This window comes from Rhinolophus hipposideros (genome assembly GCF_964194185.1).
Source record: "Rhinolophus hipposideros genome assembly, chromosome: 9".
NCBI classification, from domain to species: domain Eukaryota; kingdom Metazoa; phylum Chordata; class Mammalia; order Chiroptera; family Rhinolophidae; genus Rhinolophus; species Rhinolophus hipposideros.
In genome coordinates this window covers 29,157,873-29,223,643 of record NC_138055.1, presented here as the reverse complement: position 1 = coordinate 29,223,643, position 65,771 = coordinate 29,157,873, and the positions used below count along the sequence as shown (strand labels likewise).

General features: G+C 37.5%; 4 protein-coding genes across 10 annotated transcripts; 3 read left to right on the top strand and 1 right to left on the bottom strand.

The window, feature by feature from the left end:
- Positions 1-7,752: 7,752 nt before the first annotated feature.
- On the top strand, positions 7,753-21,962 carry ART4 (ADP-ribosyltransferase 4 (inactive) (Dombrock blood group); the record flags this gene model as incomplete). Of its 2 annotated transcripts, XM_081059932.1 has the most annotated exons (3): positions 7,753-8,721; positions 12,658-13,363; positions 21,359-21,962. In XM_081059932.1, 3 exons carry the CDS (start codon positions 8,551-8,553, stop codon positions 21,448-21,450), a joined length of 969 nt encoding a protein of 322 aa, XP_080916058.1. The 2 variants fall into 2 exon arrangements, with proteins under 2 accessions (XP_080916058.1, XP_080916059.1); XM_081059933.1 differs by lacking the exon at positions 21,359-21,962 and having other exon boundaries at positions 8,551-8,721; positions 12,658-13,386.
- A 5,423-nt stretch (positions 21,963-27,385) lies between these two features.
- LOC308501858 (uncharacterized protein C12orf60) lies at positions 27,386-27,966 on the bottom strand (the record flags this gene model as incomplete). The annotated part of the gene is given in 7 exon segments (XM_081058949.1): positions 27,386-27,490; positions 27,494-27,535; positions 27,539-27,625; positions 27,628-27,694; positions 27,696-27,743; positions 27,745-27,806; positions 27,808-27,966. Coding segments are annotated over 7 exon segments (570 nt in total).
- Positions 27,967-33,893: 5,927 nt separating this feature from the next.
- SMCO3 (single-pass membrane protein with coiled-coil domains 3) lies at positions 33,894-42,783 on the top strand. Its single transcript, XM_081060238.1, has 2 exons — positions 33,894-33,962; positions 40,528-42,783. Exon 2 carries the CDS (start codon positions 40,544-40,546, stop codon positions 41,219-41,221), a length of 678 nt encoding a protein of 225 aa, XP_080916364.1. The 5' UTR covers positions 33,894-33,962; positions 40,528-40,543; the 3' UTR covers positions 41,222-42,783.
- Positions 42,784-43,549: 766 nt separating this feature from the next.
- On the top strand, positions 43,550-59,461 carry WBP11 (WW domain binding protein 11). 6 transcript variants are annotated; one of them, XM_081059177.1, is made up of 13 exons: positions 43,550-43,670; positions 44,384-44,537; positions 44,993-45,077; positions 45,580-45,611; positions 46,745-46,838; positions 50,640-50,836; positions 51,745-51,878; positions 52,096-52,295; positions 52,839-53,030; positions 54,967-55,068; positions 55,490-55,777; positions 56,788-56,970; positions 58,153-59,455. In XM_081059177.1, the coding sequence occupies exons 3-13, from the start codon at positions 45,014-45,016 to the stop codon at positions 58,584-58,586; spliced, it is 1,920 nt and encodes a 639-aa protein (XP_080915303.1). In that variant the 5' UTR covers positions 43,550-43,670; positions 44,384-44,537; positions 44,993-45,013; the 3' UTR covers positions 58,587-59,455. The 6 variants fall into 6 exon arrangements, with proteins under 6 accessions (XP_080915303.1, XP_080915299.1, XP_080915301.1 ...); XM_081059173.1 differs by having other exon boundaries at positions 43,581-43,950; positions 44,933-45,077; XM_081059175.1 differs by having other exon boundaries at positions 43,594-43,670; positions 44,933-45,077.
- Positions 59,462-65,771: the final 6,310 nt, after the last annotated feature.

Sequence of the window (65,771 nt, the reverse complement as noted above, 5' to 3'; positions counted from 1 at the left end):
CCTGGTTTAAATCTATTGTATGCTTTGAACTAACTGAGACATGTTGGACAAGGCACATTGCTTATCTGAGTGTCAATATGCCCATCTTTAATAAAGGGATTAGAATACCTACTCACAAATTATTGTCAGGATTAAGTAAGAATATATTATAAAATGCTTAGCCTAGTATTTGTCAAGCACAGATTTATTCACCCATATTTTAAAAAATGTACCTAACAAAAATGTATTGAGGACTTATTTCAGCGACAGGAACTCTAAGCATAGGTGATAGAGTAGTGGAAGAAGATATGGTTTCTGCCCTTACCAAGACTAGACTTTGAAAATGCTATTTAAGTAATGGTTTGATCTGAACTGAATATCATAACACTTTATATCAGAATCAGGATTTATGAAGTCATTGACAAGTTAAAAGAAAGAGGCTAAGTATGCATAAATGTAAGGTCCTAAAATTGAGCTTGCTAAATATACTTCAAATTTGCAGGTGCATAGGATTGGTGATATCTGACAATAATAGAAGTTCATATAGGAATGACTTATGATTTCTAATAGGTACAAATTCAGTGAGTCAAAAGAATGGCATAATTGCCAGAGAAAAGCTTCTTCACATTAGTTTGCAATAGTAGAAGGAGAGCATTCAGAACAAAAGAAGCATTTGGACCCACTGATTAGACACACGTGTGGTGCCCTGTTGCCGTATTTCTGAAGAGTCACTGACTTACTGAAATTCAGAACAAGGAAGATGGCAAGACGATAGAGTCTGAGGAAAAGCTGATTCAGAATGTTGAGTCTGGAAAGGAAAAACTTGAAAGAACAGAACAGCATCTTCAAATATTAGAAAAGAACAGTGGGGAATGGGGGAAATTTGGCTACCACAGATCAGAGATTATTCAAAACAATAGTGAATGAATTGGGAATTAGATGAAACTGATATAATAACATGTGTTATTTGATAGTTATACATTTGGGGTAAAATAGGCTGGAACATTTTCTCTGGTCAGTGAAAAAGAAAATAAGGTAACAATTAGAGAAATATGATTTATTTGTACCATTCATTGTTACATAATATAAGAACATTTGTAACATGTCTGAGAGAAAGGGAAGAGTAAAAATTCTGTCAACATGATGCCAGGGTTATAAATTTTATAGACTAAAACCAATATTATGTTTTAATTCAATATTAATTTTTCAAGTAGATGAGAGTTTTTCAAAGAAAATTAGTCTTTAAGTTGGTAAAATGGATTTGACATCAGATAGTCACAGAACCTAGAAGAAAAATAAGTATAACATGGATTATTCTCTGTCCTCAGCACCATTCCATGAAAAAAGAACTCACTCTTCTGACCTCTCAAGGAACAGCAATGGACAGTAAACCCACACTTCACCTCGCTTTGTAGGGAGGCAATATCTGGAGGAGAAAGGCCATCAATTTTCAGTAGAGCACAGAAGCTACAAATTCCTCAAGATACAGTCAGGACTAAGGGTACTGGAAGTTAATTATATTTCTAGGGAGTGGTTTGTGATCCCAAAGAAATAAGAGATAGGACAAAAGCCAGTGTCACTGGTGGGGTAATGGGTTAGAAGACAGCTCAAGAGGTAGACGTCTGAGCCACAGGAAGCATTACCTCACTACAACAATCAGGAGAAAAGTAGGAGTCACCCTCCCTGAATTATACCTTTCTAGAAGTCCTGAGGAGTAGACACATGTCAAGTAGGACATAAAAGGAAGGGACTGACCACACAGGGTACAGATTCAAACCTGGTAAAAAGCCCTCCAGCTCATTGCATCTTAATGAACAAAATGGAAAGACTATTGAATGCAAAACCATTCTACCAAAACAGAAGTGTCTTGATTTCAATGGAATTGGGAGTTAACACAAGCATGGAAGTGAACTGACAACTGCTAACCCATGGAGCGCTGAACATGCAAGCTCGATGTACTTCAGACACAATCAGGACTTCAATCCAAACATGAGCCAAAGTAGGAAAGTATAGAAAGTGAAAGAACACCATTCAATAGAAAACTCTATATCATGGAGAATACTTGCCCCCCAAATATTATATTATATCACACACACACACACACACACACACACACACACACACACACACTTTTTAAAACCTCTAAATAGAAATGTCAGAAAGCTCACTAGAATCAAACTGCAGGGTTTCTCATGTCATAATGCAGCTCTTTTCTTGCTTCCTCTCCCATTTCTGCCATCTTCACCTTCCCGCAGATGGGCCCACTCATTCCACTTCTGAAAAGCCCAGTCCTGCTCATTTCCCAGTCCTGCTCATTTCCTATGGCTGCATAGGTAGCTGGCACCACTAAGGGATCTGGGTCCCCGGGTCCTGGTGTTGGACGTAGGTCCTCTCAGTTGCTACTTTCTCTCAGGATTTATCTGGGATCACAGACCTCTCTCTGGAAATATAATTAACTTTCAGTACTCTCAATCCCAACCATGCCTTGAAAATTTTATAGCTTCCATTCTTTACTAAAAATTGATGATTTTAGGATTATGCCTCCATTGTAATCTTCATCCTCTAGCTAATTAATCTTTTGTTTCTCTAGGGAAATTGAGCTTTTGTCCTGAATCTCCTCCTAACTTCTAAGTCCCTGTTACCTATTAGCTGAGCTTCAATTATATAGGTGTAAGTTCCTTGAAAGCTAGGACAGTATCTGGTTGGTTACTGCTGAATCCCCAGGACCTCAACAGAGCTCAGAAAATGTGGTAAACAAATGCATGGATGGATGGCTACTCCCTTGTCTAATACTCTCAATCCCTCTGTTACCCCCAAGTGTTGAGATGGTCCCAGAGTTATGTTGGACCTTCTACTGCCCATTGTGTATCCAGAGCTGTGGACAGACCCAGCCATAGTCCTTGGACCTATGCCTTAATGTGAGCCTGGGTTTCAAATCCTCTTCTGAGCCACCAGTAATTCTGTCCTATTTGTCCAGCCCAGGCCCTTTCTGACTTCTCCTCCTGCTCTAAGTTTCCTAGTCCAGGTCTCCTTCCATACATTGCTTCATCCTCAAAGATAATATTGCCCCAGTCAAAGCAGGTACATGTATTAGCAAAGGAAAAAGTGGATAGAACTGTAGCAACTTCATAAGATGTTGTCTCAGTAAATTTTTTAAAGTTATCTTTTGTTTGTTTGTTTGTCTCTCTTCTATTACTTTTTTCCTCTTATTTTTTCTTGCTTCCTTTTTCCTTCCTTTCTTGTTTTCTTTTTATTTATTCATTTTTTTATTCTTCTATGTTCCTTGAGAGAAATAAACTTGAACAAATGACTAGAAGTTGTTAGAAATATCAGATCTTCCAATTTGTACTTCCAGTGCAAATGTCAACTTCTAGGGGTGGTGGAGAATGCCCAGTTAATGAAAGTTTGAAAACATTCATTCATTCATTCATTCATTCATTCATTCATTCAACCAACACTCAACCATTGGTTGAGTGCCAACCATTGTGTGGAGACTGTAAAGGAAAACACTGCCCTGTGTGTCTCCTTACTCTCAATATTGTGCTGCAACTTCACTTCCGACACCAGATGTGTGGGTTTTCCATACTTCAAGCAATTCTGCAACACCAGCTAGGTGTCGTACAGTTTAATTCAATCTACCTGGAGTCCTACAATCTACATGGAAATTGGATCAGATCCCACAGGTTAAGGGTTCCGTCTTACTAGGCTGACTTCCCCTATTTCACATGCTAATCACAAGTGCAGGTTGTTACCTGTACTTCTAACTGACTGGCTCTTAATCAGACGTTCCCACGACCCCCTCCTTGGGTTTGATTAGTTTGCTGGAGTGGCTTACAAAACTCAGAGAAACATGTGCTTATATTTACCAGTTTTACTATAAAGAATACAAATAAGCAGCCAGATGAAGAAGTACATAGAGCAAGGTCCAGAAGGGTCCTAAATGCAGGAGCTTCTGTCCTGACATGTAGATGTGTGCACCAATGTGGAAGCTCTCCAAACTCTGAGATATGTAAACATAAAGGACATGAAGGGGACCAAAATGTGCTACTTTGGCATGTGGATTGTTTTGAGCTGAAGGCAATCAAGACCCAGCAGACTCAGGAAAAACTTTTACCTCTCCTTAACTGTCTAAAAGAACTTAGATAGGGAGCCTGTACCAGAAAGAGAGCTGTTAGCAGAGATAACATTTTTATCTGACAGACATGCATGGCAGGGCAAATATCTGATTACCAAACATCTCCTCTTGTCTTCCAGTGTCCTCCCCTCTAAAGCCCCAGACCCTTATTCTGTTCCTTAGTTCGGGACGACATATAGTGTCAATTGCCTGACTGTCTTTGGGTCTCATTTTTATGGGGCTCTGTACATACAAAATTAAATTTGTTTTCTTCTGTTAACCTGTCGATTTGATTGTTAGACCAGCCAAAGGAAATAAAGAATAAAAAAAATGTTCTGTTCTTACAGGTGTTAAATTAATTAAATAAGGAGGCCATTAGACTGAAGAGGTTCTAATGCTTATTAGCCTACATAAGCAAACAAAAATTTAAGCCTGTAAAGGTCTTAAGATTAAGACATCAAAACCTAAGACAACCAAATCTATAGCTGATCAAATACAGTTAACTCTTGAACAACATGAATTACAAATGCACAAGTCCACTTATGTGCAGACTTTTCTCAATAAATATATTGGAAATTTTTTTAGAGATTTCTACTCCCATGAAGCAATCGTATCAATTACACTAGGCTACCACAAAGCAACTATATTGCTGCTTTCTTCGTTATCAATGCACTGCTCGATTCAAATTGATTTTTGCTCAAATAAATTCTTAAAAATTTTAATATACCTCAGTTTATCTTTTAACAAGGAGTATGCTGTCTGCAACTCTCAAGTGGTTTGTAAAAAAGAGAGTGAATGATAGAGCTAGTGGGAAAAATATGAACAATCAATGAATGTGAATAGGGCTAATGATAGTTCCTTGGATAAATGAGTATGTTCCTTGTACAGCACCTTGCAATTTTTCTGTAAATTTAAAATTTTTATCTAAATAAAACTACAAAAAATATGACATGATTGAGGCAGTTTTGCTCATTTCTGTAAGGGTACTGAAGGTAGAAGAGAAGTGACAAGTTAAAATGTTAACACCATTCTATCAAAATTTGGAATCTTTATCAAACTACAGTCCTTTAGATTACAAGAATCTCTGGCAGTAAAACACCCCTATTAAATTGACATAAGTCTGAAGAAGTTCAGCAAGATCCAAACAGGAAATACTAAGAGACATTTCCAAATCTTAAGGCTAGTGACAAAAGACACGATTCCCATGTCTCTAGTGACTACTTCAAATCTCTCTAGTGACTACTACTACTACTACTACTACTCAACCCACGCTCTGAAAGTAGCTTGAGAAAACTAGTCTAGAATGTCTAGAATTTATTCTAGAAAACTGGCAAAATCTTTTCTTAAACAGCTGTTTACACACAAAAAAATAAAAAATTAACTTTTACTCTGTTGGACACTCTATGAGTTCTTGGTCCTCAAAGATCTGAGTATACAGATAGCCAACATGCTTTGAGGATCTACAAAGTGTTAGTGGCATTAGGAAACTGAGGAGCACAGAGGCAATTACCTTGTCCAAGGTCAAACATGAAACAAGGGATAAAACTAGGAATTGAATCAGGTGTCTTTCTCAAGAGCCCATGTGCTATTCACTAATCAATCTATTTCCAAGACAGTGTAGTTCATGGATCCATTCCATATTTTATAGAGCATCTCAATGTCATTGTTATCATAGCCCTCCAAGATTGGTGTCATCATCTCCACTTTTACATGTAAAGAACATGAGATGGAGAACTAACATGACTTGTTCAAATTCACAAAAGCTAGGAAGCCGTGGAGGCAAAGTGCCAACACAGTCCTGTGAGACTTCCAAACCCACACCACTTTTACCCATCAAGACAGCACGAATAGATTGCATTTGGAAGAATTGGGTATCATCAAGAAAATGATAACTGAGTGAACCCCAAGCTCTAAAACTAAAATTAAATTCTCCCAAGCTCTAAAACTAAAATTAAATTATCACAAGGGAACTTTCACAAAATAGTTCTCAAGGCAAAAGGTGATTTTTTTAATGTCTCTAAATACTGTTAGAAAACTTTTTTTAATTTAAAGCTGTACACACATTCACACACCAGATCTCTGGCCTTTCCCTACCCCATTTATGGTTAGTGTTCTTTTTTTTCCCTCCCCACCCTCCCACTTTCTCTCTGTCTCATCTCTCTCCTTTCCTTCTTCCCTCCCTCCTTCCTTTCCCTTCTTCCTCTCTCTCCTTGTATAAAAAGATTACAAAGGACCCTGCTGCCCTCTCGTGGTCTTACTCTGGAAATGGCAGTCATATTAGGAAAATTAGCAAAATAATTAAAGACGATAATAAAATGACACTTACACTCCTGAATTTCTGGAGATCCTGGGCCACAGGGAGAGAGGAAAGGGCCTGTTATCACTGACAAGTAATTTAACCTCACAGGGACTCAACAAATGCACCAGCAAATATCTCCTTTTCACAGTTGCCTTACGGGTTGAGAAAACACAGTAAAAGGCCTTGAAGCACAGCACATTCCCAATAATTATTATTTCCTTATTTACTTCTGACAACTTTATAAAGTTAAGGAAACTGAGGCTCGGCACAGCTTACTCATTTTTTTTAACTCAGCCAGCAAGTTGTAGAACTAGACCAATAATCCAAGTTTTCAGACTCTAATTCTAGTTCTCTTCATGACACCTCAATATCTCAGATTAACAGTTGATAATGAGAAATGTTAAAAATGTTTAAAGTCTTAAAGGGATATTTTCATATACTCTAGTGTTTTCCATTAAGTCCAAAAAATATACATTTCGTTGGTTAGTGATCGCATCTCCAGAATGTGTCTTAAAATAGCAAGAAGCACACAAAGATTCTTGTGCAAAACATGTTCACAAATCATTATTTATAATAGGACAAAGCTGAAATAAACTTTGGTAAAAATTGATAATTGTTTGCCCTTATAGAACAGTTTCTTGGTGCCAGAAGCTGTTTTAAGGGTTATGAAGGTACCAAAGCATTCAATGAGGTATGTACTATTATTATCTGCCCTTAACATATGAGGAAACTGAGGAACAGAGACGTTAAGGACCTTGCCCAAGGTCAAACATTAAGAAGTAGTAGAGCCAGGAATTAAACTGAAGTTTTTCTCAAGAGTCAATAATCAATCGGCTTCTGAGACCGTCTTCTCCATCCCAGATTCCATTGCATGGGTAGCACCCATGGTAGACTATGATTGCACCATGGTGGGCTATGGTGCAACCATAAAAAATTATCTTTTCAATAAGTATTAAATTATATGGGAACATGTGTACATTAAAATGTTAAGAGGGAAAACAGTATGCAAAATAGCATATTACATTATTTCAGTCCTAGAATGTCTATGTGTGTGTATATAAAACCAAAATTTAAGTCTAAATAGTACCTTTCTCCAGGTTACGGGTTATGGATAATTCTGTTTCCTCCTTTATACTTTTCTAGATATTCTGAACTTTTGTAATGAGACAGAACTGCTATGATCATCAGAAAATTTAGATTAAAAAATATTTCAGGGTGCTTAAAGAAATACCAGAATTTCCAACAACAGCATTTAGTTTCCCTTCACAGTAAAATAATGAATCAGGAAGTGTGAATGGAAAAGATCTGCAAGAAAAACAAGTATCGCAGGGCTTGGGAACAGAGGAAGGATGTTCAAATTAGAAAGGGAAGCGCCTGAAGAGAGAGTGTTCCACAGAATACCAGTGCTGGAATAATTTCACACACTGGAGCCTATTTCTGATTGTGTCGGCTGTTCAGAGGCTGCCTTAGCAGGCGTTAGGATTCACTACAGACTGAAGTAGTGTGGATGGATGCGATGCCTTCCCTCGTGGGAAGAGCTCTGATCCCAACAGGTGTAGTTCCTGGACTGGAGAGTTTCAAAGGTGCCGTGGAAAGGCAGCAAAGAGAACCTCCTTTTGAACAGTAACTTTAAAAGGTGTGCTGCTTCATGACAACCCTTTCCTGGCAGGGCCTATTAGCGGCACCAGACCAGGCTGGCAAAGGCCCACCCTGAGGTGGCGACCTTCACAGGCCAATCATATCACTCGCAATGAAAGCCTGCAGCTCAAGATAATACCAGTTGGCCCCAAACACTGTATAGTGTGTGCCTTTTCCTGCCTTCTGAGAAAGTTGAGGCTGAGCTGTTGAACTTCACTCTTATCAGGCCTTTGGAATTCCTCCGCATACAAATGAGATCAGGGTTTTTTTTTTTTTTTTTTTAAATTGGAAACTAATTTCAGTTCACTTTAGAACCCCTTGTTTGGTGCACAAGACGCTATTTCAGAGATTTCGGCTTTGCAGTTAAGTTAGAGTTCATCTCTTCCCTCAGAAAAAAACTGCTAATAGTTAGTGGTGGTAGTGGAAGTCTCCATGTAGATAGACATCAGCAAGGAAGGTTCTTGCTGAGACTGAAGCAAAAAAAAAGCCCAAAGGAGAACTCTGAGAACTCATTTTCAGGATGAATCTGCAAGAGCAAAGAAATACTTCTAACACAAACAAATGCTGTCCATTGACTAACAGATGCAGGAAGACTCTTCCCTCAACCACTGCAGCTCCTGTGAGGGGAACCTGGCTCCTTCAAGTGCAACTTCCTCTCCTGCTGCTGTTCTCTGGCCTGCACAGACCCACGGTGAGTTCTGAGTTGGGGCACAATTGAGGAGGTTGGGGCACAATTGAGCTCTTATCATCAAAGCTCCAATAGGGTGTTCTCCTGCTGACAACTTTTCAGGGAACGGGAGGCGCCTGGGATCTAATTTCACTCAGCTATTTTAACAAGTAATGCTAGTGAAGAGTGTGGGAAAGAATTTCTTAAAATTGTGGAATTCTTTAAGTTTATAAATTTGGCATTATGTAAGCTGGAGGTATAGCGTTATTTTCTTGATTCTCTACAAAATTTAAGTGAGACACTGCTTTTGTCGGACAAATAATGCAAAAATAAACCAAGTCTGTTTGCTTTTTTAATTAATTTTTTATTAGTTTCAGGCACACAGAACAACATAGTGATCAGACACTTACACAACTCACAAAGTGATAACCCCAACAAGTCTACCACCCACACTACGCTGTACAGTTATTACAATATTATTGACTATATTCCCCATGCTGCATGACTCATTTCCATGGCTATTTTATTAATTTATATTTGACATTCAATATTATATTAGTTTCAGGTGTACAGCATAGTGGTTAGTCATTTATATAATAAGTCTAGTACCCATCTGACAGGGTAGTTTTTACAATACTATTGACTATATTCCCTATACTGTACTTCACATCCCTGTGACTGTCCTGTAACTACCAATTTGTACTTCTTAATCCCTTCATCTTCCTCACCCAGCCCCTTCGACCCTCTTCCCATCTAGTAACCATCAATTTGTTCCCTGAGTCTGTTTCTGTTTTGTTCGTTTATTTTGTTCTTTAGATTCCAAGTGACATCACATGGTATTTCTCTTTCTCAGTCTGACTTATTTCGTAAAGCATAATACCCTCTAGGTCCATCCATGTTGTAACAAATGGTAATATTTCATTCTGTTTTATAGCAGAGTAATATTCTATTACATATATGTACCACAATTTCTTTACCCAATTGTCTATTGATGAGCATTTAGATAGTTTCTATATCTTGGCTACTGTAAATAGTGAAGATAGGAGTGCATATATCCTCCCCAGTTAGTGTTTTGAATTTCTTTGGATAAATACCCAGGAGTAGAATTGCTGGGTCATAAGGTAGCTCTATTTTTAATTTTTTGAGGAAACCCCAGACTCATAGGGAACAGACTGATGGTTACTAGATGGGAGGGGGGTTGAGGGGGCTGGAGAGAAAGATGAAGGGATTAAGAAGTACAAATTGGTAGTTACAGGACAGTCACAGGGATGTAAAGTACAGTATAGGGAATATAGTCAATAGTATTGTAAAAACTACCGTGTCAGATGGGTACTAGACTTATTATATAAATGTCTAACCACTATGCTGTATACCTGAAACTAATACTGTTTTCCATAATGGCTGTACCAATTTGCAATCCCACCAACAGTGCAAAAGCAGTCCCTTTTCTCCACATCTTCACCAACACTTGTTTGTTGATTTATTGATGATAGCTAGCCTGACAGATGTGAGGTGATATCTTATTGTGGTTTTTATTTGCATTTCTCTGATGATTAGTGACATTGAACATCTTCTCACATGTCTATTGACCATCTGTAAGTCCTCTTTGGAGAAATGCCTATTCAGGTCCTCTGCCCATTTTTGAATTGGATTCTGTTTTTGGTGTTGAGCTATATGAATTTTTTATAGATTTTTGATATTAACCCCTTATAGATGTATCATTGGCAAATATCTTCTTCCATTCAATAGGATGCCTTTTCATTTTGTTGATACATTTCTTTCGCTGTGCAAAAACTTTTTCGTTTAATGTAGTCCCATTTGTTTTTCTTTTGTTTCCCTTGCCCGTGGAGAAATATCAGTAAAAAATATTACTAAGTGTAATGTCTGAGGGTTTACTACCTATGTTTTCTTCTAGGAAACCAAGTCTATTTGGCTTTAGGCTGTATCATACAGACCAACTCAAAAGAAGTATTATAATTTAAAGTTCTATATAATGAAAAGGAACCTAATGTTAAAAGATGAGAGTCTACATATTTGAGATCTAGTAATATATTAAAGTTTTAGAGTTTATCACATCTTGACAAGGCATGGTGTTATTGAATTTGTTTTATTTTAGCTTAAATAGAGTCTCTCGATTTATTTGTAAACCTGCTGTAAAGAGTTCATGGTTAGGGCACATGACAGTAGAGTCTCATTTTCCCCTTTCCACTGTCTCAAGAGGTATTTCAATGACTAAAATTGCCAAGTTGTGATCTGACATTCCAGAAAAATTTCAACATAAAGAACTCTGTTCTCTGTCTCTCTGTCTCTCTGTCTCTCTGTCTCTCTGTCTCTCTGTCTCTCTCTCTCTCTCTCTCTCTCTCTCTCTCTCTCTCTCTCTCTCTCTCTCTCTCTTCTCTCTGGGGTGCGGTGGAGGGCATTGCTGGTTGCTTCCTTAAAATGGTTTGGAAAACATTCACTAACAACACATATTGCAATTGCACTTGGAACAGAGTGCCGCGAGTAAAAATTAACTGCCAGCTCCAAACATACAAACTGCAGAACAACTTTGTACAAACCCCACTTATCCAGAAAACTGGAAAACTTGGTCTTTAACTCTATCGTTATCTCTCATAAAACAATTGACTTATGAATGATCATATTTGTACACTCAAAAGAAAGTTACTGGTTAAAATTGTTTAAGCAGTCTTAAAAATTTGTTCTAATTCATACACACTAGATGGTTTTAACAGTTATTTGAGTTCCACGCACAACATCCTTGACATTGACTGAATAGAATCTTACCTTTAATATATTCCTTAATAAATACTGTTGGTTAGAAAAGGATTATTTCTTTGCCAAGCAGGAAACACCTTGGGATGTAGATCACGGAAATATAGCTCTACGTGACGGACTAATGATACTTAATGAACTTGTATGCAAATCTCTCACTCCAGTTTAACATGCACTAGATTATCAATAAGTAATATTCAATTGACTATGCATTAGAAAATGTGTTTTTCCCACTCCTGGTTTCTAAGAGGAGGAACTTTCTACGCATACTTCCTACCACTGTTCAACACTTTACTCACTCCGCTACCCTGGAGTTGGGCAAATTTACTTGATTGGCAATATCAGGAAGAATAACTGGATATGCTGAGTTTGACTCTTATTTTTCTTCCTCCTGGGAACTAGCTTGATGGCAAAGGGTAGGGGGTCAGGGTTCCTCCATGCCAAGAACCTTACCTGAGCAGAACCTTACCTGAGCAGTACTGCCTGTTGCTGAGTGGGCAAGTCTGCCTCATTCTGGGGTTTACTCTTAACATGCCCATTCACCATCAGACCTGAAAATGCATGCCCCAACAAGACAATATTCAGTAAAAAAAAAAAGTGATATTTTAGCCTTCGTATTTGCTCATTTTTTTCTCAATTTTTTTTCAGAACGTACGCAGAGGAGAGGGCTGTTATTTACTGGGGATCCCCTTGGAGAACCTAACATTATTCATCATTTAAGTCTTTTCTTAAATAAAGTTCAAACGTTTACTATAGCTTTTAGGTATTTATAAAAAAGACATTCCTTCAAACACCCATTTGAGAATGTGAAGGGGGTTAATAGAGGAAACAGAAAGGGGTTAATAGATGAAACAGAAAGTATAGGTAAACTTTAAGGTTATTGTTTTCTTCAGTGTACTCAATATGCAAAAATAAAAGTACTGTGATTTTGGTGATACAAAAGGGTCATTTCCTCCCTGGGGATTTGAGCATTTTTCGAGCTTTCAGTGATATTTATCAAACCAACTTCAATCTCTAACACAAGTCACTGATGCAGGAAGGACTAGAGCAGTGTAATGATTATTAGTGAAACTTACTTCAGCAAATACTGGTTTCGAGGGATACCTTGCCTTACAGAGCCCAGAAAATCTGCTACCACATTTCCTATCTGATTTCGAAATTAAAATCAAGATTTTTCTTTTCTTACAGGCTGCAATTAAAATCGACTTTGACTTGGCACCACATTCCTTTGATGATCAGTACCAAGGCTGCAGCCAACAGGTCATGGAGGAGCTAAGTCAAGAGAATTATTTCACAAAAGAAGTAGAAGCCCAAAGGAATTATTCCAGGGCCTGGCATTCTGCCCACTTAACCTGGTTGAGCCGAAGTAAAGCTCTCCCTAAGGACATGACTATCACACATGCTGTGGCCATCTTGGTTTACACATTGAACAAAAATGTTCACCCTGACTTCACTAAAGCCATGGCCACTGCTGCCACATCTCCACAGCAATATAAACAATCATTCCATTTCAAATATCTTCATTACTACCTGACCTCAGCAATCCAGCTGCTGAGAAAAGGAAGTGCCAAGAAGAATGTCTCTGAGTGTTATGAGGTTCATCATGAGGCTGATTCCTACTTGAAAGCCTCCACAGGCGCCACCATTCGATTTGGCCAATTCCTATCCTTCTCCCTCCTAAGAAAAGAGGCACAGAAGTTTGGGAACCAAACTCTATTTACCATATTTACCTGCATGGGTGTACCTGTGCAAAACTTCTCTCTTAAGAAGGAGGTCCTGGTCCCTCCTTATGAGCTGTTTGAAGTTGTAAACACGAGCTACCACCCAAGAGGAAATTGGTTGCAACTGAGGTCAACTGGAAACCTGAGCACATATAACTGTCAGCTGCTAAAAGGTACTATTATTGATCTGAATTGAATTCATATCCAGATCACAGACTACTATTCTTTTATAAAAGTTATTTTTCTGAGTGGGCATGGGGGGCAAAGGCCAAAACCATGGAAATTGGCCTTCAGCAATGGAGGAACTGACAGATTAGAGGAAACCTGACGTATTTCTTGGTTTCCCCTCTTCTTTCTCCTTAACTACCTAGAGGAAAATGTATTTCTGTAATGGCACTAATATACGGGCATTCTAGACAGAGAATAGGCCTCGACTGGAAAAGATAGCACAAAACATATAGCATTTTCACCTAATCGCTCCAAATTTTCTGTCATGGTCATTTCATGAATAAGGAATGCTAAAAGTAAAGCAGGAGGCATGATTTAGTCATTCACTCTTATCTGTCAAGTGTCTTCTATGTTCCGGGAACTAGGATAGGGGGCCCTGGGCAATATAAAAGGAATACAGCAAAACTACTATCCAGGATTTTTAGACTAATGAGAAACAAAAATAAGAACAAGTATCTACACACAAAAGTACAAAGTAACACACTCAGTGTTTAAGCAGTGGTTGTGGCTGCGCAGGCAGGAAGCTACTCATTCTCTCTACAGAAAGTAAAGAAGACCTAACAGTAGAGGACCACATGGGACTTGAAGTAGGAATGGGGGTTTTAGTGAAAGGAGAGGAAAAACAGGTCGTCATTTAAGCAGAAAACCGCAAATGCTGAATCACGGGCATTTCAAACAGCCTAGTTACTGTAGGGAATCTCCCAAATTCCTGATGGCTAGAACGTAGGATGTGTAGGAGGTAGGAGGGGGCTAGGAGTAGAAAGTGAGTAGGAGAGTTCTGATGGGGTCCACTTGTAAAAACTCATGCATTTCGTGCTCAGGACTTTCAAACTTCATGCTGTAGGTAAGGAGAAGTCATTAGATGTTTTAAGGAGTGGAGCATATCAATAAGATCAATATTTTAGCAACAGCACTGATGATATTGTGGAAAATGAACTGAAGCAGGAGAAATCAGCGATACCACAATACAAAAGAAAACTGTTAAGCTCTTTTTTAGAAAATCACGTGGCTGATTCCATTTTATCCTCCTCTCCTTGGCAATGGTAGGCAGCAGTGTGAGTGAAACGCATATCTGTCCCATAGACACAAGAGATTGGTGTTTGTGAAAATGAACAATTAGAGTAGAATATGAAGAAAACAATGAGGTTTAATAAAAAATGAGAACATTCATAGTCAGGTTGCTGGATTCTTTGGAAGTACACCTGACTAGGACACTGTTGCTTCATTCTTATCATGACGCAACTAGATTAACCAGCACAGTAAAATATATTAAGTGAAAAAGCATACAATATTTATGTTAAGGAGTAGGAAACTGAGGGAGAGGAATATACAATAGAAACAATTATCCATGTTCTGCCACACTCAAATATTTCAAGACACCCCCCCACCCCTGCCCCAAACTAATGATCTTTGCTTTCCTGTGATGAAATTATTCAAACACAACTTCAGCTTGGTTTTGAATTAAGACTTAGCTGGGGTAGCCATGCATATTACTAGATTCTGGAAGCTTGGTTGGTCTTCACTGGATATTTGAAGTCATGAATCATATTTAAGGGAATCAATTATTTTGTGTGTTGCTCTGTAAGCTCTTTGTGAGCGGGAACTTGACTACACAGTTTTTAAGAGCCTGGCATGGAATCCAGGCAGTCTGAGCCCAGAGCCACCCTACCTGGATTCATATCCAGCTTGTACCATCAGTTTTTAGCTGTGTTCTGTCAAGTTGCTTAAACTCTCTAAGTTTCTTAATGAGCATCATAATACAACCCCAAAGGGCTCTTGTGAAGATAAAGTAAAATAAAATACTAAATTATTTCTACACTCCCTAGCATACCATAAAGGGTAAATAAGTGTTAACTCTTATTAACTTTAGCCCTTTGACAGAGATGCTTAATCTATATTTGTTGAAAAAGTGAGTGAATAAATGAAGCATTCTCTTTCATGGCTCTGAGTGAGCTGGGCCTTGCGTCAAGTGACCATATAACTCAATTGACTAAAAACAGTTCCAATATTTGCTAGAACGAGAAAATGTTCTAGAAGGCTCAATCCCTAGTCAAGAGCAAGGAGCACTAGCCACAATGTAAATGACCTGAAATGTGGACACCTGCAAGTGAGTTACCATATCTATTATTTTTCTAAGAAATTGACCAATTAGCAGCTTGTGCAGCCTTGGGAAACAAGATTGTAAATGGCAGAATAAAAATACCACTGGTCTTGGAGGGAGATGTTTTAGTTAGAGACATTGTATGATAGGCCAAGAGCTAGAATTAAAGTGTCTTCCCAGCCAGCACAGCTATAAAACTACCTGGGAGAGTATAAGAGGGAGAAAAAGAAGCTTGAGCTGCAAGGATGACATTTGTCCTTTGACTCTGGGCTCTGACTGAAAGTTTCAGAGAAGTCTGCCTCCTCCTCTGGTTCCACCTTACCTAAGCCTCATCTGCCATTGGCTGGTTGTTAGCACTGTCACTGTAGTTGCAGACAAAAGGGCTGTAGAGACTTGGAATGGACAGAACAACCACTTAGCTCTACTGATTTAAAAAATTATGATTGGCTTCAGACTACTCTCAGCTGTTAACTTCAATGTTTTGTCTCAGTGAGTAAGCTATGTCTGAAACCTTCCTGAAGTCATTTCTGTGAATTGATAAATAATTATCTATCCCAACCTCCAGGAGCAGTATTGGATTGATCCATACATGAGCAAAGGGAAGAAGGAAGTGATGTGTCTTCCTTATCTGGGAGTCCTTCAGTGGGGTGGTCTAAGATCAATGTACTGCAGAGGGAAACATCGAATTTTCCCTCTACCCTTCTAGGTTCTTGGCTGAGATCCTCCCTACTCTAATAAAAAAACAGATTGACAAGGGGAAAAAATTAACTTCATATATACAAGAGCCCCATAAAATTTTGAGATGCAAAGGCAGCCAGGCAATTGAGACTTATATACCATATTGAGCTAAGGAAAGGGACAGGGGTCTGGGGCTTCAAAGGGGAGGAAGGCAATTCACAGGAATTGCCATGCAGGTAAGTCTCTCCGATGAAAAAGTTATCTCTGGTAGTAGCGCTCTTCCTGGTATAGGGTCTATTTCTAAAAATTTTTAGGCAGTTGAAGGGAAGATAAGTTTTTCCTGAGTCTGCTCTTGATTGCCTTCATCTCAAAATAATCCTCATGAGAAAGAGGCATGTTTTAGGGTGATATGTTCTGCTTCTCCTCGTACCCTGCTCGGACCCGATTTTCTAGATAACTTCTACTTTCCACCTCACCTCTCCCAATCATCTGGACTATATGACTCACCTCGGTCTAGGGAATTCACACATGGTGTTCTGAAGCACTGACTGGAATCCTCTCAGGAAACTGTTTCTTATCCTTTCACTTTTTTTTCCTTTCACTTTTTTTATTAGCAGAAGCCACAGCTAGTCTATGTCCCCAAAAGTCCCTATGAGCCAGTGACTCCTGGTTCCTCTCCTGTTCCCTTAATCTGGCAGACATCATATTTGAAAGACAACATAAAGACCTTTAAAATTGGCCAGCCAAAACACTGTAATTCTCCCAATGAAGAGACAGTGGATTAAAGAGTATTCTAGTCCTTCAGTTTATTTCAAAATTGGTTGTTAACTTATAACTACTGTTCTCAAGTTCACAGTTTTCAGGAATCTGTCATCTTTAGAGAGTCAAGAGGTCAAATTATAATATAATACATTTAAAGAAATGAGTTTGCAAAAGAAAAATTGTTTAAGACATTCTAAACCGACAGCTTTCCTTTTTTAATTCTTCTCTCACCCCTCGCATGACCTATACTGGTTACCATAGAAACAGATGTTTTCATGCCCATTGTAAGACTCAAAGTATGTTAGTTATTTGCCCTTAAATGTTGCTCCTCCAGCAAAATAATCTGTGCCAAAAATCTGTAGACACACAAATACATGCTCTGTTCTGTATCGATGGATTCACAAAGAAGAGGGATTTATTTGTTAAAGTGTTTCACATAATCAAAATTCTTAAGCATGTTTCTAGAAAAAAATATAGCCAATTGTTTGTAGTAAGCCTGGTTTTACATGTTAACCTTACCAGTTGGTAGCAGTGAGAACATGAGCAAATGGCTTAGTCTCTCTGTGCCTGTTTCTTTACATGTAAAATAGCAATATTTTTTAAATAAAAACCTACTTTATAGAATCTGGGGAGGATAAAATGAATCAATGCATGTAAAAGCACTTAGAATAGTATGTGACACATGTAAGTAAGTACTCAAAACTTTTAAGCTACTATTATCATTATTTTCATTCTTGTTTCCTGTTTTCTTTTACTCTGGGCTTCAGTTTTTTCAAATTAGTTTTCCCTATTTGTAGCATCACATTCACCTTGAAGTAGTGTCTGTCTCACACAAATGGATGAGAGAAGGAACACGTAATTGAATGAATCTGGAAGACCACGTAACAGTGGAAAGAGAACAGACTTCAGAGCCAGTAAGAGCTGGACGTATGTTAGTAGCTATGTGGCCTTGCATACAAGTGACAACTTCTGAGCCTGTTTCTTCATTTATAAAATGCGGATAATACTTTCCTAGAGGGAATGTTGTGATAGCAAGCAGTGTACGCCCTCTCAAACACAACTGAAAAGAACTCTAGAAAAGTACTTTGTACATGGAAGCGGAATAATAGTTTAATGGCACAAATGTGTGTGTCAGTGATATTGACAGTACAAATAGAACAAAGGAAGAGACAGAAGAAATAATGATTACCATCTTTTGAGTGCCAACTTTCTCCTAGATAACGTTCTAAAACATTAATGCTCATTACTCTCTGCATTTTAACAGAAAGAGGCTATGTAGATAGCATTTGTCTCAAAATACTAAATTAACTACATATACTGCATGTCAGTTTTACCTTTTTGGCTTTTTTTCAAGAGATGGACTATTTCTTTCTGAACAGTCATATAATTTACAGATTTACAGATTTATTATACCTTTTATTTCAGGAAATAAAAGGTATAATAATTATATATTTCTCCCGACTGTACACCTGAAGGCAGAGATGACCAAAATTAGGTTATAAGACACAATAAAATGACATTTGTGTGGCAATTTAGTTTACAAAAGACTTGCACATACATTACCTGTTTAATTCTTACAACCACCCCGTATATTGGATTATTGACCCCACTACACTAATGTGAATACTGAGATTTAGAGAGTTTAAATGGTTTATGTAAGATTATTCAAACAGTTTGTAAATGACAAAAGTAGGACCTTTTCCCATATTTTTGAACAAAAAGTCTAGGACAATTTTCTCTATAGATTGCTTTCAGGATATTTGTCCATTCAAAAATGTCACTGAGACCCATCATTAGCTTCAGTCTTCTGTGACTGTCACTATTCACATTATAACTCACTTCGCGTATACATAAATACACACACACAAATGTATATGTAACAAGACAATAGTTAATCTTTATACATGCAGTGTAACTCTAGTGTTTTTTATTCTATTTTATTACATTATTAAAGAGTGATGGTCGTGGCCTACAAAACTGATGTCACAAACATTAATGGATTACAGCCTCCAATTTGAAAAATACTGTACTGGGTACAGAGGAAATAAAAAGCACTGGCTAGACAGATCGTCTAAAAGAGAAGTAAAGCCAAATACGAAAGTAAGATTAATGCAAGGTATTCTCAAATGAAAGATTTTGTAGGTTGTAATTAAATTCACAGATGTTTTTTTCATTTATATTCCTAAATACAGAGGGTGCCAAAACAAATGTATACACATTTTAAGAAAGGAAAAACCTGTAGCAAAATTGTAATACAATGAATGATGCTAGCATTCATTTGATTAACGCCATCTTTTGAGCGAACACCATACTGCACATTGCTACCATAATACAATTCAACTTCGAAAAGTAATACCTAGATAACATCTCTTAAAATGTGTACTTTTTTTGGCAACCCTGGTATATTGTCTGTGGGAAAAAAAAATTAATCGAGGTAGAAATGATAATGACCATAAGAGAGGTTGAGAAAAAGTAACAAGAGTTAGAAAAGTTATTTTAACCTGAGAAAATAAAATTAAGATTTTTTAATATCCTACTTATTCTGAAAGGGGGCTTATAAGGTGGTTTTGAAAGATGAGAATAATTACAACATAGTAATGTCTGTATGCTTGTCTCTTATTTGAGCATCATCATAATGATAGCAGTGATGTAAAGTGAAGAGTAGTGGTAGTGATCACAGTATTTCCAAAAACCTTGAGATGGTCTCATTCTACAGGTGAGAAAACTGAGACCCAAAGAAAGTAGCATGGTCGAGTCAAACAGCTAGGGGCAGAACTTCAACACTAAGACTAATCACTTCCAAAAATCACTATCTTTCTCTGCTACATTGCCTCACTGTGGATCAGTATTTTCTGTTATCTATTCAGTAGAATCTTACCCCATTAGAAAGTGAGAAAGGATGGAGTTGGAGGGCCTTGTGATCTCTAAGTTTGAGAATCGTTCTGAGTGACCTGCGTAAGTGGTATTGGTTCCTAGGTTCCTGTGAGAATTCAGATAATACAAATTTAACACAAACTGACAAAATGTGAGAAATATGTACTATTAATTTTCCTTGTCTACTATTATTGGTGAAAACTGGGGGTGGGGGTGTGAAAATTATTGTTGATATATAGATATAGATATACATATAGTTATATAGATAGATACATAATTCCAAATAGAAATTCTAGGAAACAAAAAGTTTATGTATCATGTGAAAGCAATGGGAAAATATTTCTCCATCATCTGGTCATCCCATCAAACAATATGGTTAAATATTGAGGCAATCACAGAGCGGAATGTTTTCCTACCTCAAATATCTTTTCTATCCTAATAATCAGTGAAGTCTGGTTGAAGAGGAGATTCCACTCTTTATTTAGAGCATTTTTTTAAAAAAGTTTCCATCTTCCATCGCATTGTATATCCACACCCCATTGTATTCCCTGACAATAATTATTTGGTATTCAAGTTTTGCTTCCAACAGCCATACCTAACTGGATGCTAACCTTTCCCTACTTCCTGTGAAGAGCATGTTATATGTAGCAAGACTACACATACCAAGCAAGACTGTATAAATACTTTTTGCCCACCTTATTGTAAAAATAAAAAAATTCTATGAGGACATACACTATATGGAGAGATAGTGCTTGAAAATATAGAGTTGGGTGAGACTGTGAGTTTGAATGTTGCCGACACTACATTCTAGGTGTGTGACGTTTGGCAAGTTTCTTCACATCTCTGTGTCACAGTTTTATCAACTGAAAAATTAGGATAATGAGAATAATTACCTCATAGGTTTGTTGTGAGGATTAAATGAGTTAATTTATAGCAAGTGCTTAAAACAGATCTTAGCACAGAATAAATTACTTAATCAATGTTAGCTTTCATAATGGAGAGGAAGATGATAATTAAGATGAGGATAATGGTGATGGTGATAACACTGATAATAATAAAGACTGAAAATCAGGGGATCTCTACCACCAACTAGCTGGGTAGCCTGAAGTAAATCTCTTAACCTCTTGGTGCCTGATTCATCACGTGCAAAATAAGCAAGCTAAGTTCTGTTAGTTAGAAAAATCTCAGAATACTTTGTTAAAAGTAGCTAACTTCAAATATTTTTATTAGAAATTTTCTAAGTTAAAAAATGTTAATCAGAGGTAGTCGGTTAGCTTAGTTGGTTAGAGCAGGTGCTGATAACACCAGGGTTGCCATTTTCAATTCCCGCATGGGCCTCTGTGAGCTGTGCCCTCCTGAGAGAGAGAGAGAGAGAGAGAGAGAGAGAGAGAGAGAGAGAGAGAGAGAGAGAGAGAGAGAGATTTAAAAAAATAATTTTAATAAATGTTAGTCAAAGGAGAAATGAGGTAGTTAAAAAACTCTCTGCTAGCTCAAACATTTCTAACTTTTTTGTTTGTTTTTACAGCTTCCAGCATAACGTGTACACCTGCTCCTGTAGTTACTGCTGCTCTCTCTGTTTTGATCAGTGCCATCATCTCTTCTAAAAGTGGGGTATAAACGAAACTGTCGTTTGCTTTTCCTGTACCCTTTTGCTTTATTCCAGTCAGGGCACCCTGAACACCCTTGGGGAATCACTCTGCCCCCCACCAGCATCTGATGCAGCGCTGGCTCGGACCACTGCCTATGAGTGGGCCTGTAACTCGGTATCTATCTTCTTCATGAACACAGAGGTCCATGCTGGCGTAGAAAATGACCCAATCACAGTTTGTGAGATAACTTCAGGGTACTTTTTTTTTTGGCACTGGGATTGGGAGTGAGATGGGAATTATGTTTGTTTGAGTGGAGATTAATGAAAACAGAGTATGCGCCTAGAGCTTCTAGCAGCTATTTGCCGCCAGGAAGGGAGACCCTACCTCCCTGAGAATGGAGCTCACACAACGGAGGAGGAGCTGAGAAGTGAAAAGAAACTGAGTCCTGATGAGAGTGCATGAACCGCTAGATCCAACTGTGCCTAAAATGGATACTGTGGGCTTTTTCATTACATGAATCAATAAACTATACTTTTGCTTAAATAATTTGAATTAAATTTTCTGTCTCAAGCAGTTGAAGGAGTTACGATGAATATAAGAACACTCCCTTATTTTATTCAGTCCTCAATAGGAAAAATTCAGAGAAGCTTGACTTAGAAAGCAAAGGACAAATTCTTTATCAACTAGAAAAGCTTTGAGCCCAGAGCTATAACTAAGGAGTGAATTTTCATCAGAGATTTTTTATCAGTATCCAAGGCCAAATTTGTGTAGTCACAGATGGGAGGAAACACGGAAACTTGAAAAATACAAGGGAAAGACGTTGGTGAAATCTCACTCACTGCCAGTAATGGGGTGCTGCACACATGTTCCTAAACCATTACAAAAGTAATTTAATTTACAGAGAATTTTGTGGCAAATTGGATTTTAAGTATTTGCCACAAATTTACATACATTAGGAAAGCATGTGGATGTGTGTGGAGATAATTTTTTTTAAAAAAACTCCATCTAATTATCAAGCAAAAATCAAAGATATATTGAGTCCCTGCTACGTGCAAACAATTAAGAAGTATAAATCATCAAACTTCATACCTGGGAATGTTCTCCAACTCTTCTCTCTGGTATTACAACATCGGTGGGGCAATGGGGGTGGACTGCTCTATCTCATCTCCAAAGAATATTGGGCTAAAGGGAGTGAAGTGATAGCTAGCATCATAACCTTGAATCCCCAAAGTCCACAATACTTAGTCCCTCTGAGGTTTGCATAACAAACAACAAAAGTGAAAATCAGCTCATCTAACCCCAGTAGAACTTCCTAAAGGGCCTGTGCCCTAACAGAAGAGACTCAATGGGTACTCCACTGCATAAAATCACCTGCTAGAGAATTCAGCCATCTAAAGTTATCCTTCTTTACATTGGGATTTTGAAAATAACAGGGCCAACTGCACATCTGTCACCTAGCTTGCATTGGCCTGTACATCCAATAAGGCAAGCACAGAATTTCCATAAAGATAATTTCTATGCTTCATTGCACAGGGACTGGGCCAGTTAGTGACTACTTAGTAATGAGTCCTGGGAGCATGGCTCCAGGAACAAGCTTGGCAGTAAGCTTTTATTAGTGAAGCAGTGGTGAAATGTGCTAGGAATGGCCTCCCAAAATCTTGTACATATTTTTTCTGTGCCATATAAATGCATTTATTGGGCCAAACTATCTACAAAGCACTTTGGGGAATAAAATTTGAATACAGCAGGCCAGATCTTCCATGAATTTATCGTCTCTTGGGAGAAATTAGGTGACAAAGGAAATAACAAAAAAAGGGGTAAATCAAGTCTTCCATTCATGAAAGTTCAGAAGAGAAATTTCTTCTTGGCAAGAGAAGTCAGGAATGCTTCAAGGAGGAGGCAGCACTTGAGCGAGTGAATCCTTGGGACATTGGGGTAGGAGCAAGGGGTGAGAGGAAGGAGAAAAAAACAGTAGGCAAGTGTATGTATCAAGAGCTTAGGGTACATATAACGAAGTTGTTATATGAGTAACATCATTACAAAATGAGTACATATAACAAGCACTTGAGTTTAGAGAAAAAAACAAAATTCCTCTGGCCTGGGGTTGAATATTGCATTCTATTGGAGAAGAGGCGAGGGGGAGGGGCCTCAGATAGGTGGAAAACAGAGCTGTGTAGAAAAGGAAGGTGAGACATAGAAATGATTGCTGTATGTAAAGGTCAGAAAATAGACAGGTCTGCCAGAGTGAAGGAGTAATGTGGAGTGGAGCGAAAGCTGAAGCCACTCAGTTAAGCTAAAACGCCAGCCTAAAGCTTTAGATCTCCATATCAGTTTTCTGAGTAAGACAATTCTCCTGAATCAGTAACTCTTAAAGCATGCCCCCAGTATCACCAGCAGCAGCATCCTTGAAGACCATGTTAGCAATGCGAATTCTAAAGCTGAAACCCAAATCTGTGGAGTCAGCAACCCAGAAATCTGTGTTTAATAAGCCCTCCACACTTCTGACTTATGTGGTATAATCCTTAAGGGAATAACAAGTTTTTAAAAGATAACTTAGTTCTTCTCCCTGCTGCTGCTGATTTCCAGAACAAATCTCTGGAGACAGAAATGATTCTCTTGAATCAAGTAGATTTGTGGGTTTAGTTAAGGAGGAATATACATAGTTTGCATTCCCTCGGTCTCTGCTTGCAATCTCAAGTTTTTGAGGAAGAAGTCTATAAAGTGGACTGCTGATTTAAACTGATTAAAAGTCTAAGTTCATAAAATTTTAGGAGGCCAGTTACGAAACATTCTCTGTAATTTCTGTTCCTTTGTTAGTCTGGGATATCTTCTGAAGATTAATGGACCCTCATATGTGCATAAATTCACATAGATTCTTAAAAGAGACGGCAATTCACCATAAGGTTGCATAGTATTTATCTCTATAATAATTTTATTAAAGTAACACATGCACCTCTCCTTTTTGTGTTATACAAAAAAATACTCTGGCTCCATTTATTACTTTATTTTCATCTTTATAATACAATGTTCTAATATGCTTATCTGCTTGTCCTGAAGTTCTCTATTTACTCTTAAAAAAAAAAAATCAATGCAGTGAAAGAGAATTTTCTAGAGTTTGATTTGCTTGGAGAATCAGCCTAAGTTATCTAATGATTTGAATCAAATGGACTTACATTGAATGAACTAGTTCTTGATTTGGTAAAATTCACCTGACATTTATTTAGATAAATGCTTTCAGGGATACCAAGATGCTGCCGCTTGCATTGGCAACTGATAAAAAGTGGAGTAGGGGGCCGGGAGGTAAGATTACAAGTATTACAGGACTTTCTGTCTTTCTTCCTTTTACTATTTTGTAGTAAATGACCATTGTCGTGCGGGGTGTCCGGCGGGGCGGCCTGCGGACTCTCTGTTCCCGCTCCCCACATAAGAACGCAGGACATGGTGAGGCCAAAAAGAAATACCCACGGAGCCATAGGTAGGGAAGTCATACCACTATGGTCTCACTGGAGGCTGGGTATACACGATGTGCGATCTGCTGTCCGCTTTGCTGCCAACCGACCAACTCTCCTCGACTCTCCTTACTCTCCTTCAGTCTCCTCCTTCACTCTCCTCGGCTCCCCTCCGTAACTGAGTAACTGCGGCAGTTATATCAGTGACCAATGGCATAATGGCTACAGCTGATGGCCAACCAGCCACAGCTGACGGCCATCCACTATCTGAGCCAGCACCTCTCCACATGAGGCCGAGAGCCTGGAAACTGCTTTCTGGGGCTCTGTCCCCACAACCATACGTTTTGTTTTGTTGTGCTTTATGACAGTTATCTTTTTTCTCCCCACTTGTGTTCATTCAAACACTTAGGCCATACAGTGCTCATGGCCTTAGAGGAGGAATGAGATGAGGCATCAGATAAAAACAAGTGCACCTTCCCCACTTTGTTCTTTAAAACCTGAATGAATTGAGAGTAAACGAGAGGAACTCAAAACCGAAGTATTTGAGAAAAACATCATTTAAGAGTAACAGGTTTGAGAAGAATACAGCTTTCCTCTAATACTTCTGCAAGCTGGGAAGCAGCAACAGACAAGAAGTCATCAGAGGGGGCAGACCGGTGGTGCCTACTGGCAGGAAAATGTCTGTGAGAGGCACTGTGAATGAGGGCCAGTCTCACAAGAGCCACCGGCATCTGAAAACCACCCATCTCTAACACCAGCCACTATTCCCATTGGCACTACGGTGAGACTTCCCTTGAACTGCTACCAGTCATTCTTTCAGTCATTTCACAGAAAGACTGCCCCAGGACTTCTGTTGGTCCTTGTCCCATTCATCTCCATGTGAAGTCCCCAGCTGTTAAAACACTGTGGGACACAATCCTAAAACCAAGAGAAGAGCATGAAACTCCAGATACATACCGATTCAGAAAAAGTAGCAAAGTGAAAAGTAGCAAAGTTCCTTCTCCCATCTATATATATATGTATTTTTGAGGGGAGGGTAGCAAATGGATCAGCCCAAGAGTCTCCTCAAAATAAGACAGCTATTAATGGATAGCTATTGTAAATGAGCCAGGTTTCAGCACTGGAGCTAACACAAAATGCAAAGTTAATTTATTCAAACTCATGCTTTTTCCAATCCCTCTAAGCCCTGGAAATTGTCAAAATCCCCTTGAGCCTTCCAACGGGACTTTTCGAAGGTCTTACTATTAGAGAACAAGGGAGTCCTTAGTTAAGATTACAGTAGTAATTACAATGACAGCTCTGGCTTTGGAGCTGACCTCTTGGCTCCCGCAAACAGAAGTGCAACTTTAAAGTAGCCACGACTAAGGAGGTTATCTGGCAACCTTGGTTGGAAGTGATTGCATGGCAGGCTAAAAAAATACGTGGAGTATCTTCTTCCTCACTCTCCATCAAATGCTCTCACTCAAAGTCTTTCCCTTTTAGTTTCTCATGCTTCAGACTTTTTTCTTTGAACAGAGTATAGAGAAATGTTTTATTTTTATAGGAGAAAAGTGAAATTTTAAATTTGAAATGAGAAAATATTTAAATGAGGAAAACAACTTGGGTGTTTTCAGAAGGAAAATTCCAATAAAAAACTACAGTTATTAATTTTCTTATTTTCAACAAAGTTCCTATTAGGTATCATGTGAAATAGGACAACCTTGAGAGCATACACTATTTACAATGCAAGAAAGCCAAAGACTTTATGGTAGGCAGATAAACTTGTCTAACTTTTCTTCCCCAATACAAGCACATCGCAGACTTCCTACTTCTACATGTGTTATGGTCTTTTTACTGTGAAAGGTTAGAGCACCTCCATTTTTCAGCCTCTAATTAATCTCCTAATTATAAGACCTCAGTAGGGACAAATGAGAATAAGTCATCTACTTTGGTCTTATTCATTTAAGCAAGAAAATTCTATTATTCTTCATTCATTGTTCTTTATTTCTGGATAAATCATATCAAAAGCATTGAGTGCTTATGATAGGCAAGGACTTGATGTATATAGAATTTGGTGTAACAGTGACAAAAATGCAGAGGGTTATTTTATTGTTTCCTAATCCTGAACAGTTGTTTCTGCCATATTATCTAATAATAACATTTACATTTACCTGGACTTTGCACTGTAATAACTAGAAACAGAATTATTAAAAGTGGAAATTAGTTTAAGGCTATTTCAATTATCCTTTAAGATGAAATATGTTTAGAAACATCCTCAAATGTAATACTACCTTTATTTTTTAACAATATATGTATTCTTTTTAGTAACTTCCATTTCAAGCAGGCTTTCTTTGATTATTTTTATTTGAATACAGCAAAACTTGAGGTAATGGTTTGCGAAGTGACTACCCTTTGCACCAATGTCCCACAGACCACATGTTGGACATCAAAGGTCTTAGAAAGTGCTGTGAAAACTCACAGGATTTGAATTGATTTTCTGACAGAAATGAGCACTTCTGTTGCACTCCATTCCTACTAGTCATCTGCTTTCTTAAACCCAGAAATATCGGTTTCTATAGTCTTTACGACTTTTTGGCAGATGTCTAAGATTGGTCCCATAGTTCTGACAATTTGCTCTAACTAATCTGCAGCGGACTCCATGGTATTCTTGGCATTCTCAGGTTTTCATGCACCCTGCAACTTTTTCAAGGTGTCTACTGTAGTGGTTTGCATGAACCTGCACTTGGGTTTTTCTAAGATGTGGAGGCATCTGATTACTCTGCGGTGTCTTTTCTATAAAAGTCACGTAACTGAAGATTCATGATGGGATACTTCATCAAGAGTGAGAGAAGATTCCAAACACCCAACGTGGTTACCACCATTCAGCAAAGACAATGATTGGTACACAGACATCCTGGAACACTCCTTTAGCAAACTGATGCAACTCCTTTACTTGCATTGGTACTTTTCTCAACCACTGCACACAAAGCTGTTTCAATTTTGGAAACTAAAAGTTCCTTTTGCATTTTGTCCTTTGCATCCACTACAGGTTGCATCTCCTTAAAAATTTGGAGCATTTGTTCAATGATATCCTTAACACAACCATCTTCTTCCATAGTCATTGAGATGATCTGAGTATTCATACTGCTGTGAAACAATCTGCTAAGTGTGTATGTGAAGGAAGCAAAATCTTACAAGTGAAAGAATGTTTAGCCACTTAAACCAGCCTGTCTTTATCCTTTTCTGACTCTGAAGACATTTCTCTAATAAAAATGTTTCAGCATTGCAAAACCAAACAGTAATCCAAATGAAAACTACAAGTGCATGTACATATCTGTTATCCATAAAGAAATTCAAAGTATCAGCTAAATGTGAAGATAACTCCTGTCAATGGTTGGAAAGCTACACAAGCTTTAGGGCAGAAACGATCCTATGCTTTAATAAAAAAATAATACCAAAAAGTATGAAAACAGTAGAATAGGGGTGTTTCATTGAATTTAAACCACATATCAAATATTGTGTGCTGTATATATACCACAACTTCTTTATCCATTCATCTATCGAAGGACATTTTGGTTGTTTCCATGTCTTGGCCACCGTAAACAAAGCTGCACTGAACATTGGAGCACACGTGTCTTTATGGATAAATGTTTTCAGATTTTTTGGGTAGATACCCAGGAGAGGGATTGCTGGGTCATATGGTAATTCTATTCATAATTTTTTGAGGAACCTCCACAGTGCCTTCCATAGCGGCTGCACCAGTCTGCATTCCCACACATAATGGAATACTATTCGGTGGTAAGAAAAGATGACATAGGAACATTTGCGACAACATGGATGGATCTTGAGAGTATAATGCTAAGCAAAATAAGTCAGACAGAAAAAGCAGAGAACCCTATGATTTCACTGATATGTGGTATATAAACCAAAAACAACAAAAGAATAAGACAAACAAATGAGAAACAAAAATTCATAGACACAGATAATAGTTTAGTGGTTACCAGAGGGTAAAGGGGGTGGGGGTGGGAGATGAGGGTAAAGGGGATCAAATATATGGTGATGGAAGGAGAACTGACTCTGGGTGGTGAACACACAATGGGATTTATAGATGATGTAATACAGAATTGTACACCTGAAATCTATGTAATTTTACTAACAATTGTAACACCAATAAATTTAAAAAAAATAATATTGTGTGCTGGATCTGGAAAAGGATATGCTGATATATAGAGTGACACTATTCTCAGTTATTATCCTCAATAACTACCCAGTCTAGTGGAGAAGATTGGATAAAGTATTAAAAATTACACAGAGGAGCTCTGGTTCTAGTTAAACTAGAGCAAGCACACTCCATAGAATCTTTCCTGCTGATTACAACTAAAAATCCTAGATACAATATGTATTAGGTTGGTGCAAAGGTAACTGTGGTTTTGGACCGTGAATTTTAAATCATTATAACTAGGCTCAAACATATCTTTATTAATTGAAATAGGAACCATTACAATCAACACATTTTTGCCAAGGAGAAATAAGTTTGTTTATTCCTGTAGCATAAAAATCTGTGCTTCAGGATTCAACGAACTCTTGGAAAGCGTTTTCTGCATCCTGCTGGTTGTGGAAGTGTTTTCCCTGCATAAAGTTGTCGAGATGCTTGAAGAAGTGTTAGTCGGTTGGCGAGAGGTCAGGTGAATACGGCCAATGAGGCAAAACTTCATAGCCCAATACGTTCAATTTTTGAAGCATTGGTTGTGCAATGTGCTGTTGGGCATTGTCATGGAGAAGAATTGGACTCTTTCTGTTGACAAGGCCGGTTGCAAGCATTGCAGTTTTCAGAGCATCTCATCAATTTGCTGAGCATACTTCTCAGATGTAATGGTTTCGCTGGGATTCAGAAAGCTATAGTGGATCAGACCGGCAGCAGACCACCACACAGTGACCATGACCTTTTTTTTGGTGCAAGTGTGGCTTTGGGAAGTGCTTTGGACCTTCTTCTCGGTCCACCCACGGAGCTGGTCATCGCCGATTGTATAAAATCCACTTTCTGTCGCACATCACAATCTGTTCGTGAAACGTTTCATTGTTGTTGCGTGGAATAAGAGATGATGACACTTCAAAATTACAAATTTTTTTATTTGGGGTTAGCTCATGACAAACCCACTTATCGAGCTTTTTCACTTTTCCAACTTCCTTCAAATGCCAAATGACTGTAGAATGGTCAACATTGAGTTTTTCGGCAACTCCTTGTGTAATTGTAAGAGGATCAGCTTCGATGATTGCTTTCAATTGGTTGTCGTCAACTTCCGATGGCCGGCCACTATGCTCCTCATCTTCAAGGCTCTTGTCTCCTTTGCAAAACTTCTTAAACCACCACTGTGCTGTACATTCGTTAGCAGTTCCTGGGGCAAATGCGTTGTTGATGTTGCGAGTTGTCTCCGCTGCTTTATGACCTATTTTGAACTCAAATAAGAAAATCGCTCAAATTTGCTTTTTGTCTAACATCATTTCCATAGTCTAAAATATACATATAAAATAAAGAGCAAGTTATAAGTCATTAGCCAAAAAACATAAAGTGAGAAATGTGCATTAAAATGATGTATAACATAACCACATTTATTTAAGAATGTATTCCAATATCAAACGGCAAATTTCAACAATGCAAAAACCACAGATAACTATCAGATAACTCTGAAAGGTGAAGAACAGCAAACCTAGGAAGTAGAGAATGCAGCATTTCAAAGATTAAAGCCATCTGATACAAACTCCCAAAGAGTCTGTCCTGTCTAAAAGTGCTTCTGTACTTTCATTACAACTCTTCCTCTTCTGCTATAGAGGGGAGTATTCATGTCGCTAACCAATGTTCATGATCCCATCTTTCTGTATATCCTTGAGAATTCTGCACTATCAATCATCTCCCCTTTCTCTTGGGCTATGGACTAAATCGTGTCCCCCAAAATTCATATGCTAACGTCCTAACACTGAGTATATTGTATTTGGAGACAGGGCATACAAGAAGGTAATTAAGGTTAAATGAAGTCATAAGGGCAGGACCCTGATGCAACAGGATTAGTGACCATGTAAAAGGAAACACCAGACAGCTCTCTCACATGCTCTTTCCTCCATGTGAGGACATAGTAAGATGACTGCCTGCAAAACAGGAAGAGAGCCCTTCCCCAAAACTGAATGGGCAGGCACCCTGATCCTAGATTCCCAGCCTCCAGAACTGTGAGAAAATAAATTTGCTGTTTAACCACCCAGTCTATCATATTTTGTTATGGCAGCCCAAACTGACTATTACATCTTTCATCTTCCATCCCTCCCTCTTAATTGTTCCTTTTTTTTTAACTACTACATGCACACTCAGTTCCCTACTCATTTATAAAAATAAAAATAAAAATAAAAAGTTTGACCCTCATTTCCCTTTAAGTAATGATTCCATCTGATTCTTTCCTTTAATTTTCAAATTTCTCAAAAGAGAAATTTTTTACATCATTTTAACGTATTCTGTCCCCCATTATTTTCCAATTGGGCACCAATAACTTCTAATTATCAAATCTGTTGGCCAATTTCCAGGCCTTAACCATCGTGAAGTCTCCGCATTACTTAAAATTACTGACTACCTCTTCCTACTTTGAAATTTTCTCTTCCTGAGGCCTCCATGATGTTGTACAACTCTGGTCCTTCTGTATCCTAAGCTTTATTTTTTTTCACAGGCTTCTCTTCCTCCCTGTACCACCAATAGCTCTCCATTGTCCTAAGCTCAGTAAGTCTCCTAAGCCTTACCATGTCTTTGGCCCTCATCATATTCTGCACTTTCTCCCTTGGAGATCTCAGCTGTCCCCATAACCACAGAAGCCATCTGAATACAGATGACTCCTAAATCTCCCAGGGTAGCCTCAGCAGTTCTCAGGATCTCCAGGTTTACATTTTCAATTGCCTATTGGTCATCTCTATAGGTGATTACACCAGCATATTCTACACAATGTATCCAAAAACTGAACTTGTCTCCTCAAAAAACTTTCTCCTCTTAACATTTGCTACATTGTTGAAGCTCAAAATCCACTTTCATTCTCTCTTCTCCATATTAAATCTGTCCCTAAGACTTGTTAATTCTCTCTGAACTTATTTCTATTTATATCCCCTCCAGGGCAATCCCATAACTACTATTCCAGTAACCTATCATCTAGACAATTTTAATAGTCTCACATTTAGTCCAGAGGTCATAAATGCAGTCCACAGGCAAAATCCAACCAGCAAATGTGATCTGTTTGACCACTACATATGAGTTTTCAAAATTCACATATCAGTTGCCAAACTTAAAAACTGAAAGACAGATATTTTGATTTCTATAGATTACTGAAAAAAGGTTAACTGGCAGCACTAAGCCCAGGTTCCTAGTTGGAAAAACTACTGAGAGCTGAAGTTGTCCTCTTTAGACTGGACATTCACCCTTTATATCCTTTTATCTTATACTAAATGTTTCAATTACTTATGTATCTTTACATCCTTTTATCTTATACTAAATGTTTCAATTACTTATGTATCTACTGTAGGCATTGGAGTCGGTGACCCATATTTATTGTCCATACCAACTAATCCAGTTTATATAAAGTGACCTGTCTGAAATCTAAACCTCCTAGTGTTAACCCACAATCAAAAACTTTAATGGTTCGGTATTGCCTAGAGAATAAAATAAATTTCCTGGCTTGGCATTTAAGACCATCTACAAACTCCTCTCAGTGTTTCATTACTTGCCTTCTCTTCACAGCTCTCATAAATACCTTGTACCACCAGCATAGGACTAATTTTGTCCCCTGAAAATTCTCTACAATTTTTTGTTCAGCTCCTTTGTTCACTGTATTCCCTGTGGATATTATCTATTCCATACCTTAATCCCTACACATCTATAGAAATATTACTTATCCATCCTTACCTAGTTCAGATCCATTGACCACATGTGCTTTTTGATTTTTCTCCCATGTTCCTATATGGTGGGTCCTAGGATACATCGAGTGCAAATTGACCCACTGGGACAAAAGTAAAGTAATACCCCACTTAGCCCTTCTTTAGGACTATAATAAGACAGAACCTTTAGATGCTAGCCAGCATCTTAGTTCTGTATCCTCTACCTACCCAATAACAACAGAAATTATTATTGTTAATAAAAAGAAAAGCTACCATTTAATAAGTTTTTGCCATCTATCGGCACTATGCAAGTGATTTCCATGTATTATCTCATTTAATACTTATGACAATCCATAAATTATGTATTCATATTCACATTACACCAATGAAAATATGTGGAGAGAGTAAGTGACTTTCCCAGTGTTACATGGTTAGTAAGTGGTACTTTGGGTTCATAAAATCAGAACTATCTTAATTCTAAAGCTTGTGGTCTTTCTATAAAATTATACTGGACTAAGTGATTTCTCCTGCTTCTGAGGTGCCTTTGTTGTAAAAAAATCAATGGGGATTAGGACAATATCCAGAGGAAGAAGTATGGAAGATTGATCTAAACTTTAAGGGAAAAGAGTCAAGCTGGTCTTTAAGGTTTTTATATTATCAAGACAATTCACCAAGATAACAAGAAAGATAGTGATAAAGAGCAGAGGAATCAATAGCACACAAAAAAACCGACATTTGGCTGAAAATATATTTGGATTTATATCTCTTGGGAACCTAAACAAGGCAATCAGCAGCAGATGGAGGGACAAATACAACAGAAACTAAAGGAAACAATATCTGGAATAACTGACAAGATGAAATCCCCAAATCTGAGAGCTGTCATCAGAGAACCATCTTCTCCACTAAATTCAATTAGCTCAGTTTTATAGCACTTTTCAACATTGAAGAACAGAAAAATAAGTTTTCCTTTATCACTGTTTCAAATTATATCATTTAATCTTTACTAATTTTATATTAATCTAGGAAATAGAAGAATTCTGAGAACTAAACCATGCAGAAATAGACTATTAACCCGACAGGCAGAGGGACCCAGCAGAGACTAGCAAAGCTTGTAAGTCATCACATTCCACCAGAAACATCCAGATGAAAAAGCGTGTCAACAATGTTGCTAAACAAGTGCTGGGACTACTGAACTCAGAAACACAGCAAGGTAAGCAACATGGGTATTTCTATTAGTACTGATATAATACTCTTGTTTCTCAATACTATAGGCAATTTGAAATAACATGTCAGTCTTGAGTCCTAGCCATTAAGTATAATAAAGTAACAAAACAATTTTGTCTAAGAAGATCCCATGGCATGTTCTTTTTTATTATTTCTCTGAAGACACCAGAGAAAATAGAAAAATGATAGCTTATATAACTGATTAAGTCAGAGAGGAAGATAAAGCAGTAAAGACATCAATTTTAGAAAGGATTAAGGATGAAATGACACCTGTGTGACTGTGTGTTGTTTGCAAAGATTGTTCAATTTCCATTTATGCTTTAACATTAATATAAGCACTCAGTAGCTGTAAAAGAATGAACGTGCAATCTAATACTAGTTAATGTATAGTGCTTATGTTCCTTTATAAGTTGTTACATTTAAATATCATTGGGAATTTACTGTGTGTCTCCAAATAGACTGTCCCTTTTGTGAGAGCAAGAAACATTGTCTACTATTTTTATAATATAATATAATATAATATAATACCAGGTCTTATATTAATTTTTGCTCCAAAAGATACATTAGAGCTGATAATCCAGCTAGGTCTTATTTTTGGGGAAACATGGTACTCTTTAGAAAAATTTACAGCAGAAAGTGTGATCATACAGTGATCAGCTTTTTAATTTTTTTTAATTAAAGGCCATGGTCTTGATTTAAATTAAAGAAGGAGGCTCAGAACTAGTTAGTAGCTGTTGTTTTCTCCTGAAAAGCTTCTGAGTTTACCTATATCCCACTCCCACACTCCCAAATAAATGAACCTTGGATGATAGCCAGACCTAATATAGATAGTGAGGAAAAGTGACAACAGAGATAAATGTAAAACCTCAGAGAGCACTAAATATTAAACATCAGAGGTTTAGACAGGGTCATGATTTTTCTTTCTTCCTTCCTTTTTTTAATTGTTATTATGGGAAAAGTTCAAACATACACAAAAGTGAAGATATTAATATAACAAACTCCCATGTACCCATAACACAGTTTCAACAGTTACAAAAACAAGGTCCATATCATTTCCTCTATAACCCTACTCCACTCTCGCTTCTGTTATAGATTACTTGGAAGCAAATCTCAGAGATAGCATCATCTCATTGTTAATATTTTCAGTATGCATTTCTACAAAGGCAAGAACTCTTCTTTTTGAAATTTAACTGTATGCTCCCCAAATCAATATTTAACAGAATCATCTTTGACTTTGAAACACATCCAATGTCCTCCTGTAAAAATTTGTTTTTGATGGCAATGTAAAAGTTTTTGGAATGCAATTTCCAACACATACCAAAAGTAATAAAAGTTTTTATTCCCGTTAATTATGTAACTTTTCTGTAAATTTTTCCTGAGGAAATAATCCAGATAATTGAAGGGGGGAAATAACTGTGTATTAAAATGTTCATTAGAATATTATGATAGTGAAACAATTGGGGATTTATTAAATTATGGTAAAGATATCTTATGGAACATTTTATATAACCAATAAAATGATTATGAAACTAGAAATATGGGTAAATGTTTAAGTAAATTAATGTGATATGAAAATTCTATTTACATTAAAACTTTGTGAAAATACTTATACATTCAAACAAACTTTGGAAAGGAACAACAACAAAAACACCAAGATATAGGTTTATGGGTGTTTTTCCTTCTACATTTTAAAGTGTTTATATGTTAGTGCTATTGACCTTATATTTTAAAATACTTTATCAAATCTTTTACTTTTAATTTCATGTTATAATTCTACCATCTACCAAAGCATATATCACATGTCACTTTATCCGTGAAGCTTCCACTAATCACCTCAATATTAATTTCTCTCTTTAAATTTCTATAGCACTTGACAGTCAATGCACTACTATTATTCACAAAAGTATTCTGAGGATTTTCTATTTGAATATTTGATAATCGATACATTTTCATTTTGTAAGGTGGTTCCTTTCCAGAAAAATTAAAACAACTGTATAGTATCACTAAATAAAACTTAACTTTTAGATACAATCATCAAAATATTTCTGCCCTTTCTAATATGCTCTCTAATCTTGAATGTTTACTTCTCAACTCAACAAAATTGACATGGATTCAGTAAGAATCCATCTGCAGCTAGTCTCCAAATTTGTTCACTTTATGAAACAGCAAAATGCATGTGATCTCCAAACTGTTTTAGCAACAGAACACTCATCAAATTTTACCCATCCACAGCCCAAATACAGCAACACAAGAAAGCACACTGTTGCTTCTGCATAGGCTGAGATGAAATAGGCGTGCCAGAGACCAATAGCTCCCCCTGCTGGCTAGAAATTCCCCATCAGGCTGCCCCACGGTTTTATAGACTCTATTTCAATAAGCCACTACAATAAAATACGCAAGTAACAGCACAAACTCTTCTGTACAGAAGTGAATGGTAACGTCCCAGGGTGAATTTTACACTGACAGGGAGTACTATCATGTGAAAGTAAATAATGTAAAAGTTCACATTTACCATACAAAACGTACAGGTAATCAGAACTAGATTAAGTAGACCACTTAGCTACCTGCTGGTGCCAATCTTGAAAAGTCATTTTTAAAGTTACTTTAACATGATATTTTAAAGATTGAATTTTAAAGTCAATATTTAAAATGTCATCCCTGAAAATTTAACAAGATAGAAAAAGAATATGGTCCAGAACTCCTTTTAGGTACAGTACTATACCAGGGCGGAGGGGCGGGGGGCAAAAAAAATGTATACAAGTGAACACTTTGGTCAGTGTTGCTCAAGCAGTAGTTCGCCGTAATCAGAAATGCCTGGACACTGATGGAACCACTCTGAGCACCTCTTGTAATTGCAGATGTCAAACGTGACTTGTATTCATCTTTTATTATTGCATATATTGAGTATTACAATTTTAATAGTTTTTCTTCTTAAAATGTATATCTTTTTGCAGCACCCTTTGTATACTGTTAGTAAGCTATCACTTAGGCATGCCTAAGCAACAACTAGGGTCATTAAGAAGGGTGACTCCAATTAATTGAAAGGCTTTCATTTTGCTGAGTGAAGTAAGCAATTTGAGAGTCAGAACTAAATTGTCATGGGCAATAGTGGAGACACTGGACATTACCAACAATGGTTTTCCAAGAGGTGTATAACCACTTGTCTAAATATCAAGCACATATTTAAGAGTAAAAAATTGAAAGAGTGCAAATCATTAACCCTCCTTGGATGACTGAATGCCTTCACATGGACGCAGTGTTAATATATATTAAAAGTGTGGGCTATTTAAAATTTGAATTTGCACAAATCAAGCACCACATCTATCTGTAGTTTCAAATGGCACAGTACTTTCAACTTGACATGTAATTTTAAATATCTTAACTTCTTAACTAGATTAGAAATACCATGAAAAAAGGACCATATCTTTTTCATTTTTGTGTGCTCTACAGAGCCTATCAAACTACCTTATACATTGTAAAATACTCACTACTCCATTAGATAAATTGTTACTGAATTATTAAATTGCTTCTGTCACCAGGCTCTTCAAATTTCACCTGTCCAAGAAATAATTCATTAGTTTCACCTTAAAACCCTACCTTTCCTCCACCTCATTCTCTAGCATTTATCTCACAGTTGGGATAGAAACAATCTTGAACTATATTCAGTACTGGTGCAGGTATGGTGGCAGGCCTGCTGAAGATATTTGCGTATGGAACCCTCCTAACACCCTTCCCCAAGGAAAAAAGAGCTAGGAAGGTAAGCCTGAGTCAGAAAATAAAAGTCCTTTTTCATTAGATATGAAAAATAATTCTGGGTACATCATGATGTCTCTTACTCAAACTTGTTATTGGCACAAAATTATAAATTGATGTCTGGATCATCTGGGTATAATAGTGTATTGCAACGGCTTGAGTACGTAAAGAAAGAAAATATTACTTTTGTAGTTTAAAAAGTACTGTGTCTTTGATTTCTGGTAAAATTGAATTTCTTTTCATCAATTAGGTACTATTTCTTCTTTTACTGTCTGTTCAGAGTTGTTTGCTCATTTAGCTGTTAGATTACTATTTTCCTTATTAATAACAAGTCTTTAAAAATTCATACTTCACTTTTCTTAAATTTTTCCCAATTTGTGTTTAGTTCTTTTTACATGGTCATTTTTGTTAGTCAAATTTTGATATGACTTTTTTTTCCATTGGTTTCCATATAGACATTTGAAAATGATCCATTTTCTTTTAGCTATTAGTTGATTTTTTTACATATATTACGCCGATAACATTTTAAATTAACTTTTAACCCCCCAATCTAGCTCATTATGCCAGGATCATTTATGGAATGATAATTTCAATTACCATCAATTTGAGATTCTACATTATATAGTACATCAAATGTATTGAAGGATCTGCTTGGGAGACTTTTGTTCCATGAGTCCATCTACTCTCTCACCTGCACAATAGTGGTTAATATTGTGTTTTTATAGTATTTTTATATTTGAGGAGGAAAAAGTCCCATCATTCCTTATCCTGAAAAAATAAGTAGCCTCACCTGTTCAGTCTTTCAGGCATATTTTATGATTAATTTGTCAAGCTGTATTAAAACAATAAATTAATTGGGAAGAAACTAATCACTTGGAAGCATGCAACCTCCCATCCAGGAGGAAGGCTCATTTATTATGCATTCAGATAATAGCATATGATGGCTGCTAGAAATACTTTCCACTTTTTCAAACTAAGAAAGACTCCTCTTACATAAATATCTAAATAGGGATGCAGTTGGTCATCTGAATTCAATCAGAAACAGTAGTTTTCATTTCATGGGAAGATCTGAAAAGTGGGAGCCAAAAAAAGGAAAAAAAAAAGTTTAATGGAAAATTCCTGGAAGAAAAAAGAGAAATCAAAGTCCAAATTTGTGGTTATCAAATTGCAGTTTGCAACCCAATGATGAATTTGGGGAATATTTAATAGACCCTCAACAAACGATTTCTTTATATGGAATTATTTTTCTAAGTACTGTCTTAGGGAAATTTGTGTCTGTTGGGTGGGTGTGCGTGCACTTGTGTATGTGTGTACTAGATCTGAATCAAAGGTAAAAATGAATTTCTGACTATGATAAAAGTTTATTCCACCAGCAGTACCAGTGCAGTTTTCTAAATTAAACGTCATAAATGATCATGTTCCTAATCCATTTTTTTAAAATGTTCCCCTCTCCATTCCCAAATTACATCTTTATGACTTGGAGGATAGATTATTTTCATGTTTACTTTCTTGAGAGAAAAACACCTTCACTCCTTCATTCCATGTTTCTCAAGTTCCCTATATCTAGGTTAAGAACATGGTCCTAAGATAGGGCCCAAGTTAATCAAGCTATTGCTTATTCATAGAGAGAATGTGCCAGATCCCACACAGATATAGAGAACTCCATTTTCTCTTTCTTTTCTCCCAAGGGTTTAAAGGAAAAATAAAAGTGCCAGGCACATTGCACGCCTACTCAACATAAGCATATTGAGTGACATTGTTCTTACTGGGCTCAAACTTTCACCCAAATAAACTCAGAAGAACATGCTTATTCCTTTTTTCTCTGCATGGTACTCTGAGCCAGAAGTATAAATTCAAAAGGCTCCTACCAGGCTTATTTTATTCATTCTATGGTACTCTTGCTAATCATTCCTTAATACTTCTGTGAAATGGCATTATCTTCTTTCCAAGGCTAATTCTAAATTATCTTAATGATGGCCAAGTGCAATACAGACCATTCTAAATAATTTCATTTATAAACTTTGCAAATAGAGAATCAGAGGCAGTCATGATTGCACTCGTACCATGCCCACTTTCTTAAGTGAGATTTTAATCCAAGGCATCTTGACTGTATACTCTCATCACAAGGATTTTTTTGTAAAGATTCTATTGTTATGTTCGCCTTTCAATGTCCCTCAGGTTTAGAGAACAAGTAATTTGCCTGTAAAGATATAGTGATTTAAATATTGTAAATTAAGTCACAAATTAATAAATATTGTAAGTTAATACAAACAAAATTATATAAAAATAGCCCTGTAAACTCAGAGATCTTAATATTCTTCTGGCCCTACTAATTTAACTCCAAATATCAGAGAAATAAATCTAGAAGTTCTTTGCAGTGTGGTGACCAGAAGTTTGAGAAATAAAGGAGCACTGGTTATCAAGAGCTCACCGTTTCAAACTGTGTTCTGTTTCAAATGTTATTAGACATTACTTGGAAATAATCACATTTATTTATTAATAATCAGATCCTTGATAAACACAAGTATTTCCCATCTATGACTTCCCGACTACAAAATGTAATAATGCCTTAATTAATGCATCAATAGGTTATATTCTGTTGCCCACATTTCCACACACTGACTCCACGTTTCATAAAAATAATTGTTATCAAGAACCCATTGAGTTTTCTGAGGAATTCCTTACATAGCACATTGCTATTTTGCTATTCATGAAGTAAAAGATTTCCTGGTCAAATCTAAGCAGACAGGAGATATTTTTCAAGATTGTTAGTGAAAATTTACCATTTTATTTTTCAGAGATCATATCTGAAATATGGCTCACAGTGACTTGCTCTACCCAGACAACCCAAGGAGGCGGGAAGAAGTAAACCATCTTCACCAACAGCTCCTTGACTGCTTGTCTGACAGCTTCTATGCCACCAATAAGTTGATTGGGGTTTTAAATACGCATTTGGGGTGCAGGCTGGCGTCCATTGAGATGAAAAGAGATGGCACCATCAAAGAAAACTGTGATATCATCATCCAAGCTGTGATGAAAATCCAAAAAGAATTGCAAAAGGTTGATGCAGCACTAAAAGATAAACTAGAGCCAACCCTTTATAGAAAACTTCAGGATATTAAGGAAAGGGAAACAGAGAAAATCGCAATTGTACAAAAGGTTATTTCAGTCATCCTGGGAGAAGCTACTTCTGCAGCCAGCGCAGTGGCTGTTAAACTCGTGAGCTCAAATGTCACAAGTGGCATAATTAACAAGTTGGTCACTGTGTTAGCTCAAATTAGTGCTTCCCTCCTTGGTAGTATAGGAGTTGCTGTCCTTGGCCTTGGCATAGATATGATCTTCCGTGCCATCCTGGGAGCAGTGGAGAAAACGCAGCTTCAAGCAGCCATCAAAAGTTATGAAAAGCATCTGGTGGAATTCAAGTCAGCCTCAGAAAAATATCATCATGCCATTACTGAGGTCACCAACACAGTGGAACACCAAATGAAATAAATAGCCACTTTATTTGCCACTGGAATATTTTCTCCTTCTCTCTCAATAACAGTGCTTTGTTTCTTTGATTAGGTTAATTTTCCATATGCTTCCAATGGAGACATAAGTACAGTAAACAAACTGAAAAGAGGAATTACAGATGCTAAAACTAGATGACTCTAGAGTTTTGCAGCAACAATGAATGCCTGGATCAGTTGGTGCTAGATCCTGTGAAATAGAAGATTATATCCGAGGATTCTTCTCACTCTGTTCTCTATCAGGTCAACACTAGCGTAAATGATATTAGAGAGCAGCAGGTGTAAGGGTTACCTTTTCCTTTTCTAATTCCCTGTCAAAATCCTTAAAATTTACATTGAATGCAGAAATTTTCATTTCTACTTCAGACATCATTTAGTTCTATAGGGACATACTTAGTAACTTCTGCCTGAACACAAACCACAGGCCTTCTAAAGGAATAGAAATACTACCAGAAATTTGACCATCAGTTTACATTCAACTTTCTGTAAACTGGAAGAGACTAAAATATGGCTTGTAACAATCTACTTCAACGATGAAAGGAGGCAATGGTTCTGGAAACTTCTAATTATACACTATAATTTGGATGGATTTTTAAACGACAAAATTTAAAACTAAAAAGATAAAGGTTTTGTTTCTATAATTGCAACCAACCTGACCAACTGTGGTGTGATGATTAAATATCCCTCAAGTGAATTTTTGAACACTCTGGAACATTTAAAACACAAACAAAGCAAATCCCAGCTACACATGCATAAAATGCATCTAGGATACAGGAGAGGAAGTAGCAACTTTTAAGAATTTTAGAGGAAAGTCATAATTTATTAATTTATGACTTTTCAGAAAAAAGAAATTTCATTTTCAATACTAGCAGAATGGAGAAAATTGTCATTGTATATAAAGCTTTAGGTGAACCATTCCATTACCTACTTTCAGAAAAATCTAGAGGCTATGGAGACCTAATGATTCAGTTGAATTTCTGCAGATGCACGTGTTTGTTTCCTAAATCCTGCACCAACTTTTAACTCCCATTGAGGCGCTCAGATTCTACTTGTAAGATTATTAATAAGCTGTTGATGCAAGAATGTGTTATAGTTGATTCTTGAAATTTGAAAATTTCAGCATATCTTAAAAATTAAAATATAGATGAAATACTTGAATTTTTCAAATGTAAGCATTTTCTTTCTATCATTATTTTTTAAAATTCGTTGCAAAACATCACAATTTAGTTCACCGGCAAAATTAAACTTTTTTATTACCTGATTTATAAGCTTTAAACTACAAGATCTTTTTATTGTTCTTTCTGGGACTCAAAAATTCAGTCTAAAATCAAATCAAGAATTTCCTAAGAGAAAGGTTAGTGTAGGTAAGGGACAAATGTACAGTTAAGTGCACATTCAAATATTCTGCTAAAAGTTACTACGTATCTCCATCAGTATTTTGTACTATTTATAATTGGTATTAAGAATTGGCCTATCGCTAACATTTTCCTATAAGGGATATTAAGATCAGAAATAAACAAGCGTGTCCTTTAAGAATAGAATTTTAAAATATAAAAAATTAAAAATAATAATAAAATAAAATATAAAAAATTTCCTTTAAGGTGAAAAGACAGGGGAGGTGTCATAGAGGAAAAGCGGATAGAAAAGGAAAGGACGAAGAACGGAGCTGAGGGAATAATCCCGTACGTACAGTGACATCATAGAGGATTTTTGGCTGGTGGAGACCAGAAGCCAATATAACCTCGCCCGTCGTAAATGTAAACCTGACAGCACATGTATCCCCACATTTCCTTTTCAAAGCACTAATCCTGTAGATTAGCAATCTGGCTCTGCAATATGGGCACTGATTTGCTCAGGTCTACAAATGTTGTGTGTGACTACAAACGACCGCACTTTCTGATGGTCATGACTCTAGCACAGCGCAAACACAGTAGCAACTATTATTCGGGAATTCGTTTTCAAACAGACACTCCCAAAAGATCGCACTAGCCTACGTCACGAAAAAAAAAAAACCAGAAAGTCATAGAACTAGCACAACTCCAGGAAGCCGAAAGAGTACAACACACCTCCTAGCTCATACTCGCCGGTCTAGCGCAGCGCAATAAACGCAACTCCCGGAAATTAGGTCAGAATGCCTCCTTTCCGAGAGCCGATCTCATAGCCGGGCGGCTTCTTTTTATTTCCATTGGTCTACGGAAGTGTCAATCAAGGTGCTGCGGAAGAGGGCGGGCTCTTAGTCCATAACCAACCAATACGGTACTGTATTGGAGCGGAAGAGACTCTGGTCCTGGAGTTCCTGGTTACTTTCTACGGTTCCAGGGCGGAGAAACCCTGAGTCCGTCGGCCTACAGGGATAGGAAGTGACGTAGGAATGGCGGAGGGGCGCGAGGTTTCAAGATGGCGGTTGCTGGATAGCTGACCGGGAGGCAGAGGTGAAGGCCCCTACCAAGTAAAAGAGGCCGAAAATCGTCCTCTGCCCGCTTCTGGTAGTCCTAGAGCCCAGCAGAAGTGTGAGTGTGCGGGATTGTGCCAATCGGATTCTTCGTCTTTTCCCGTTCCTTCGTGGGGCACGCGCGGTGGCCTCGGGGACACAAGGCCTCTCTGCCCCGTTTCTCCTCTCCGCGGTTGGGTCCCCCGGGTAGCCGACTGGAGGATCCCCGAGCCGGGGGCGGAGCGGCGACCAGCGCGGTTAGGCGGCGGAGCCCCGAGTCGGTGAGCGCCGCCGCCTGCCTGTGCACGTTGCCCGGTCGTAGACAGCATAGGTCTGATGTTTGTACTTGGAGTCAGGTTCAACCGTCGCTATGGTTTCGGCGGTTGCAGCTACTGTTGGCCTTTGGTGCATCTGGGCCCCGTCCCATTGGAGCTTCGGTGGTTGTCCAGAGGGCCCCCCACGGTTTTGTGGCCCGATTTCCCCGTCGCTTCTGTTTCAAGACGTAATAGTAGTTGGCGCAGACCAAGGCCCCAGTTTCCTCTGTGAAAATTTTCTGTAATTCGTATTCTGTGTCAGGTTGGGGAGGTGGGTCAAAACAAGAGCCCGAGGGTGATTGAGACAGGAAAGCAAAAAAGATGCGGGCCGACCAAGATAGGAGGGCTTGTATTTGTACCAATTTTGCTTGCTTCTGCCTCTCTTCTCCCCCACTCCCAGGTTTTATAAGAAGGAAATCCTGGCACAGGGTAAAGTCGTTGCCATTGGAACAACTTGGACGCATTTCGCAAAAGTCAAGGCAATTGAACACTTGCTGAAAGAGACATTAACTGATAACAAACTTGTCTGATAAGATCTTCATAAAGAAGGAAAGGTATAATTGTATGGTCTACTAAAAAGTTTACCTCGGGTTTTTATAACTTCCCTAGCAAAAGGTTTATCTTTGCGTTAAGCCAGCCCTGTGCATTGCTTCTGTACATCTAGGTTAACATAGTTTTGAAATTGCTCTTTTTCCGGGACCTCTCAGAGGCTTAATGACCCGCAAGGGAGCACATAATCTTGTTAACTGTCCTGTAATCCAGGCATAGAAATTTCCCTGCCTCGCTTTTTCCCACCTTAAAGTAATCTTCCTTAGGGTCCATCCTTCATTCTAAAGTATAAACAGGACTGCAAAACTCATTCTCCAGCGTATTTTTGAGATCTTGGTGCCAGGCAGGCTGTCAGTTTGGCTCGGATAAGCTCTAATAAACTCATACAAATTTTCTACAGGCTTGAACGTTCTTACTTTGATGCACCTTTTGGTAATTTTTTTTTTTTTAAATGAACAAGTGAACCATACAGATTGTCAACATGGGACGGAGGTCTACATCATCCACCAAGAGTGGGAAATTTATGAACCCCACAGACCAAGCCCGTAAGTATTCGTGAATGTGGAATGATGAAGAGGAGTGGTAAAAATTGCAAGCATTAAGAAATCTATTTCATGACATCCTAATTTCAAGATTAGCAGTGCTAGGAATTGGTTGTATAAAGTTATACAGTGTTCTTGTGGGCACGTGATTAAAACTTTAAAACATGCAAAAAAAATTGTGTGCATATTTCTAATTTGATTGACTTGGAATTGGTTTAAAACTTTCTTTTTGTATTTGGAATTTTGAATAAATTAGTTCTGCGAGTTCTTTTGTATTTTATGACATCTTTTTTCATCAGGTTCCTAGTTCTTCCTTAAGCTTAAAATTTCTCGAGACATTTTTGGTTGACAAAATTAGAAAGGTGCTACCAGCATCTACTAGGTAGAGGCCAGGGTGCTTCTGAATGTCCTACAGTGCAGGAGAGCCTCTCACAGTAAGAATTGTATTAACAAGAAGAAATGTAATAATATTCAAGGTTTGAAAGTTTTCTCTCTCTTTCTCTAGGAAAAGAAGCTCGGAAGAGAGAACTAAAGAAGGTATGATTTCAGATGCATCAAGTTAGCTATTAAGTGTCGTTTGGCACATTTTATCATTTGGGATTAGTGGATTTCCAAATAACATTTCCAGTTACTTGCCAGAACCATAAAATGCACTAAACCAAAGTACCATATAGCTGCTCCTTATTACAATGGGGTTATGTCCCAAAAACCCATTGTAAGCTGAATATATCTTAAGTGGAAAATGTGTTTAATACACGTAGCTTACCAAACATCATAGTTTAGCCTGGTATATCTTAAATGTGCTCAGAACACTGACATTAGCCTCCAGTTAGGCAAAATCATCTCTCTGTCACTGCCCAGCACCATGAGAGAATATCCTACTGCATGGCTAGACGAGGAAAAGATCAAATTTTGAAGTACAATTTCTACTGGATGCAAATGCCTTTGGCACCATGGTAAAGTAAAAAAAATCATAAGTCGAATATTGGAAAGTCTGGGACCTTTTGTACTTGGAAACAAAACTAACCTTGCTGATAAGCTCATGATGGGTTATTGTAACATTGTTTATTTGAATGTCTTTCCCAGTGAGTTAAATAACACTTTTGAAAGTAATTCTTTTTTTGTTAGTTATTAAAACATACTGCTTCGTTAAAAGCTACTGAATTAGTGGCTGTAAATAAATGTGATGCTAACTAGCTTTGTGCATTCATTTTCCTGGTTATGTAGCTATTGAGATGATGACAAAGTGCTTCCCCAGAATAAGAAAGGATTTACTTTTTAGTATCACGTTAAGAAAACTCAGATTTTTAATTGTTTTCAATTGTGTGTTCTTGTTACATTGTTTAGCAATAAATCCTGTAAAACTTGAATGTATACCTTTAGAATATAGCTGAAACCTGTTTTAAAAAACTGCAAATATTTTTTTTTAGTAATTGCTTTAGATCTCATAGATACTTGCCTCAGAAAGCACATCTAGTAAATAACATTTACCTTTTTGTCTAAAGTTGAAACATTTTTGAGAGTAAAAAATTACATAGCTATGTTTCTGGTTGAAACGAATGATCATATCAAGAAGTTCAACTTCAACTTAAATAGGTTTTTGAAGCAAATTGAAATAAAAACTCATGAGTGTCCAGCTTCTTGACATACTGCTCTTTTCTTTTTCTAAGAACAAAAAACAACGCATGATGGTACGAGCTGCAGTTTTGAAGATGAAGGATCCCAAACAGATTATCCGGGACATGGAGAAATTGGATGAAATGGGTAAGAATTTATAAAAAGGCTAGATTTTATCACAGGGATAACAGTCTGATACATGGGCAGGCAGGCATAAGAAAAAGAAAAGCATGATAGCCTTTGACACTTGAATTTAGTTTTAGTATCAAGAAGACAAAATGGTGGGGAGCTATTATAAACTGAAGGTCTCATCTAGAATAAGAGGATAGCCATTATTTAGCTAGAGCTAATTGTGATGGGGTAACGAAAGCTCACTTTGGCCAGCTCATTTTTTTGAGAGAAAACCGAAATCAGGTTTTTGAAATCACCTTGGGGTTTTGTTTGTCTTGTTTTGTTTTTTAATGTTGGCAGCTACCATGTAAATCTAAATAATAGGCACCATGAATATATGTTTCCCATGTTTTCCAATGAGAACCTAAAATGATACTTGACTACTTAGTAAGGATGTAGAAGATAGAAGAAATCATCAAATACTTAAAATCACATTTTATAAAATACTGGATTAGGATTTCCCCCTTTTCACCTTTTATAGAATAATTTTAATTCGGTCTCATCATAAGCATCTTCATTGTAACTGCTTTGTCAGAACTGGAATCATGAGGGAACTGCATGTTATCTTTCCTTGCATTTAAGGTTGATTGACAATCATCTGTGATACTGCCACTGGAAATTTTATGCCAACCCACAAATACCTATTTCTTAATATTAGAATGTGGGATTTTTAATTTTGGGGTTTTTTTTATAGAAGTTTTCAAACATGCAAAAATAGAAGTCTCCTTAATCCTATGTGCTTTTCAGCTATCAAATTTTTGCCAATTCTGTCTTCTGCCTCCTACCATTTTTTTTATTTAACATATTAAAGTATCTTTACAAGTTTTGTTTACAAAGGTACCAAAACAGTTTTAGTAGTTTGCCCAAAACCATAAGTGAAAAAGTTAACAGTGAATCTCCTCAATGATGTATTAATTGGGGTTCCAAAACATCCAGTTATGTGGGGTTACGGTATAAATAGTAACTGAAATAATGTGGCAGTCTGTGCAGCTCGCCTGGCAAGAGTTCTGGGTCAGGCTACATGATGCCAAATCTTTCCCAGTTCAGCTGTAACTGATCCACTTGTTGCCTCTGGTATAAATTTCAGTAAGGACAATTGCTGTTCCTGGAGTATTAGGATGTTACCTATTAAATGACCCTAAACTGATTTATGTGATTTTTGTATTGATGTAGAAATACCCCTGGTCATACACAGAACATGAAAGAATTCACGAGATTCAGAAAAGGAGGAAAGCAAGAAAAGGTTATTAAAAGTTGGGCAGGAAGGTTGCCGTGGCAATGCCTAGAGAAGAGGAGTGTGCCCAGACAGAAGGGTAGAAGTCAGAAGGCAGAGTCTGCTGGGGGCAGAGTCTAGAGTAAACAGCTACAGCGGGTTTGTGTGCTGGGTTGTATATTTTTCTATGTAGGATGTAGGGTGCTTATCAGCTTGCAGGGGGCTTTTTCCGGGAACCGTTCTGTTCCCATCTATGATACTATGATGGGTATTTGTTAGCTTGTAGGGGGTTGCCATGGCAGTTAGCCTCGCCTAGGAACCGTTCTGTTCCCATCTATGATGGGTATAAGGCGCTTGTCAGCTTACAGGTACAGTGCTAGCCAGGGGATTCAGAGCCAAGCGATTAATTTTTAAGCTCCTTCCTCCTAACTCATAAACTCGCTCCTGTTAACTCTGCCTGTCTTATCCTCCTAGCTCACAAGCTTCCTCCTGTTAACTCTGTCTCATCAGTTTTAAAAGGAGATAATAATAGTAACCGAAGCTTCTGAAGCTTGTTGATCTCTTACCTTGCTGTGTACCAATTTTGTTTTTAAATGTTCTCATTTAATCCTCACAACTTTTGGGGAGTAGGTGTACTGTCCCTGTTTTACAGAGGAGGAAATTTAACACAGGGATTATCTACCTTTTCTCAAGGTCACACTGTTAAGAAGTAGCAAAGCGGGGATTAAAACTGAGGCATTCAATAGTTTTCTTAATCACACTAAGGAATACTGTGGTATATAAGACTGTACCTTCTGGTTTTGAATAACTATGCTAGCTAATAGGATTTAGAGAAGAAAATGATTAGATTTGTTATTCTTTAAGAAAAAGGAGAGCGGCGGCGGATGGCTCAGTGGTTAGAGCGCAGTGCTCATAACATCAAGGTCATCAGTTCATTTCCCACATGGGCCAGTGAACTGCTCTTTCCACAATTAGTTTGAAAACAATGACTTGACCTGGAGCTGAGCTGTGCCTTCCACAACTAGATTGAAAACGACTTGACATGGAGCTGATTGGTCCTGGAAAAACACACTGTTCCTTAATATTCCCCAAAATAATTTTTTTAAAAGGAAAAGGGAGAAAGTAACATTGTTTATCAGCACTCTAATTACAATTTATAAAACTCAGTACAGGGGCAGCGGATTAGCTCAGATTAGCTCAGTTGGTTAAAGCACAGTTCTCTTAACAACAAGGTTGCCAGTTTGATCCCCACATGGGCCACTGTGAGCTGTGCCCTCCACAACTAGATTGAAACAACTACTTGGAACTGATGGGTCCTAGAAAAACACAAATAAATAAAAGTTTTTTAAAAAACTCAGTACAAACTGAGTTTAAGCAGAAAAAAAATGCATTGAGTCCCATAATTGAGAAATCCCAGAGGGAATCTGACCTTGAAAATGCAGACAGATATCATTATCAAGACTGTCCATTTATCTATCTGTCTGGCCTTTATCTGTTAGCTTTATTCACCATATTGTTAATGAACTTCTTGGGATGGGAGGTGGAATATGTGTGTGGAATTACCGTGTTTCCCCGAAAATAAGACCTAGCCGGACCATCAGCTGTAATGCGTCTTTTGGAGCAAAAATTAATATAAGACCCGGTATTATGTTGTACCCAGTCTTATGTTAAAATAAGACCGAGTCTTATATTAATTTTTGCTCCAAAAGATGCATTAGAGCTGATGGTCCGGCTAGGTCTTATTTTCGGGGAAACACGGTAGTGGTAGTTGGGCTACAAGGCCACTGAAAGCTCAAGGTTTATTTCATCCTTGCTTGTGAGAGCGTCTCTCTCACACATCTGTGTTAAAAAAATCAGAGAAGGATCTGGTCCCAATTTGTATCATATACCATGTGATCTCTGAATCAGTCACTGGCAAGAGGGATAGAGGAGCAGGTATGATTGACACAGGAGGTCTGGGAGTCTTGTGCTGATTTCTCTTGGGACAGAAGACCAGAAATTAAGCCCCATGTTGAACACATGAGAAGAAAAAGGCTTATATGGTAGCGAGACAACACCATTCTGTTATAAAAGTAATATGAGCCAGACACCACTAGATATTTTACTTATGATCCCATTTAATCATCAGATCTCTGTTATGAAGTAGCTGATGTCCCCGTTTCCCAGATAAAGAAGTTAAACATGAGAATTCAAGTAAAGTGTCCAGGATCTCCGAATTGAATGACAGAGCCAGCGTAGTATGTAAACCCAGGTCTGTCTGGCTGAAACTTCACTATATCAGGTTGTTAGCATAGAGGAGTGAAAATGAATTTCTATTACAATGATAATGAACATCAGTTACTTAAGTGACATTTCTTAGAAGAGATAGTAAAATTCATGGCCATGTTAAAAAGGTGGAATTTTAATAAATATTTCAGTTCTTTTGAAATTGAAGAGTATATCTGGTGTCGAACTCCCTTTTAAAAATCTTAGCATATAAGGAGATTTTTATTAAATGACAGTCTTGATACCTAAATGAAGTGACCTTTTAATGTTTAATTCCATAATCTGCTCTCTTCTCTCAGAGTTTAACCCAGTGCAACAGCCACAGTTAAATGAGAAGGTGCTGAAAGACAAGCGTAAAAAGCTGCGTGAAACCTTTGAACGTATTCTACGACTCTATGAAAAAGAGAATCCAGATATTTACAAAGAATTGAGAAAGCTAGAAGTAGAATATGAACAGAAGAGGGCTCAACTTAGCCAATATTTTGATGCTGTCAAGGTACTCAAGTTTCTTTTGAGAGAAACTGAAATGTCAGATTTGTTCTTAAAAATTGTTAGTGGAGAAATTGATCATGTTGAACCTCTTGGAAATTTCTTGTCAGATTAAACATATACAAGAGAAATTAATCCATCTGCCAACGTAATCATAGCCAAAAACTGGAAACATCCAAGGTGCTTTTAAATCTCAAAAACATACTGAGCTTCTTTTGTAGTTATGATTCCATTTGTATGAAATTCTAAAACAAGCAATTCTAATCTATGGAAGGAAAAATTGGTAACAGTCCTTGCCTTGGGACAGTGTTAGGGATTGACTGGGAGGGAGTATGATATATGTGCATTTATCAAAACTCATTGGATTTTCACATTTCCTTATAAATTTTTCCTCAAAATGAAATGTAAAAAAAACAAGTGCTATAATTTTTGTTAAGTGGGCAGTATGGGTCCCATTTTATAGAAAAGGAAACTAAGGTAACTTGCTCAGTCATACAGCTAATCTGTGGCAGAAATAATTTTAGAGTCCAAGCTCTGCCATTGAATATACACTATTTTGAAGTTAATTGATACCTGTCATCCGGAATATTAAATAGGATGGCTTTGGAGCTAGATATTTTAATAGTTGGACTTCTCTGAACAGCAGCTATTTCAAACCATAACCAAAAAGTATTAGTTGATAACAGGGTGAGGAACACAGCTGGGTTTTAGATTTTTTAGAGGAGATAAAGATTTTTTTCAATTCGTTGATAGACTAGAAATTTTGATGAGGCTTGCTGTTCTTGTTTTTTTTGTGATATTTATGCTAGGTGGAAAGCGGATCCAGATTATGAAATAGCTAACATTGAATTTTTGTGTTGAGTGTGTGAATTTCTCTTATCCTCCTATTGAAAGATTCCATTCCCTGTGTTTCAGAATGCTCAGCATGTGGAAGTGGAGAGCATTCCTTTGCCAGACATGCCACACGCTCCTTCCAACATCCTGATCCAGGACATTCCCCTTCCTGGTGCCCAGCCACCGTCCATCCTTAAGAAGACCTCAGCCTATGGGTAAGGAAATGGTAGCAAAATCAAATAGCATGTAGGAGAAGCACGTCTTGACTGTCCAGTGCCAAAATTAATGTAATGGGAAATAAAAGACAATGTGAATGTAAGCAGTGCCTCATTTGAAGTAAATATGAAATGAGAGATTCCTTGAAAATTATTTAGAAGAACAAGTAAAGACCTCATCACTGTTAACGTGATTACTGTGAAACTTTCTTGACAGACCTCCAACTCGGGCAGTTTCTATCCTTCCTCTTCTTGGACATGGCGTTCCACGTTTGCCCCCTGGCAGGAAACCTCCCGGCCCTCCTCCCGGTCCACCTCCCCCTCAAGTCCTTCAAATGTATGGCCGTAAAGTGGGTTTTGCCCTAGATCTTCCCCCTCGTCGGCGAGACGAAGACATGTTATATAGTCCTGAACTTGGTAAGGAGTGACTGTTCATTTTGCTCTTATAACCTTTCCACTGTCATTTTTTATTCGGGCCCTGTTTAACATCCTGTTCACCCCCCTCAGAACTTGGGATGTAAATGGTACCATGTACATACTAAAGACTGATACATCATAGGATCTACCCAAGTAAAAGCATCCTACATAATGAAGTATAAAATGTTTGTTGTGTTTTAAATTATGCTTTTCTTAGAGATGTCACTCTCTTACTACCAATTCCCTAAGACTTGGACGCCTGTTTCCCTTTCAGCTTTATTATCATCAGACTAGAGTATTATGTACAGTCACACTGATTGTGTATGTATGTGTATACAACTTTCTAGGCAGTTTGTTTTCTAGTTTGAATATTTTAAACTGCTGCCAAATGAAAATACTGTCAGACTATGTGAATAGCTGAGCTCATATACAGAAATTTTTAAAACAAATTATTGTAAGTTACATAGCATAATTTTCTGTGTTTTGGCGTACCATGTCATAGAGAATCTAGTCAATCATAACTGTTCCCTGCCCCCTTTTAAGCTCAACGGAGTCATGATGATGACGTTTCCAGCACCAGTGAAGATGACGGCTATCCTGAGGATATGGATCAAGATAAGCATGATGACAGTACTGACGACAGCGACACTGACAGATCAGATGGAGAAAGTGAAGGGGATGAATTTGTGCACCGTGATGATAATGAAAGAGAAAACAATGAAGAAAAAAAGTCAGGTACGTACAGATGAAAGTTCTGTGGTATTGATTATTAATTAGCACACAGCCAAAGTTCCTGATTTATTAACGCATCTCTGAAAGTAATTGTGTTGTGAGCTTGAAAAGAGGGATCATAGCTGTATTCATCTTTATATCTCAGCAGAGTCAAAGTTCTTGACGCATAGTAAGTATTCAATGGATGTAAAGAAAAAAGCAGTGTTTGTAATAAAAATGTCTGATGTTAACTTTTGGGGAAAAAGATAATAGCTCTTCAACAGCATGAAGATGTACTCTCATGGGTGTGTATAGGAAAGAAAGAACAACCGAACAACCACATAACTATTGAGAAAACCATATTCATGTTGTTTTTTAATCATTCTATTTAAATATCTACATTTGAACCTCTTTAAATTTTATGTGTCCGTGGTATATTATAAGAACCAGAACCATAATATAATTGAGGCATGCTTGTAAGTGGAGTCATCACTAATGGTAGCATAATATATTCATGATGTGCATTACATGTTTACTATAAATTTAGACTGAGTTACATATACTTTTAAAAAGTAGTTATGACATTCATCAAGAATTTTAAGCATTGTTACAGGTACTGAGCAATATGAAAATGTATACTCTGTCACGCCTCAATAGTGTTGGCTTCCTTTGGGATTGGTTTTATAGCCTACAACACAGTATATATGTGTTAGTAATACTACTAATGTTAGTATTTGTAATGGTGATAATTTTTCACCTATTTCTTAAGGGTTTGGTTATAAATTAGAAAGTTAGTTTAAAAGGGTAGCTAAGGAGAGCTTGTAATGAAAAATTACAGAGGGCCCTTACACAGGAGCTAGCACTGGAAAGTAGGAAGCCATTAGAGCCACAGCAGCTCCATTTCTTCTGGGACTGTGTGGTCTTTGCCTCATTTTTCTCTTTCTGCCAACTGGTTTTTCTTAACATGTACTCATCACTGCACACTTGCTTAAAATGGCTGTCCTGATTGAACATTCATTCAGCTAATATTTATTGAGTTTTTACTACATGCAGGGCATGTTTGTAGATACTAAGGCTGTGAACAAAACTAAAGCCCTTCCCTTGTGGAATTCCTGTCCTCTTGTAAATGTTTACCAACTAAGAATGCTCCTAACGTTTCACCGTTTAGCATGATATTTAAAAGTGTCTAGAGGATAGCCTTTGTCAGGTTAAGAAGTTCCCTTCTAGTCCTAGTTTATTAAAAGCTTTTATCATATGTAAATACTTTTTAAACATCTATTGGGATATTATAGTTTTTGTTTAAGTTGTTTATTATAATGGATTGCATTGATAGTTTTTCTAATGTTAAACCATCTTGCATTTCTGGGACCAACCTTAGGTGATTGTGGTTCTTTTTTTTTTTTTTTTGAACACTGTCTCTTCAAGTTTGTATTTTATGTTGGCCAGTAGATTAGTTTTGGTACCAGTGTTATGCTAGCTTCATGAGTTCTGGATAGCATTCCATCTCCTCCTGTGCCCTTTGTAGGAAATTTCTGTAACTTAATGTTTGGCTGAATTTCCTTGTAAAATTATTTCAGCCAGATGAGTAGATATTTGACTTCCATTTCATTTTCGTGTATTCTGGTCTTACCACTTTTTTGGCCAATTTTAGTAACTTAATATTTTTCTAGAAAATTGTTTTTATCTGAGTGCTCAATTTTATTGGCATAAAGATGTTATTAGTAGTCTTGAAGCTTTTTTTAAATTTGTAACTTTTCAATCAGTACAACATATATTTACCACCAATTGGTACGCTACTGTCTTTAATATGACTCTGCGCTTATTTTCTGCCAAGTTTTACAGGAAATTTACAGGCAACAATCATGTCTAGTAATTTATAGTATTTGTTTTACAGTAAGCATTTAATGAATTTTGTTGATGGTAATCCACCCCTCTCTTTCTCCCTCCTCTGGCCTCTTAGGTCTGAGTGTACGATTTGCAGATATGCCTGGGAAATCAAGGAAAAAAAAGAAAAACATGAAGGAGCTGACTCCTCTTCAAGCTATGATGCTGCGAATGGCAGGTAAGACAGGGAAAGAATAGTGAAGCAGCTTTTGGTACTCCTCATGCCAATGTCTTTACATACATTTTCCCCATTTACTATCCCAGCAACCCTGAAGTAAGTAACAAATCCTTGTTTTATAAAAGGTAAGGTTTGAAGACATTATGGTAAGCTGCCCAAAGTTGCACAGCTACTAAGTGGTTGAACTGGCATTTAAATCCAGGTCTGTCTTCTAAAGCCTGGGCTCATTCACTATGCTACACTAGCATAGATCAGTGGAATATTATTTGATTCTTCCATATCTTAAGTATTTTATTGAAGAAGACTATTTGGTTGTTAATTTTAAGAAAGCATTTATTGAGCATGTATCTTCAGGCATCATTCTTTTACAGGCTGTAAAATATTAATCAACTCCATTTACATGGTGTAAAATTACTTTCAGGTCAAGAAATCCCTGAGGAAGGACGGGAAGTAGAGGAGTTTTCAGAGGACGATGATGAAGACGATTCTGATGATTCTGAAGCAGAAAAGCAGTCACAAAAACAGCATAAAGAGGAATCTCTTTCTGATGGTACATCTGCTTCACAGCAACAAGGTCCCCCACAGTCTGTTCCTCCTTCTCAGATACAAGCACCTCCCATGCCAGGACCACCTCCTCTTGGACCACCTCCTGCTCCACCTTTACGGCCACCTGGACCACCTACAGGCCTTCCTCCTGGACCACCTCCAGGTAAGCATCTACATATTATGGATAAATAATTAAGTCTAACCACATTCTGTGTGGTTACAATGAAGTCATTCCAAAAATACATATCATTAGTATAGATGTTTTCTTGTTTCCTCCTACTGCAGTTCCCTAAGAAATCAAGGATTCTCAAAGGATAAGTGCAACTGGTTTATTCTTACAGCACCATTTGCAACTCATAATACTTCTGACAGCCATGTTTCTCTCCCAAGATCTTCCTTTTTCAGCATTCTTTAGTTCTGATTCTAGCAGGCAGAAACTGGAGTATGTAACCAAGAGTTTCTTTAATACTATATTTTATATGACAAGTTTGATATCATAAACTTAAATTGGGAGGCAGTGGGATTAGGATACAGTAAATACTGTCTCCTATCCTTTGGTCTGGGGATTATTAGATGTCAGTGTAATCTTTACAGTAATTAGAGACAAAAACGGTCGGTATTAATCAAGTGTTGAGCTTAAAAGTATAAAAAGTTCATTTACAGTCTGAAGGAACATATAGAACTTCTTGGCTCTTTATTTTATTCCTTCTACATTCAGCCAACTAAGTTTTCTTCAGTTGAGTTCATCCTTTTCCTACTGGTGCAAAGCAAAATGACCTATTTTATGTCATTCTCAGTGGTCCTTTATCTTAATGAATTTCAGGAGATCATTAAAGCACTTCACTTTGTAGTCCATTTACAGCTCATGTTGGCACCATTTAAGAATTCTTACCATCTTTGTATGTTTCCAGCCCAAGAGAGCTGTGACTGAGTATCCTTTTTGTCAGTGCTGTGGAAAAAGAAATGATCCGTAAGAAGTTTAATACCCTATCTCTGGTGCTCAGATACTTGTTGTGTGAATTCTGCTTCCACACGTTTCAATCAGTTTTTAAAGTTATATAACTTCAGGTTAAAGTGATAAATCAAGCCACAACTGAGTTAGCCTTTATTTTTACCACATTACTACTTCATATCTATTTGTTTGATATTAATTTATCATTTTTCTCTTTTCAGGAGCTCCTCCATTCCTGAGACCACCTGGAATGCCAGGACTCCGAGGGCCTTTACCCCGACTTTTACCTCCCGGCCCACCGCCAGGCCGACCTCCTGGGCCTCCCCCAGGCCCCCCTCCAGGCCTGCCTCCTGGCCCTCCTCCCCGGGGACCCCCACCAAGGCTACCTCCCCCTGCACCACCAGGTAAAGCTTTCAATTGCTATAACGAACGTTTGTCTACTATATATATTCCATTGGCTCTAAGACATGTTTTCACAATTCAATATCCTAAAATGAAGGGATGTCTTAAAGTGGTGTTTTCAAAATGTTATTGGCCTGGATTGAACTTGAGTTCTTTTATAGAGTATTTGCGTTGATTCTGCCTCCCAATCGAGGGCTTTTTCCCAGGCAGAGATCATTTGGATTAAATTCTCCATTTGAGATTTTATTTTTTTAGGTGTTCACTTATATTTGGCAAGTCATTCCATACATCTCCATAAGTGCCAGCTTAAAATTTAAAATCACAAGGGAGATGTTTTTTTCTCTCTCTCTCTACCCAGTATCAATGCTAGATAAGCAATTGATACTGGGTAGAGAGAGAGAGGAAATTTCCTTGTGGTCTTGTTATGTGTGCCAGTATATTTCTGGTTTACTACATAAACTGTCCCAGTTTAATGAGAAGGTCTTTTAAGCTCCCCAGCTTGGACATTTTTTTTCTCCCTTTTAGTTGTATATTAAATATTTATGAGTTCATATAAGCAGTAGCATCTTAGATTTGATGAAATTTGGTATTTTTATCTTCAGTCTTACAAGTGACATTTGAAGAAACACCTGCAATTCTAGGTAAAATGATGATATGTCTGAACCATCAATGGGACATGAATTCTTTTCCAGGAATGGTGACAGATTGTGATTAGTTACAGTCTCTTACTCCCCACTCCTGGAGTTACCATTTGGGGGGCAGGGGTGGAAATCATTAAATAGTGCATAGGAACCAAACCCCCAGTCTTGGCCGTGATAGCATCTGCACTACACAGCTAGTAGACTCGTGGGCTGTCAGATTTGAAATTCGACCATTTTGAAATCATATTTCACACCAGTTGTTTTTTTTTTCAATTTTAAAGTAGTACGTTATTTAAGAGGAAGAAAACATTCCTAGTATAAGTACAAAATACAGACTGAAAGTAAATATTGTTTTGTAGTAAAATATTATTTACTATCAGAATATATTCCTGAGTTTCAAATAGCAACCAGCCATTATTTCAGCTTATTTTATGTAAATAGTCCATTTTTAAAAACGTGTCGATCTGTTTTTAACATCCTTAATCGCAGTTACATTGTATTAGTTCCTGTGGTGTTCCTCAGCCTGTTTTCTCTTTCACTTAGGTATCCCCCCACCTCGTCCTGGCATGATGCGCCCACCTTTGGTGCCTCCACTTGGACCTGCCCCACCTGGGCTTTTCCCACCGGCTCCTTTGCCAAACCCTGGAGTTTTAAGTGCTCCACCCAACCTGATTCAGCGACCCAAGGCCGATGACACGAGCGCAGCCACCATTGAGAAGAAAGCCACAGCAACCATCAGTGCCAAGCCACAGATCACCAATCCCAAGGCAGAGATTACTCGATTCGTGCCCACCGCACTGAGGGTCCGTCGGGAGAATAAAGGGGCTTCTGCTGCTCCCCAAAGAAAGTCAGAGGATGATTCTGCTGTGCCTCTTGCCAAAGCAGCCCCCAAATCTGGTCCATCTGTTCCCGTCTCAGTACAAACTAAGGATGATGTGTATGAAGCTTTCATGAAAGAGATGGAAGGGTTACTGTGACAACTTTTGATGCCTGAACACACTTCTATTCATGTCGTTGGTGCGTGGAAAAAGAGGCTCTTAGGAAACTTAGGCAAAAGAGCTACTTTCACTGGCAGGGTATTTTTTAATTTCAGTTAAGGGAATATCTTAAAGTTTAGCCTTGTTCAGAATTCATTGTATATGAGAGGGTATTTCACTGAGAATAAATTGGTTACTGAAGCAGTGCTGCTAATATCTATTCCCTTTCATACCACCATTTTCATCCCATTTCTTCCCCTCTCCGTTTGGAAACTTGTGATCAGGGCGATCTTTGTTACTTATTTCTTTTGATTCTCTTCTTGTGTGCTGTGGGCACTGGAGTAGAGATTTTGGGGGGGGAAAAACAGTTTATTTCACCTCCATCTTGTCTTTTGTGTTTGCATTATTTTTAATATTGTAAATATTTTGTAATATTGTAGTGAAATGGATCACAATGTCATTTCCTAATACAAAATGAGATGTGAGGGAAGACAATGTACAATTGTTGATTAAAATTATTTCCCACTGACCTAAACTTTGAGTGTTTGGTGGAATAAATAAATAAATGTTCTACACCAAGATCCTCTGTGTTCCTGATCATGTATAAACATGGTATCTATTTTAGGGTCAAAAAAGAAGCAAGTATTTAAAACTTTGGTTTTAAGGAACTACATTTAAGGTACAAATTGAGAATCTTGCTGAAAATGTGGTTAAAACTAAGGCTTACATTTAAGGAATAAAGAGAAATAATTCTTTTCCTTTAGTGTTATATTGACTTCAGAGGGTAGTTTACTTTTTCTTTTTTGAATTTGTTGGTTTTACAAGCTTTTCGTTTTAAAAGCACATCAAATGAATAAAAATGCCTAACGCTGTTAATTTGCATTGATACTTTCTTTACAAAGTGCTTTAATAACTAATTCATCTACCCAGTAATCTTGGGGATGACATATTTTCCCCATGTTATAGACGAGAGTATTGAAGCTAAAGGACTTACGTGGTTTATCCAGTGACCCAACAGTGTATTTCATACACAAAGACACACCCACACAATGAGACAATACATGTTGCTAAGCTTTTTTATTATGAGAGGGATTATTATGAATTTGTACCAACTGGGCAGTTCACCAAGTTTACTATTTGGAGTGCTCAAAAGGCTGCTGAACTTTTCGCTAGCAATTCATAGCTCTTGCATCACAGCTGTGAGGGGTTTTAGCCAGTAAACGACTGTATTGGAACACCTTCCCTACTCACCTGACCTGCCCCCAATGACTTCCTTTACCTGGAAATATGGAAAGGGAGACGTTTTGATGACATTTAGGACATCAAGGGTAATATGACAACTGATGGCCATTCCAGAAAGTTCCAACATTGCATTGCAGGGTGGACTAGGTGGTGGCATTGGTGCATAGCTTCCCAAGGGGAATACTTCACAGGTGACCGTAGTGATCTTCAGCAATGAGGTACAAATTCATAATAATCCCTCTCATAATAAAAAAGCTTAGCAACATCGTTGCAACTGTAGGTCAGTTGGTGAATTGAATCTGATGGTTCAAATGCAAGAATGGAACACAAATACATCATAAATCAATATTTAATCTCAGTATAAACTATTACTCCTCAGTATTTGGTCTGCAATATTTTTAATGTTCTTTCTTTCCCCCCTGAGAGATCTATTGCATGTTAATTAAGAAAACTGTTGACAGTTTATCATAAAATCACTTTCTAACTTGACTGCTTTTCTGAAAATTCTTTCAGTGGTAAAATCAGACACACTGAACATATTAGCTGTGTCTACAGGAAAGGAATGAGTTCTGATTCTGGGTAACATCACTGTCATGATCCTAATCCCATGCCATGGTTTCATAAAAGTACTTCTGGTCAGATCAGGTCTCTGAAGTCACTGCTTGATACAAATCTTCAATCAGCTATGGATAAATATTACCATTTCCTTATCATTAATCGCCTCTTAAAATCATTTTGAAACTCCTTTTTTTCTTGGTCTTACGGTACCATAAAATGGGAACTGAAGATCACAATAATAGTCTGCCGTGGCATGGGGTCAGCATCAGGCCCTAGATAACTTCCAAGCTTCTATTTAGTTTCAATTCTCATTTTGTACATTCTAGTTTGTAATCTTAATATTTCATATATAACTGGGATATTGTTTAGTATTTATTTTTTATTGCATTCAAGGCCACAGAACTTCAGGTCACAGAAAATGCCACAATTACCACCCCGCATAGAACCACACACTTGTGTTTGGTCCTGAACTCAAACTGGAGCAGGTCTAATACCTGAAAAAGTTCCTCAGCCAAAATCAGTTTGGATGACAGGTCTCACTGCAGGACTCTGGAGCTCAATAAGGCGTCACTGAGCAGAGCTATAGATAATTTCTACACATCCACGCCCTGGGTTCAAGAAGGTATATCAGCAGAGAGGAAATTTTTCTTTACATTCCTGGGAATAAGGGCTTCTGGCAAAGGTCAGAACGGGGACTTCTGTGAGAACAAACTGACTGTCCCACTTCAATTCCTTTGTATCCAAGGAAACTTTATGGTTTGGCTCTGAAGGAAAGTAAAGAGGTAAGACAGGGCAGGTGGCTGAGGACTGGGTGAGCAGAGGGGTTCTGCTTAACGGGCCTGCTCATTTTGCTGAGAGGCAAAGGTAACAGGAGAATGACAGGATAACAGATGGAACGAGATAGCCGAGGGTGAGGAGGCCTGAGAGGGAATACACTATTCCACAGACAGTTGAGAGCCTACTGAGAGCCTACTGGGGGTGATGGAAACAGTGGTGAGCAAAACCACATGAGGCTTCTACTCGTGGCCCTTACGGAAATTTTAGCTGACAAACAATGCCTGTGTCACTTCAGTCTCATACCTTGAATACAGTATTTACCAATGCCAATTTTTGTAAAGAATTTTTTTTAACCTGTGCTAATGAACAATTTGGAAAATAAATAATCTGATGGCTATATATGCAACATGACAGTGAAGACATTCATCACAACTTTATAATTTTTGTATGTTCCCTTTAAAGAGAGGTTTGAAAAAAACAAATGGAAATGTTTCTCTGAATGATTAAAAATACTAACAACTGGTTACCTGCATGGTGCTACAAACAAATAGAGAAAACATGTTTTTGAAAAATCAGCAGTTTGCAAAGAAAAGACCATGGATCCCCAAATGCATGTTTTTCCTTGACCTGTTATCCTGCTCAGAGTATTTCCCCTTGTTACGCATCTGAAGCCGAAAAACAAGCTAAATGTTTTCTATTGCAATTTACCATATTTACTAAGAATTATACCACATTTTCAGGAGATAAATAGTTGATATAGAGGAGAATTAAGACTTAAAAAGTGCTTTAAGATGCAAAAACATAAATGTGTTTTAAGGTTTTTATAACAATATTTGTAGGAAAAATTAGAATGTGATAGTGTTTGTGTCCATAGAATCTCAAGAATAATAAATTAGAGTCCAAGGAAGAACAGAATGAACTACATTATTCATTATCACTGCACCCAGCAACCTTGGCTCCAATTAAATGGGGAGTGAGGTAAAGTAAGAAGGCAGGTGACAGCCAAAGTTCAGGCAAGAAGAGGGGAAGAATAGATATTAGGAAAGCTCTGAAATCTTATCTCGTTTTACACAATACACCACCCACAAATACAAAGGCCATGTTATTTTTATGAAGTCTTAAGTAGGCAGATGAAAGATGAAGCTCAGAGGCAGGTAGGGGGTAAATATCATAAACACTGAATGAGAGACAAGAAGACCAAGGGTAAGAGAAAAGTGAAGTCGAAATTATAATGACAGTAGTCATTCATGGAGCCCTTATCATATACTAGTCACTAACTGCTTTATACTAAGGGATTGTTACTATTATCCTAATTTTATGAATGAGAAAAGCAACGCCTAGATTTTTATTGGGTTGAATGTTTTTTTCTGACATGAGTTCAAATCAGAATAACTTTGGGATTCTATTTAGTCTGGGCAAATGGGAAGATGGATATTATTATAGAAGGGAAAAAAGTAAGGTCATAGTATTTACTTAATATGTACATTTAAATATATAAAATTATATAGGGGGTGCCAAAAAATGTATACACATTTTAAGGAAGGAAAACTGTATTAAAATTGTAATACTCGATATATACCGATAACAAAAGATGAATACAAGTCACGTTTGACTTCTGCAATTACAAGAGGTGCTCAAAGCGGTTACCATCAGCCTCCAGACACTTCTGATTATGGTGAACTACTGCTTGAGCAATGTTGACCAAAGTGTCCACTTATATACATTTTTTTGGCACCCCCGGTATATAAGTATATGTAAATAGAATATAAATTTTAAACATAATTTATTATTAGAAATACATGGATCATCATATTAAAGAAACCAGAACAGTCTTACACTATGTGAAGACGCACACACAAAAAATATAATTCAAGATAAAAAGTCCCTCGATGAACATGAAAACAAGAGGATATTGTTGCAGGAGTTAGATGTTTAAAGTACATAAATGTGGGACTGAAATACCCATAGACAGTAGCTTGGTACTTGCACAGTAAAAACATTTACTTTAAGATGTGTTTATTTCCATTGCTCAGCAAGCCCTCTTCTCCATGTCACATTTCTGCTTTACTATGGAGACAGGGGAAAGCAGCCCATGATGGCTCACAACTGGCCTGGACTATCAGCCAGGCCCTGGTGTTGCTAGGAGTTGGCCTGACATAACTACACTGTGGTTTTTGGTGGAACATAAACAATTTCACGGAACACCAACACCAGACAAGGCTGTTCTGTGGCCATGAAAAATCAAAACAAAAACAAGAGTACTCTGTAATCATGCCTGAACACAAAAAGAGTTGTCCAAACCACAAAAAATGACGAAACAGTGCCCTATGCTAGCCAAGGTACATTAGCATATTGACCCATTACAGCTTTAGCCTCACTCCATTCCTTGTACCTTATTAGATGTATTAAGCTACGCAAATCAGACTTACTTCAACAGCATGCAATTCTGGGCAAAGCCCCAGTCAGTGAGCACAAACCCAAAACCTATAATAAATCCTTTCTAATACTCTCTGAGACACACACCACATTGCCTTACAGTATTCTCCCTTTATGCAAAGAGCAATAAGCCCAACTTGTTCAACTACAGCTATATTCTTGTTGGTCTTTGGCTAGAGGGCATAGACAAAATTACAGGTTCGGCTAAAGCAATCAGCTAAAGCACTCATTGGTTGGACCGAGATTCTCAACTCAGATACAATGGGAACATCTGAAATCCCTGGTGATTCCCTCTGTGTGAGGTACTACCTGCTCAGGGCTGGGAGACGCTGAACTGAGATCCTGCATTTCGTTGAAAAAATTCAGTGTTGAGTTTAGTACGTATGTTTCCTTAGGAACAAGATCTCTTGGAATTTTCCGTCTGATGATATTAGTATTCCTCAGTAAAATTGTTTTTAGTCTATTTCCTGTTTTCATTGCTTGCTAGCTTTCTTAATATTTAGTATTGTCTATAAGAGTCAAAATCTGTAGAGAGAGGATGGGCATAGGCCTGACAATTCTATTTTTGAGATGACCCCCAAGGCCTGAGTTCAGAAGTTTCCATCAGACCAACGACCTCAGGATAAACTTTGTTTCAGGTCACCATTTCTAAATCTGATAGACTTCTTCCTCACTCTTGTCTTTGTGTCTCTGAGAACTGGTTTGTTTAGTTTTGCCTGCCTGAACCCAGGCTCGGTGATGACTGGCCATTGGCCAAGTTCTGTGGATCAGAAATTACACACCTTCATAAACCATGTATTTGTCCTAGTCGTCACAACCGAAAATTGCACCTCTTTCAGGCAAACACCTGCCTCCTTCATGTCTTCTCATTATAACAGGAATTTGTACACCTACCTCTCTAATAGGCACAATTTCATCAGGGATATTTTGCAATTGCAGTGGCCACTTAGGCTTTTGACGTGAACAAGATAGTTCATTTGAAAAGTACTTTAAAGCAGGAAGCAAATAAGCTCCCAACAGACTGCTTGTCTCGTTTGTCTAAAAGAAATAATTTTGTTCAATGTAGGGTTTAATCTCTCTTTTGTTTCCATAATTTGGATTTATGCAGTGCTGGCTTTTTAATTGCATGGCTTGATAAAATTATCAAGGATCCAATTACTAACCCAAATGTGCTGCCATTTCGTTTACGTACATATATTTTAAAATCTGTTTTTCAGCACCTAAACTTTTCTTCCTCTCTTTGTAGAAGAAACAAAATAAAGCTTTACAGTGGTAATTTCAGATCTACCTGAAGCCAACTGGCTTCCTTTCATTTTCTTCTTCTTCTTTTCTGTTCCTCTTACTCTCCATTTCCCTCTCTTGGGAAACTAAACATTATCTGATTTGTAAAAATTTGGTTTGTCAGGGTTAACTTTTTTAGGTTTTAAGCATTCTAAAATACCTACATTGCTTTTATGAATTAATAAGCTATGAGTTTCTATAACTTCTTTAAAATTAAAGTTAATTAAAATAAGTAAAGAACTATATTCAATTAAATGAATGATAAAAGATGTTTCAAAATGGTTCTTGACCAACATTCTTTTCTGCCTTTTTTTTTTTTAAGTTTCTGTTGTCACCACATATACTTCGAATTTCTATATGTGCAACAACGTAAAAATGCAAAGGGTAAAAAAGCATATCCATTCCAGTACCATTAGTAAAGTCAGTCAACTTGTCAGCATTGGACATGTAATAACCTGTAAAGAACGTTATCTAGTTATAAGCAAATTAGGAGGTGTCAAAATTAGGAGGTGTCAAGGAGTACAGTGAACCAAATTGTGAAAAATCTCTGTCCATTTTCACTGTCTCCTGGTGGCCTTCAGGCCATGTCTTCTCAACTCCTTAAAGCCACCTCCTCTTCTGCCAGTAGATTAGATCTCATAGATCCCCTCAGAGATTCACTTATACGCCTATATATATGTTCTTTATATGTATATTCCCTCTGGATGATTTTGTCCACTCTGACCATTTTTAGTCATGACTCCCAAATCCTTATCTCTAGGTCAGACCTCTTCCCCTGGATTCATTCACATCCAGTTGCAAGTATTGTTTTTTGACCCCCGTGCTGCTGTTTGTGCTGCTTCTCTGCCTAGCACATTCTGTCATGTCAGGTTTGCTTTTATACCTAAACTT

Bases quoted from the DNA above. Each gene is read 5' to 3' on its own strand.
- SMCO3 (XM_081060238.1), top strand. From the start codon at position 40,544: ATGGCTCACAGTGACTTGCTCTACCCAGACAACCCAAGGAGGCGGGAA.
- WBP11 (XM_081059174.1), top strand. From the start codon at position 45,014: ATGGGACGGAGGTCTACATCATCCACCAAGAGTGGGAAATTTATGAAC. The intron at 45,078-45,579 runs GTAAGTATTCGT...CTCTTTCTCTAG, and splicing joins GAACCCCACAGACCAAGCCC to GAAAAGAAGCTCGGAAGAGA. The intron at 55,778-56,787 runs GTAAGCATCTAC...TTCTCTTTTCAG, and splicing joins TCCTCCTGGACCACCTCCAG to GAGCTCCTCCATTCCTGAGA.